General features: G+C 39.4%; 3 long non-coding RNA genes across 3 annotated transcripts; 1 reads left to right on the top strand and 2 right to left on the bottom strand.

Moving 5' to 3' along the window:
• Positions 1-17,867: 17,867 nt before the first annotated feature.
• LOC120323958 lies at positions 17,868-47,719 on the bottom strand. The gene is made up of 3 exons (XR_005564903.1): positions 47,653-47,719; positions 21,464-21,556; positions 17,868-17,964 (listed from the first exon to the last, which is right to left on the bottom strand). It is a non-coding gene; the product is annotated as an uncharacterized LOC120323958 (long non-coding RNA).
• LOC120323957 lies at positions 36,807-40,849 on the bottom strand. The gene is made up of 3 exons (XR_005564902.1): positions 40,804-40,849; positions 40,544-40,643; positions 36,807-36,908 (listed from the first exon to the last, which is right to left on the bottom strand). It is a non-coding gene; the product is annotated as an uncharacterized LOC120323957 (long non-coding RNA).
• LOC113995007 lies at positions 40,998-44,314 on the top strand. The gene is made up of 3 exons (XR_003543256.2): positions 40,998-41,084; positions 43,387-43,490; positions 44,095-44,314. It is a non-coding gene; the product is annotated as an uncharacterized LOC113995007 (long non-coding RNA).
• Positions 47,720-72,089: the final 24,370 nt, after the last annotated feature.

Raw genomic sequence — 72,089 nt, 5'->3', positions numbered from 1 at the left:
TCATGAAGGGTAGAGGACGTCTGCAGGAGATGGATGGAAGGGATCCTGAGACGATCTACATTCCAGCCACAAAAGACAACTTAGACTGGCTTCTTGCAGAGGACGCTGGGTTTCAGACTGCATTAGCGGACTTCCACGGTAATATTTCCATTCACTTCCCGAAACATAAACTCTGGGTGGAAATAGGAAATCTACCCCTGATGGCCACGCGTTGCTGCAAACTACGACCAGTAAATGGAGTCACAGTCTTCACCAATGCGTCTGGACGATCGAAAAAAGCCGTCGTGACATGGAAGAACCCTGCCACAGGACAATGGGACAATAAGGCACAAACCTTGGACCAAGGTTCTGTACAGGTTTTAGAACTAGCAGCTATCCACATGGCATTTGAATTGTTCCATGATCAACCTATGAATGTTGTCACAGATTCTCACTATGCAGCAGGGTTGGTCTCACGTCTCGAAGCCTCCTTCCTTCGAGATGTCACTAATCCTCACTTATTCACAGAAATTCGTACCATATGGTTTCTTATCAACCACAGAAAATTTGATTTTTACATAATGCACACTCGGTCACACACAGAACTTCCAGGACCCATAGCAGAGGGCAATCAAAAAGCTGATGCAACTGCTATGGTAACTACAGTTCCCAAAATTCTGGAACAGGCTAAACTCTCACACCAGTTCTTCCACCAAAATGCACGTTCATTAAAGAGACAATTCCAAATTACAATAAACCAGGCCAGAGACATAATTATGTCATGCTCTGACTGCCAGCGAATTACCCCAATGCCAGCTAAGGAAGGGGTTAATCCCAGGGGCATAACAGCCAATGAAATCTGGCAGACAGACGTTACACATATAGCTGAATTCGGTAAACTAAAATATGTCCATGTTACAGTAGACACACATTCCAGATACATTAATGCAACAGCACACACGGGAGAAAAAGCCAAAGACGTTATCAGACACTGGCTCAGTTGTTTCGCAATCCTAGGAATTCCAAAACCCATAAAAACTGACAATGGCCCTGCTTATTGTTCTGAAAAAATCAAAACATTTCTCACAGATTGGGGGGTACTCCATTCCATAGGTATACCGCATTCACCCACAGGACAAGCGATTGTAGAAAGAGCTCACCGTACACTAAAAGAAATGCTTCAAAGACAAAAAAGAGGGGAGTCGGTATATAGCCCCCAGGAACGCTTATGGAAAGCGTCATATGTCCTAAATTTCTTAAACTGTGATGATACAGACCATAGCAGGTATGAACGCCAACATAAAACTCAAATACTTTCATCTTCCAAACCACCAGTTATGATCAAAGATCTAATATCTGGGCAATGGTCAGGACCAGTAGATCTCATAACATGGGGAAGGGGATATGCCTGTGTATCCAAGGGTACCAAATTGCAATGGGTCCCTTCTAGATGTGTCAGGCCTTATATTAGCCCTCCACCACAACAGGAACAACCACCAGAAGAAATAAGTGAAGGATTTGGATTAGAAGAAACATGACCAACAAGAGTAAACACATCACACAGTGGGGAAAAAAAAAAAAAGGGGGGAAAGAGATATGGGTCTGTTCCCTATGTGTGTAAATCTACATTAACATTTCCTTAAAACAGGGATAATCACAAAGAAGCAATAAATGATACAACAGAACCAAAAGAAACATATAAACAGTAACCAATGCAGAACCAAAAGAAACATATAAACAGTAACCAATACAGAACCAAAACTCCATGAGTCAAGCGCAATAAAGGGTTTAAGAGTGCATGTGTAAGGAGAGAATGAAACAGTGGCCACCGGAGTATGAATGAGAAAGTTGAGTGGACGCATGTATGTGTGTGTGAACGCAAGTACACTTTATAGCAAGACGTCTTAAACACTACTTCAAACAACACCACGTCAGACACAACATCTACAACCCAACACATTTCCCTTTTTAAATAAAGATGATGCCATTACACAAAGTCACCCTCAGATAAAAGGTTATCCACACCTACAAACCCTGGGTAATTTGAGATTGTTTGAATATTGCACGAACCAATAAAGTTGTAAACAGTTCAATAAAGGCCTTGTGACGATAGGCCCTGTTTTTTATAATTAGTTGAAATAAGATTGGTTATAATAAGAATGTTAAAAATGCATTGTTTCTCAACTTGTTAATAAAAAGAGGGGGGAGATGTGGCAGGAAGAATGTAGCAATGAACCATGGGAGTTGTGGTCTCCCGGGTTCTCAGACAATATTTGATTGTCATTGGTTAGAGGGTCATGTGACATGTTCAGGTGTGGTATTTAAACCTTGGCAGTTTGAATAAACGGTAATTCTGCTCTGGCACTTGTTCGTGTCTGAGTGGGGTTCGTGCCTTGAACAGCACCTCAAATGTGGCAGGAAGAATGTAGCAATGAACCATGGGAGTTGTGGTCTGCAAACCACAAACCTGGTGCACCCACTGCACTCCTGAACTTCTCTTACAGTCCTTGCCTCATGGTCCATCCATTCGAGAGATGTGTGAAGAGAGACTACTTGAGGCCAAATGTTGTTGAGTACCTCAGCCTTCTCTTCATTTCTTGTTATCAGTGTTGCTCATTGGAGTGGGGGGGGCAGCTGGGTTGGTTTTTTTTTGGCGTTCCTTTTCTAGTTCACATACCTGTAGAAGCCTTTCTTATCCTTTGCATGCCTTGCCAAGTTCAGCTCCATCCACACCCTGGCCTTCCTGACCCCATCCCTGCACAATTGGACAGTGTCTCTACACTCTTCCCAGGTCACCTGTCCCCCTTTCCACTGCATGCGCATTTTCTTCTTGCCCTTAAGCCTGACCAGGTCTCAACTCAGCCATACTGGTCTCTTGCCTTCCTTTCCTGATTTCTTACACCTGGGGATCAAGAGTTTTTGCACTTTATGGAAAGCATGCTTAAAAATCTGCCAGCTCTACACTGCACCCTTGTCCCTGACAGCAGTTTCCTGGGGGGTCCCAAGGGAGTCGAATACACAAAACAGTTACCCTTTGCCTCCTTGATATTCCATGTAACTTAATGTTTGCAGGTGAGAGATAGTGGTAGAAGACAAAATCTGCATGTAGCCCTCTGAAAGCTTTCTCCTCTTCAGAGGACCTCAGCCAACTGCTGAGAACACGAGTGCTCACTGCATCAGCCCTGTTATGGTGTGCTTGGCGCAGGCTCAGCTCCTGGTGGTGTCTGAGAGATGTCTTATGGATACACAGGGAGCCATTTTGCTTCTCCGACAGAAGAAAGAGAAAGCACAGGAGCAAAATTAAGAAAAGCAGGCGGAAAGATGCAGAAGAAAGCTGGAAAGGATGAAAATGAGTGAGCAATGGTCACAACAGCAGAAAGCAAAAGCCATTAGCAATGAGCAAGCCCCGTGAATATCAGCAGTCCAGAGAAAAAGCTTTAACAGCCCCACCATGGGGTATGAGTGTATTATGAGTGTAATTTTCTAGCATTTCTCTAAAAGCAGTGAGAGCACCTAGGGAAATCTAGGTGTCATCTATATGATACAGTACATAAAACTTCATAAGGATCAGATGTAGATTTGTGAAGGTTGTAATATAATGGAATAAATGCACACTAAAATGTGGAACACCTTCACAACAATTCTCATTTTCATGATAAGCCATGCACTAGGATTCTGGCCCTTGTCATTTTGTTTTGGAGGAAAGTCTGCACATATTAATTAAAATTCTGAAGCCAGATTTAGAATCCTGACTGGGGCTTATGAAAATTGTCTGTGGTCACTCAGTACACAGTAGGATTTTTGTTTTCTATTTGTAATCTGGATAAGTGAATTGAAATAATTTGCATTTTTCCTAATAGTCAGGGAGTTTAATAATGAAATGTGATCATGAATATTTTAAATGAAGAATAAAATTATGTTAAAATAGTCTTCAGATTTCTCTTATGCTTTGTTAAAAAATACCAATACTATAACTGTATTGTAATTTTTAGAAATGTGTTATAGATTCAAATACTATTCATAAAGCTCATTGATGCCTTTTTTCAAAGGTGCTTTATAATGGATTTAGAAACCCCTTTTATCTTTGAAAACACTGTATTTTGTGATTAAATATATCCACAACATAACTATAAAAATATGCATCTGCATCATAAAATCAGAATATAGCACAAGATCAGTGTGAAGTTTTTCTTAAATTGACAATGTCTATTGTTGCTAATGTTTTGTGCAGTATCCTTCAGATGACCACACCACCTAATAAGTTTCTTACAGATTCAGACTGAGTCCTTAAGAGTGGCACACTTCACAGCAGCCACAGGTGATGCTGGAGTCTACCTTGCACCAAAATTGTGTAATTTAAGGGTGTCTGTGCTCTTTTCATCAAAAACTTTGCAAGCTTGCAAAAAGACCATACAACTCAGAATCAAATGCATTTGCCTTAGTGGAAGATCTGAGTATCAACTCAAAATTATACTTTCATTTTTGTTTCTGTTACCTGTTTTAATATTCAAGGTGCCTAAGTATTAGAACAACATATGACTGTGGCTTATTGGTGGTGGCACAAAGTCTAAAATAATGATCCATAGACTTTAAAATTTTATATATTTATAAATATACACTCCTCCAGAAGAGTGCCATTATGCTTCTATGGACTAATATCCTGCAATGACTAAAGTAATCTTCAAGACTTCCTGCATTGTTTTCAAGCTGCTTGCTTTTAGCATTGCTTAACATTATATAATCAGTTTTAATTCTTGAAAAACAAACCTAATACTCAAAAAATGGAATTACAAAGCAGTTGGCTTTGTGCTTGAAATGTGTGTTTTACCCCCAATGTTATACTACTAAAAAAACCTTCTTATTTTGATCATTAATTATTGTAGTCTAATTAGATCTTTATGTTTCCGTTCCCTAGTTATCTGAGAACGTCCAAAGATGCACTCTCTTTTGTCCATGAGATACAGAGACCAGAGTAGGAAGTCTAGTCAACAGAGCAGTTTCCACAACACATTGATGAAAAATATACACCATTTAGGAATCATGTACGTGAATGTACATTCTCTACACATTTCTCTGATTGCCAGACATACAGGCCCAATGAGTGCAGATCCCTTTAAATCCTAAATAATTATATTTGCAGAGAACTGGGGCACTGATATATTATAACTTTTAAAAATACAACAGGATATCCACAAATAACACTTCTCTCAACACCTATCCCTGCAGAAGAAATACTGGTCTCAGAAGGAGTTATGTCTACCCTAACTGGGAGGTAAATCCTAGTTTACCTTTAAATGCAACAACCAGGGACTGCTGCAGCCCTTCCTTTTAGGTCAGGGCTGCAGCATCTTGAGGGAAGCTTGGGTGAATGGCAGCACAGCCTGACCCTTGCTGCTGTACAGAGCAGCCCTGGGCTCACACTGCTCCTTGTGCCTGCACCTGTTCACCCATGGTACCTGGTGCTGGGGAGCAACTGCAAGACAGCAGCTAGTACTGCACTCCTTGAAGGTATAAAGGACATAAATGCATGAAGGACATTGAGGCACGGGCCCTGCTTCATCTGAAAAATGACTTAATATCTGATGCTAAGCGGCCATCAATTAATTTAATCTTTGGTTTGCTCACACAGTACTGATCGAAGCGTCTGGTGTATGGTGTCCCTAAAAGCAGGCTACTTGCAAGGAAGCAGTATAATTATATGTCAATGGGGCACATGGGCTTTTTTTGGAAATGAAGAAGAGCTTTTTATCTGAAAGGATAAACACAGGAGGGATTTTTGAGAATAAGCTTTCACCTTCCCACAATTACCAAAAAAGCTTCTCCCAACAGAATAATCATATCTAAACTCCTAGTTATCCAAAAAGGTATTGCTCCTTATCATCTTTAGTAGAGTCCCAGTTTGCCCTGTTCTTCACCTCAATAAAGAAAACCACTCAGCTTTTAATCAGTTTGCAAACACAAGGATTCACTTGAGAAGCAGGTGCCTGTGCTCATCTCGCTTTATTTGTAGCTGCTGCCTGCTGCCCCATTCCCTTCCCTCAATTCCCCTGTCCTTGCTCAGCATCCTCCACGATGCAACCTTATCTTCACAAACCAGACAAACAGCTCCCTCCAGATGCCATGCCAATGCCACTGCTGCAGCAATAAACTGGCAGGTGGGGAAGGAATAATGGTACAGTTACTGAATGAAGAAATAAATGCTTCTTCCAGAGACTGAATACATCACCTCCACCACCCTAAGGTCAGTAAATAGCAAGTTGTTTCTGAACTTCCCTCCATCTGGAAGTGCAATTATGCTAGTTAATCTTAAAATGCCTTTGGCAGCTGTCATCTTTTTTTCTTTATATTATCCTTAAAACTTTTCTAATGGTAAGTACACATGCAGTGAGGAATAATAGCCCTTTATGTAACAAATAATACACACGCTTTGTCCAATTCATTTTTACAGTGTTTTTCTCCATTTCTGAGGTTATTTTAACCGAAGAGATTGGAAGGTGAGCCATCATACCACAGCTTATATGTGGCAGTGAAATGTTTCCTCTTTTTCTCTCCCTCCCTCCCCCCCCACTTTTTTTATTTTTCAAACCAAAAATGTGCAGGATGTTAATGGCAACCAAAGTATTAATATTTCTAAAGAAACCCAGTCTAATTCCATCCTAACTGGCTGCTCTGCTCTCAGGTCTGCGTGGCCCTTTCAGGCTTCAAACAGCCCCCAAAACAGTACTCATCCCCTGCCATGGATTTCTGCTAATGCCACAGGTTAATTAACACAGAGAAGGAGTCAGACCCTGCATAAACAAGAAATAAGACAGTGTCTGCCATTCATTTTTGATGGCAGGTTGAGTGCTGTGGGTCTAAGACAAGCAAAAAGTCTGCAGACTGAGACAGCTGGAAGCATTGGAAAGAGAGGCTCATTTTGACACAACACAATTGATGTGCAGAGTGTTCATCCTCAATAATTTCTACTTGGTTAAATTAGGAGCAGGCAGGGACAGACTGTATATGGCAGGGAAGAGGGATCCTTGAGATCTTAGTTTCAGGATTTATCTCTGACTTACTATGAAATCCCAGCTGACACCAGAACTCTCACTGTGATGCATTTTCCTGGAAGTGCCCAACCTGGGGTGTTATAGTAAAAGTAATTAAAAAAAAAAAAGAAAAAAAAAACAAAAAAAAAAAAAAAAAAAACCACAAAAAAACCCCAAACCAAACCATTGAGAAGCTGTTTTTAGCTCCAGCATTCTCCAGAGTGAACCCCCAGTGTTCAGGATGGGAAATGCTTGAGGCTAACTGAACACAGACTCAATCCCCATACAAAGACTGTGAAAAACAACATTGAATCCAAAATGTGTCACAGATATCAACTCTAAATTCAGGGAGTGCCTGATCCATGCATAGTGCTCATCTCATTTGTCATTACTTTTTTCTCCTTTTTTTCCTCAAACTTCTTTTATAATGCCTTATTGATGAAAAATACTAACAAAATCATGAGCAAACAACTGCCTCAGGTATATGATCCTGGCTTAACTCTCAGGATCTGTCGCCTTTTCTACAACCTGCTCTGGCAGCAAAGGTTGGCACCTATCTTCTTCTGCCTGAATGTCCTTCCTCCCTGGGAAAATACAATCTGCTTCCTGGCAGAAATGTTATTTCAAATTCAGCAAGTAGTGTTTAAAGCAAAGGTCACCATTAGTTCTGGATGTGCTAATGTATTGTACTTATAATAGTTCTGTGTCAACATTATATTTCAGAAGACGAGGCCATTATACTTATTCCACCTAGGATTCTTAGGAGGCATTTAAAGCATTTTTTCATTAACCTGTAGTAGCCTCTATGCATTTTAACAAAATGCTCAAAATATTTCTTCTTGGAGTTTTCAAAACAGGAGGTTTTATGGTTTTACCTTCAGCCTATATATATTATTTGAAATTTAAAATTTTGAGTCTCATCAGTATATTTGTTTCAGTGACTGAAAGAAATTAAAAATGTAAGTCCCAGCACATGATGTTGTAAGAAAAATCGAAGGTTAGATAAGATTTGGGCAGCCAGAGCTACAAATGACTAAAGAGTGGTAGGTAACACAGCTCCAGTCTGTGGCATGTGACTGTATGCTGGAGCTTGAACAACAAAAATCTCTCTGCAGTGCACAAAGGAAAGTAACTCCTTGTCATATATTAAGGTCAGGGTAATGTAGGATATGTGTGTATACTCACTTGCAGTTGACTGACAGTCACATTACACAATTTATCAGCTGGGAATTTTTGTAGTAATTTTAAAACAGTGAAGTAGTTTATAAGGTATTCCTTTTACTCAATATGTTCTCATCAGAAAAGTAGATAACAGAATAACTTGCAACAGAAATCTGGTCTAGGATTTCAAAGCCCTGGAGACCCTGATTAGACCATTGCTCTGTCTGTAGATAATCTCTTACTAAACTAAATGTATGGTGCTTTGTCCACATAAAAATAGCACTAAGACTGTATCTGGAAAAAGCAAGACTCTGAGCTCCCTGATGTGCATAAAAGAAAAAAAAAAATCTTATTTAAGTAACAAAAGAATGAGATAGAGATGAAAAATGTGAATGCTAAAGCAGTCTAAAAATTTATTGGCACAAAATTTTTACTCTAGTTGTAGATACCCTGAGTAGATTGCACTCTCTGGCCAGATGACTAATTACATGCTTCTCACTCTGAAGTCTTTGGGCCAAATGCAGCTCTCAGTTACCCAAATATAAATCTCAAGTAAATCTATTGATGTTACCGTAGAGTTATGCCAGCTTCACTGAGAGCAGAATATGATGCCTTGTTTACAAAATTAAGCTCTGAAAGGTACATCTGTGCGTGCGTTTTGATTTGCCAATAAAATAATTTTATGGAGCTAAATTTATGCAAATACTTAGAATTTAAATCCAAAGGAGACCTTTATTCTTGTATTCATTAAAGATTATGCACCATTTTACAAGAAGGTACTCAAAAATACAATATGGAATACAATTAAGAAGAATAAATTCACAGAGGTTTCATATTTTACCAAGTATTTTTGCCCTGCATGTGTATAACCGACTACTCCCCTAGGAGAAAAGAATATATATGTGCCCCAGTCATTGTATTTGTCTACCTTACAAATATCAATAAATTTCTTCTCACAATAGTTGAGGGAAGAAGAGAGGCGGCATTACTGCTCTAACTCTAATCAAGAACAGAGTCAGAAGAAATCATGAGACTGGCCAAAGACCAGACTGGGAGTGTGACGCATAGACAGGGAGAGAAAAGCAGGTCTCCCGCACTAGTCCTTTAGTAGCACTCGATGGGGGGACTGGGAAAAGATGTTTGTGCTAACTCCCAGATCAACACACAAAAAATGCAGTCAGAGGAACTGTTGTCTTAAGCATGTAGGGATTTGTTTACATTTTTAGGTACACCATACTTGAGTGTATGGGGCTTCTTGTAGTTTATTTCAAATCACTAAAGGCAGAACAATTTATAAAGGACTGCTGCTCATTTTTCCCTGCATGGAAAAACTCAGCACTGCAGGTGAGGTGTTTGGGAAGTGCATTCCAGAATATAAAAATCACATCAGTCTTTCAATATGAGGATCACCTGCAGGCTTTCACGCAATTTTTTATGCTTACAACAACTCTGTTTAAAAGAAAACTTAAGAGATGTCTGGCAATGAAGGAATTAATTTTTAAACTAGGCATTTGGAAAAAGCAGTGAAGGAAGAAACACCATTTGTTTTTCTCAAAGAAACAAGACACCAATTCCACAATGAATATATCTATAAATTACCATTTATTACCTTTAAAGAAAAGTTTTTCTAACCTGCTTTGGCAACCCTATAGTAATTCTCCTGCTGATTGCATAATCAGGTTCTTACTAATGGAAGGAACTAACCAGTTATCAAGAAGCCTGCTTTGCTAAAGTGTTTGGATAATAAAGGTATAACACAGACTACGTGTATTTGCTGGTGGTGTCAACACTCACGCTACTGAGCTCTGAAGAATCTCTGCTTGGTTTAAATTAAAGAGTCTGCTGGAGTCTGGCATAGTGGATGAGTCTACTGATGCACACACAGCTCTTACAGCTTCAATGATACTGGCCAGTGCAAGGAGACAATTGCCAAGATCATTTCAAACCAGCCAGCAGAGAGCCACTGCTACATGAACTAGAGCAAGCCTCAAAAGAAGCACTACTAGCCAAATTGATTTTGATAGGGCAGAGAATACAGTAACAGTTTAGGCTGACTGCAGGCAGTGAGCAAGCCATAAATTCACCAGCAGCACCATGCAGAGATCAGTAAGTGAAACAGCAGTACCCAGAGTGTGGCTTGTCGGGACAGACAACTTTTCACTGCACCATCAAAGGCACAACCGTGCTCCCCTATCAGATGAAAGCTGGACCCATCATTTGAAAAGATATCCATTTTTCTGAGACATTTGTCAACCTTCCTTCAAAAACACTGAGAGAGGCTAAAAAACCCCACAGAATTGAATGCTGCTACCCGTGGTGTAGTCTGTCACTATCTCCTCACACTCAGCTTTCAACTAGCTTTAGAGATTGACATTTGTGCACCTGAGGGATGTGTGAGCTGACACTGTGTACTTTTTCAGGTGGTTCCATGTCCTCCTAGTTTAATAACAAAAACATTTCCAAGCTGCACTGTCCACAGAGCCCATCAATGTAGATCACTAAAGTAATTCTTTAATTTTATGTACCAAACAGCCATATGACTGGGTGTCTGCTACACTGAACAATATTTTTTGTTCATTTAAAGGATGAACTTTCATAGGGAAATGCATATTGTGATCAGAATTTTTCTAATACAATGAACAGCAGTCAGAGTGGAAGCTGCTCTTCATATACTGAATAACAAACACATCCTTCCGTACCTCCTCGCAATGTTTCCCCAATTCCCACTCAACATCTTTCCTCACAACACCATTCTACACTGAATACTCCTAAGTGGAACACATGTAAGGGAAGCCAGTATTTTGTGTTTGCTTGAGAAAAGATGAACTCATGAGCTACAGATATAAAAGAAAGAATGAGCAGATGCCTACTTAAACTGAAAGACATATGGAAAACAATCACACTCAGAGCAGTGGATCCCTGATCTCTCCATTTCAACAATGAAAATCATCCCCACTACGTATTCGTGCAATGATACAACAAGCAGTGCTTCTATAATGGTAGGCTGTCAGCATTCCAGGGAAATTCTTCAGCAAGACTTTTTACATCAGGATTGGAAAGGGAAAATCTGTAAGAATGACAAGACAAAACCACCCCAACCCCCCCAAAAAGAAAAACCATGTCCTAGGGAACTACTGTTTTCCTTCAGAAGGGAGTAAAAACCCTTTCTAATTCTGAACATGACTGAATTTTTCATTTTCAAATTATTATGCAAGAAGTAATTAAGTCATCTTTACAGAATGCTTTTGAAGAAAAATGATATAAATAGTTTCTCAATCCTGCTTCTCAGATGAAGAATCACACAGTGTATTCAGGCAAAGGAAGGTTTTCAGGCTTCAGTTCAGTGCTTCTCCCTCAGCACAGTGCTGTCTTTACTGAGAATTGATCAGCTGAAAACAAATGCAATTCAATACCCTTGATATTTATAAAATACAAAAGGTGAAAACCTCTGATCCTCAGACTGTGAAACTTGCTTCGTGCAGACACCTCAGAGCAGAAGATACTTTTGCCACGTCACTGCACCGTGAAACAACCTGACGTATTTGTGGAAAGCAGTTTATATGGATACCAGGCTCCCAGGTGCTTCATAGTATTTTTATAACTTACATCATCACCAAGCTGTAACACGGCAAATTTGCTTCATTGAATTTCAGTGGCTGCCCCTGCTCAGCTTCCCGTGCTGTTGTATTAGGAGTCAGCTAGATGGTGCTCATGGGGTGGCAGCCGATGTGCAAAGTTAGCACTGGGATTTCGCTCCGGGCCTCTTCCCCCACCTCCGGCATCCCACACAATCTAAGCACGTTGTCACAAATGAAAAACCAGGACCCGGAGGAAAGGGATAAAGGAGGGAGGTGAAAGTAAACTGCATCTCAGATGCTGTATGAGCACAGCTACTTACACAACTGCGCTGGCTTTCGAGGGCTGGGATGCAAGTATGAAACGGGCTGGTTTTGTGCATATGAGCCAGCTCATTTGCTCCTACCTGGCAGCCTGAAAAGAGCACAGTTCTGACAATTTAGGAAGAAACCGTGTTGTTGAAGAGACGTGACAATTTGGAAGTTGTTTTTGCTCTGACAAATAGCAATCTTAGCTGTAAGATTCATCGTGGTCAGATGTAGCGTGTCTTTATGGATGTTTGAAGTTAGAATTAATTAGTAGCTTTTAGCAGTCTGTGAAGTTGCCTAGTTTTGTTGGATTAATTGCATTGCAGATAGTACTGTGTAAAGACACACTGTACCAACTCTCAGTAAATATGAAAAACTCAAAGTGCACAGGGATGGTTTGGTGTGGACATACTGTTCAGAGAACCATTGAGTGGCAGAATACTTATAAATTGTTAAATCTGAAGATCCCACTTGGTCCCTTGGGCTGCAAGTTTGTATGAAAATTTCATTTCAAAATGACAAGCCTATATATGCACAGGAATAGTTTTCTAAATAAAACTCTAGATCATTTCTTATTCATCTTATGTCTAAAATGCCCAGAGGTATAGCTCCATAAAAATTTAAAACTTTAAACAAAAGATCCTTTTGAGTTGCAGGAAGTCAAAACATTCTGAAAGCAACAGTTTATATTATTTATTGTGATGTTTACTTAGCAAGAGAAGCTGATGAATTAATTCTCAGTGGAAGTGCTGAATTACTTTAGGAACAGAAGCCTAATTAATTAAGGATCATTTCCTATTGATTTCACTGTCCAGACTCAGCATACCTGCTATACTCCTATACAAGGTACACATCATAAATAATAATATACTTAGATCGGTTACTGCTGTCCTGATGACCTGTAATTCTCACTGGGGAAACACTCCTAAGACTTTGATGTGAACACAATAAAAGCCAGAAAGTCTCTTGAAAGAAAGAGAACAGGAAAAACACAGAAGAGGCACTGTACACACTCCAGATCAAAGACAATAGCCAAATGGAGAGACAGGTTTAAAAAGTAGACAAAAGTGGAAATAAATACATTTGTATAGGAAATATCAATAGGAAAATGCCAATTTTAATGCCTAAAGCTGGGAAGTTCTTAATTTATAAAGCATAAAACCTAAGTACATTTGGAACATACACTATGGCTAGACTTCAAGCCCAGATTCACCTCACAACTCTGTTATGAGCACAGAAATCAAGCCCTGGAAATTTCCTCCCTGTGATCAGCTTGGCTGCATGGCCAAGAAGAATCAAGGCATAGTTTTTCTCTCTAGGTATGTGTCCTGGTTCCAGCCAGGACAGGGTTAACTTTTGCAGCAGCCAGGAAGGGTGGGGACAGGATCCTGGGGTTATTCCCACCTCATGCCATGTGCAGGGGGGATGGAGAGTGCTGGCATTTGTCCTGTTTTCCAGGGTGTGAGATCTGGTAGTACCATGTTCTGCCTGGGGAAGCAATCATGTGTCAATCATTCACCTGTCATACACTCTGATATTAGTATTGTTGTTATTACTCTTCATTTTCTTATCTCACTGCTGTCCAGTAAATTATTCTTATCTCAACCCATATTGTCACCTTTTTGTGCTTCTAATTCTCCTCTCCATCCCACCACAGGTGAAGGTGGGGGGAAGGGAGAATGTGAACGAGCAGCGCATGGTCTGGGGTGTTTCAGTGGGAACACTAAATTTGGGAATACCATTCCTAAACCACAAGAGTGTGCTTATCCATCCTGGAGACCAGCTGGAGACCCATGTGGCCCCACTATCAACAGCCTTTCCACACAAAGCCTGTTCTCCAGGCTCTTACAAGAACACAACAAAACTTAGGATCAAGTTTGGCTCAGCTCACAGGCAAGTTGCACCACACGATTACTGCAGAAAGACAGATGTGTTGGACTCAGTCTGGAAAATTTAGCAACTATTACATGAATTGCCAGAATGCTCTATGAAGAAATTTGGAAAGTTCAGCATTCCTTTAGTACAACTGTGTATATTTGTAGACAGTGTACACAAAATGGTGTTGTCTGAGAGATAATTACAGAAGCAAGTTGTCTAACTACAGTTTTCAGATTTACCTTTACTGAGTCTAGCACCTGGTGGTATGCTCCTTCTGCTGCCTCTTACAGCTAAGCTTTGTCCCAGTCTGCTACATCTCTCTAATTCCTGACTGCTTTCTGCCCCAAAGCCCACACAGCAGCATCAAGCCTGTGACCTAACTTTTGTGTTTATACCAAGTCACTAAAAAGACCACTGGGCCATAAGATTCAATTTTTGCTAAATGTTGCCAGGCTAACTACTAATTACTGTCTTGTGCAGCAGCTTCTCTTTCAGCTCCCACTGCTTGCACTGCCTTACATCTTATTTTCACTTAGCCTAAAGAAATTATAGAAAGCACACCCATGAAGTTCAGCCATGTTCACACCTCATGGTGTCCACCAATATTTCACAGAACAGCAAAAACTTAGAAAATAAAATACTCATCTTTACTCGGACTGTAAGATTGAGAAGGTGATTTGAACTGAGGCCTGACGGTTATGAAAAATAATGCATAAAGATACAAACTTTCAAAAGATCTCTAAGTACCTTTATTATCTAAAGAAGGTGAAATCCAATCCTGTAGTTATGCCAAGGAGAAAAGGAATCTGGGAGCAGTGCTTGATATGTCTGGAGCCAGCAGGCATCCAGGGCAGGAGGAGTGCAGAATGGCTAAAACCAGTTCACTGACTCACCAGGCGAGCATCCTCCAAGGCCTGAGGTCAGACTCCTCAAGAAGCAGCAGATGAATTAGCAAAGCTCCTAGATCTTCACAGCCAGGTGTCACTACTCCCAGGCAGGGCTGCAGGGAGTGGGTCTGGCAGAAACAATCTTTGAAAGCCTGTAGAAAGGTGAAAAAGAAGGGGAGAAAAAGGAAGCTATTGGAACCTTGACTTCTGCCCATTAAGCTCAGTCTCTTTAAGCTTAGACTCAGCAGGAGGATGAGTTAACTACAGAAAATGGCCTTTACATTCCTTCTCCTGGTTACATTCCAGGTTTACTTAGACAGGGAGCCATGAGGATAGATTTGACTGAGTGAGGCCGTTCTTCTGCCTCAGGAACAAAAGGACTCAAGGAAGTGATCAAATCCAATAAAAAAAAGAGCATTTTAAATGCTCACCAATTACTTAAAATTAGACATTATGTAAAAATAATTATTCCAGATTTGAGAGCACTGAAAGAATGAGAGGTTAATGACTGCACTGGAGCAGGGCCTGCTATAAGTGGATGCAAAGAAAAACATTCTTCACTGTGAAGCTGGTCCACCACTGAAGCAAATACCCTGAGAGGCTGGAGGATCTCTGTCCTTGGAGACTTTCGAAAAGCTTAACCTTTACTACAATGTGAGTCTCATAAGTCAAAATAAAAACTCAAATTGAAGTGGAAACAATTTATGGAGGAAGGCTGTAGATGTGTCCTGTCTCTGCTGCCACCGACTTATTTGTCCCCTATTCTTCCCTGCTGTTTTTTACCATACTTGAGGGTGCCATGGGTGCATCAATGCAACTGCAAATGCAGATACTTCTCGATCCAGTTACCTGAATTAAATGTTTTGCATGTTTTAGCCTATGTTTGGGCTTCCATGTATGCTGAAAGGGTAACACAAAGCTGGGCAAAGTACATTTCTAGTGCCCTGGTTAAGAGAGTGTAGGGTACCTGACCTCTGGGGCATAAACACAGTTCTAGGACCAACTAGATTCAGGGAGACCGATTGATGCAGTTTTGGGTTTTTTTTCCTATTGCTCTTTCCTATCAATAAATAAAAATCCCGAAAGGTATCATTTTGGATAGACACAGCAGGAGCTCACTTCACTGAAAGCAAGACTGGAACATTATCCACTGACATGCAATTATTTAACTCACTCCCTTCTTCAGTCTTTGCAAGTAAAAACATCATGGGCATAAAGTCCAGGTCAGGAGCGCAAGTAAAAGTGGGAGAAAGAAAAAAAAAGATAAAGTTAGCTTCTGCACAGTGTAAACTCATAGTGATAATTATTTTTATTATTATTATTATCTTATTAACTGTGTTAATAAATAACGTAAACAAAATAATCACAACAGTCTATAAATTCAATGCATAAATAGCAGTTACTCAAGGTTGCTTAATCATTCATTTTACTCAGTTTCAGTGTAACTTCCAAAAGAAATAAATAACAAAAGACCGTGAAAAAAACCCAAACCCCAGAACACCACTATGTGCGCTGTGAACTCCTGTTCCTGTGGAGTCTTTAATGTTTTGGAACATGATATACAGCAGACACAGTAATTTAAGAGGTTTTCCAAAGTTTTGCTTTGTTTTACATGTGTTCCTGTCCAACTGAATTTTTGTCAAAACAAGTCTCAAGTTTTTGTGATGAAAAATGCTCTTGGTAGCAAACAAGGACAATGTGACTGCAGAGAAGTTGGCATGTGCAGGATATACCACACCCAGGACACATCCAGGCTCCTGGGCATTCATGCCTTCTGAGACTGGGGACTGAAATGGTGGCTTCAAACCCTGGGCATAGGAAACCCCTCTGCAAACTCCAGCTGCACTTAATCAATCTATGGACAAACCCAGCACATTCACTCCAGAGCTTGCTCACCTCAGACCTCATTTGTGATGCCACCAACTGCACAAATGCCCTCAGCCTCAATATTTCTTTTTCTTTTCAAAATTGTACAGTTGTCCATGTCCTGGAAAATAAGGTAAGGACACAAATAAGGAAAGTCTGATGTGTTTTTTTCTTAAATACTCACCACAACCACCCCCTTAACCTCACAGCAAATCACATTACAGTCAGAGTTTGCCATTTTCGATGAAAAAAGATGCAAATTTTCAATGATTTGAAATTGTTTCAACTTTTCCAACAGTACCTTCTAAGTGCAAAGTAGGTGTACAGTATCACATAATTTATGTGATAGTGTATGATATCCAGCAGTGCTCATTTGGAACAAGCATAGATTACTACCCAAAGACAAGGAAAATTAATAATAGTGTGAGGTGTTGGTTCTCTTACTCCTTAGAGTTCAATTTAGGCGCAGTGGTTATTGATTTAATTTCACAGCACAGGCCCAAATTGATAAAAGATAGTACAGGGTAATATACACATAACAAGGGAAATAAGGGAAAAATAAGAAAGTAGTTTTCTTAAACTAATTTTATTTTGTTACTATATTGTTGCTCACATTGATCCTGTTTACTTATTAACAAATAGTAGAGCAAATTTTTGTAAGATGGAGGAAAAGAAAAATTTGGAAATTTTTACACTGTGGATGATTGAAAAGTTTCTTTTGAAACTTCACAAGAAACTATTGAACTAACTCTTTCTCTTACAAGTTTTTGCTTTCTGTGGAAGAGAGTGGATTTTGTTCTAAACTGAAAAAATATAAAGGTGGGAAGATGAAAAAAGATTAGGCAAAAAAACGCAAAAAGGATTTTTGAAACATAAGCTATTGCAACACCTTATAAAAGTTGTATTTCAGATAGTTCCTATTTCTTTTCCATCTATGCCCATCCACTGAGCTTCCCAGTTGGCCATTATATCCCATCGCACATGGAGCCTGTGGTAGCTCCCTGGGCTGCAAGAACTCCAGTCAGAGTCCTGTGACTCAGGGGAAAATAACAAGCCACACATCAGAACTATCACACTTCAAAGTATTATGGAAAACTTTCAAGGCTTGAATTTTGCTTAAATCTATTTCATTTTTTTCTTAAATAAAGAGACCAATTGCGAAAAGAAGCATTTTCTAACCGTAGCAGGCCTACTGAGCCTGAGTCAGTCCTGCTCATTTTTTTTCTACTTCTTGGGTAGTGTAGAGCCCTGCACCAACAAGTGGGGAGATAGGATCCATACCTGGAAAAGACACAAAAATTCACAAACTGAAAACGTGCCACAGACTAGTCCCCCATTCAGTCTGTTATGGATCAGCAGTTTCCTAGTGTTTACCTGTCTGCTCAGCAGCAACTTCCATATACGATTCCAGGAGGAAGATGAACCACTGAGGTAGGTGAAGCATTATGGCAGCAGGACTGCCTTCCTGGTACCTACTCAGACACTTGGGCTTTGGCTTGGATCCTGAGGTTTTACATCAACATCAATTTCCAGGTTTTGAAAGACATGCTCTTTCAAGAACATGTGCAAAAAAAGACATTTTAAAAATTCACTGCCATGCCTCAATGTAGAATATTTTACAAGGTAACAAGTTTAATTTAGGGTATGTTCCATGTTTTACAGTTTTTATTTAAATTGTCCATAAACCCTCTCCCTAGAAAAGAAGGACCAATGGTATTTTCTACAAACCATTTAAAGCATGATTTGGCAACTGTCAAAACTCTGGAACTCAGTGTAAACACTACCATATATTTGGAATTTTTTCCATTCAAATTCAGTACTACAACATGAACTTACCTCAAATAACAACAACACGGAGCAGCTCCCCCAGGGTGTAGATAATACACATAATCACCACAGTCTCTTGCCTATTCAAGTTTTGCAGTGAGACCAATCTTCAGTGAGACCAAGCTTTACAAATTGCTGCTAATATGAATCATGCTTAACTTGTCCAAGTATCTCTTCTAAAGAGCTTATGTTTTCCCTAGAGGTATTTAAATTAGGAATCCTTAACCGCTAATTGAATATGAACTTGGATAACTGAGCAGGTCATCTCTGTGTCTGAAATAGAGGCTGAAGTGTCCAGGCTAAGTGAGGCGAACATTTCTGATTTACGTTGCATAAAAACTTCATGATGCAGTAAAGGTTTGAGGGACAGTGTTTCGACAGGTCTTAGGATGAGGAGTGTCCGGTGATGCTTTCAGACCTCCCCTAACAGCTCAAGGTGACTGCCACATAACGAGTTCAGTCGCTGCATACATTTTCATCGTTCCAGCATGTGACAAATTAGGAAGGACTTCAGTTCAAGAGTGTTTTTTAAATGCACTAAGTATATGCTACATTCAAACATCATTAAGAACAGGAAAACAATCTGACAAAAGACAGGAATTTGCACAAGCTTTCAGAACAGAGAAAAGCAAGCTTATTGTTTTTAGTTCACCAGATCATTGTCATGTGTCAGTGCAGGTATTGGATTTGGTCTAATATTTTAGAAGTCTTGCAAAGCAACAGGCCTTTTCATCTTCTAAGGATTTTGCAGACAGTTCAAAATTGTACTTCAGTGGTTTTATATAATGATAACGGTTCAAAAAGTCATTTTGCGCTGTTAATTGCATTCTATTTTGGTATAGTAAATTTAGAAATATACATATTTAACCTGACAAAATGCTGTCAGAAAACTACTTAATCAGCCTTTGAACGTACATTGAAACAAAGGCTCTGAGTACACTTATCCAGTTGGTTATGAATATTGTCGTAATGGTTCACATACAGGGTGGGGTATATGGGGCAGCAAGGAAGAGAAATCATACAAACCATCACTAATCCCATAAATGTAGAAAAAGGAAAGATAACAAGCACAATATTAACATAAAACTTATAATGTTCTACTTTTGTGTTTCTGTTAAATGATAGCTTTGCCACAAAAGGCAAGTTTCTCTTCTTTGAATGCAGAGATAACTGTGAATGCACACTGGGGAATACTGAGGGCACACTTCCAGCTACAGATAGACTTTCAGCACAGTATTCGTCTAGTTTCCATCCAATTCAAACTAAAACTCAGCCTCTTCCTCCCATCACCACCAGTTTTTCCTTAATAGAGAAACTTGATTTTTTTTTCAGACATATCAATACATTTCAGTTTTATCTTTCTGTAACACAGTATGTGATGTACACTTACATGGTAATTGTAGAATTTCTGGATATCTTTTTAGGTTCCACCTTGTCTTGTAGCAAGACACGACAATCAAGAGTAGTAAATATGGGATTTGCCCATGTATTTAAGACAAGGGGAAGACTGCACACAAGCTATACATGTGGTTGTTTCACAAACCCTTACCAAAAGATGACCTTCTGGCACCTGTGATGGAAAAGGGCAGGTTTGGCAGAGGGACAATTACCGGGATTCAAAGATACAGAAGGGAAAGAAATAGACAAGTAGTGCTTGGTTTTTCAACTCCAGCACCTCAACAGCAACCAGAGCAGAGACTCTCGCAAAGATAAGCTCTTGCAGGTGGAAATGGGGCACCTTTTACTAAGGGCTTGAATGCCCTCTGACAGTGGTTTTCCAAGGCACACTCTGTTCAACCAGCTTTATTACAAGACAGGCAAAAAGGATTCACCTTGCAAGAGGTAAAGTAAAAAGCAAAACATAAAAATAGATCCGTTCCCAGAAGGACTATCTTTGCTTTTAAAGCTTTGTTCTCTTTTGAGATTTTGTAAAGCAAAACCTAAAAAATGCAAATACTTCCAGTATTGCTTCCTCCAAGGGATAGTGTTTAGGCAACAGAAGGTTTGTCGCAATGCCCTGGCTTTTCAGGACTGCCCCTGCCTCAGGATCTCACTCTGCTGGTCCTTTAAACCTCCTGGCTCAGTCAGGAATAGGAACTGGGCAGCGCAGGGAGAAAATGGCTTTGGGAAACTGAAGAAAACCTAAAAGAGGGGTCAGTTGAAAGCTGTGAGCTCCCAGTGCCACGTGCCTTCGGTTCAGCGCGGGACTCTCCCAAGGCCTAGACCCACCCAGGCCATAAGGGACCGGACAGACAGCTACAGGGAACAAGTCAGGATTTCTGTCTCACAGACAAGAGGCAAAATGAAAATATGTTTTATAAACCCATAGAATACCAGGTTGGAAGAAACCTCAAGGAATGACAAGATGGCCCAGCACCCTGTCCAGCCACTTGCATGTTCAATATTGAGGAACCCACCACTTTCCTGGGGAGATTATTCCAACAGCTGATAGTTCTCATTGTGAAAAGTTTTCCTCACACTTCCAATCAGAATCTCCTCAGGAGTAACTTGTACCCATTACCCCTTATCTTTTCCATATGACTCCCTGTAAAAAGGTAGCCTCCCCTTTCTCTGTAGCCACAATGTAAATACTGGAACATGTTGATACTGGAACATTCGGCTTCTATGAACTTCTCTATCAAAAAAAATCAACCTCTTGTTAGAAGGTCTCTTCTCTGTGTTGCAGAATTCAGTGTGAAATACACAAATTCATGAATAGACGTATGCATAACACATGTACCCATCCCCAGAGTCATGAAGGGCAGCACACATGCAACAGCTTGGCAAAAGTGGAAGAACAGGAAGGGAAAAAACTTATAAAAATTTATTTCCACAATTTCCTCACAGGAGTCACTTTCTTGTATCTCCCCAGTGGCTAGTTGAAAAAGCCAGACTACCTTTTTTTTCCCCTGATACAGAAAATACAGAGTCTCATGATGCAGATTTTCCTCACCTTCACAGAAGACTTTTTTCTTCATAGACTTATCATTTAACCAGGAGATGATGAGACACTGTGGCAACATTTTTTTTTTAAATCCAGATGTATCTGTAACAAAAAAATATTTTGTATTACTGATTTCCTCCTCATTAACAGTTAAAAATCATGAAGTTTCCAGAAACTGGGGAAATCTGCAACCTTCATGTCACCTGTAACAACAGAGCATAATCCTTCCACATTTGATAACTTTGCAGACACGGAGAACTGTACAAGGTAGCAATTTTCGCTGAGCAAAAAATTCTCTGACTCTGCATAACCCACAGTCATACATATTCTTGAATGCTTTTTCCAGCCACTCTATTAATAAATTGTTGACTACAGGTATAACTGTTAATTCTGCATAATACTAAGGTTGCCCAACACTTTCCATTTTGGACATGTTTTCAGCTGCCAATGGCTTTGCCAAACCTGTGTTCTGTACCACTGTCTGCCTCAAGTTAATTAGCTCTGAAGAACATATAATAAAAATACAATAAAAATACAACACACCATGCACCTACAGAGTTTTGCCCAGATCAGAAGAAATTGTAAATGATGAATTGAAAAAATTTCAGTTATCCATGTCATGCTTTGATGAGGGGATCTGAAATATGGCAGGCGGTAGTTTTTGTGTTAAAAATGCACTCATTGCTATTGTTGCAAAACTCTGTACCACATCAATCACCTTAAAAGATTTTGTATATTTTTCCTTACCCTCTCTATCAACATGCTTATTCTTAGGAAAAGCTACTTACAGTTTATCACCTCAAGTCCCAGAGGTGGGATTGCATCTTAGCCTGTGGGCATGAAATTGGCAGGGGAGATTTTATCTTGAGCTCTTCTGTTCAGATTTCTGCTGGACTGGGGCAGTGGAGAGGAGGACAACAGGGAGAACTCAATATCAGCTGTGACAAAACAGATGGGCAGGGGCTGACATTGAGGACACAGGAAAAAATTTGGGAAGTAGAACCTTTCAACTGTCAACTGGGAAGAGAGAGGAACTAGGAGAGTGGAAAGGTGTGACAAGTTGTTCAGTGGACATCAAGAGACAGATTGGGAAAGAAATGGAAAACGGGAAAAAGCATAGCTGGAAGCAAATGACTGGTGGATAAATTGAAATGAGGAAGGGGATAGAGCCCAGGAGAGAGTGCTCTGTTGGTAGGATCGAGAACAAAGGCATCGGCACATTTGAAGTATGTTTTGCGTGGGCCTCCACAGCAAAGAGATCCTCTAGTGAGCAGCGTACAAGTTGTGAACTGAGAGACAGAAATAGAAAAACCGCCAGGATTTAATTGTGCATTGCAATTATACCACAGCTGTTAGTGACCCTGATAAGGTGGCACAGCCAGGAGGCTGGAGTCTACGTGAAATGCACACAGCTTCTTGGTGGTAGCTGCTTCCAGGCCCTAGTGTTTGATCTCGGGGACAGAAACTTGCTTCTACCATCCAGCTCTCCTACATCTTCCCTCTCTGCCTAGACGCTTATCTTAGATGGATTCCTGTGGAAGTCACTTGCATTTTGTAAGCTTTTATGTTGCTCAGATGCTGGAGGTGGATTATAAAGAGGGAAGGACTGGTTAAAGTGTTTTGAGGTGTGGGAAGAAGGAAGTTGCTAAGAGAAAAGACTAATTTGGGCTCCTAAATGTCTCATTACTTGCTCATGCATATTCCTAGTCCAAGGTTGCAAAAGAAATCACTGCATATCCAGCCCTGACAGCAACTTAAAACCTGGATTCTACATTATTTCTTTCTTTCTCAGTGAGGAGGCAGGAGACCTTAGGCTGTGACTTCAGTTATGCATGCACGTGTCGGGAAAGATTCTTCTACATGTGCTCACATTTCTGGTTATGGATGCACAGGAATAAACAGGTTCTTCTTATGTTCTTTATCCTCTCAGGACAAATGAGCACAGCTAAAAACTGCCAAAGCCTTGAGTGCAATCATTTAGTATTTAGACAGCATATCTAACAGAATATGATAAATAGGGAAAGAGAAAATATATAGCTTGCTCCAAAGAAATAACATTCTTCCTTTCCTTCCCACCCCCCCCCCTCCCCCCAGTCATCCACTTCATGGAGCAAGTGAGTAAAAAATCATGATCCAGAGGGCCACGGCTGGCTAAGAGAGGCTCCCAGGTCCACTGCAGGCATGCTATGGTTTGAACCATAGCTCTTGCTCAGCACTGACAGCTGAAACCTCATCTTTGTAATCTATGTCCTGGCTGTGGAGTTCTCTGCTCTAATTATTCTGCGCGTGTCTTTTCTTGCAGCCTGGAACAGGTTTCCTAAGGGCTGAGACCACTGGAATGGGGAAGATTTATGGAGTCAGTCAATGCTGGTTGCATTCTGCAGAATTTTGAATAAGAAATAAAAGACTTTGAATCTTAGGAGGGATGTTTCCCTCTGCATCAAGTGTTACTCGCTTCCCGGTGCACTGAGGTTGAAGGATTAAGTAACTTTTCCCAAATATAGAATGTATCACACCCAATCACTCACACACGCTGTTGCCTTCTTTAAGTGAAGTATCTGAGGAGGAAAATGAGATTACAAATTTAGGAGTATAATGAGATCAAGTTAAATTCATACCATTTACCCGCCTAGGCACAATCTATGTCATTAGAAAAGATTAATTTTTTTGTTGCAATTTCTAATCTTATTACACCTTTTGTCACAAGAATGATTTATCAGAATTTTAATACTTAATGCTATACATTTTGTATATTCACTTGACTTCTCCAGTATTTTATATTTTCATTAGCTGGTATCCACTCACTCATTCTATACCACTCAGCACAGCTATAAATAGAGAGATCAACTAACCAAATCACACAATATTGAAAAGGTCAAAGTAGTATATTACATTATTATAACTTAGAGAACACTAATCACAAAGTGTTGAAACTTTGACTCCTTATTTATGTGACAACAAAAGTAAAAAAAATAGAAGGCACTGTAAAATTATCACATTATTTCTAGACATCCCCAGGAAACTGAGCAATTGCAAACCCCTCAACATTATTATCTTTACAGCGTAACATAAATTCATGTTATTCTTTAGGTTCTGCATCTCTTATGCTAAGTTTCTGCATCTCTCACCAGAAAAACACTGGTCTGTTCACTAGTTCTTTTGATGTTTTTAAATATAATAATTAAGAAGCTCTTAAGGAATACTTAGAAGCAATTTTTTTAATCACAGCCCTCTTTTAGCTAACTTGTAAAGAAATTTAGACAGGAAACAAAAATTTGTGAAAATCAAGCTAAGAATTATTATTACGGACTCCTCCTCTCCACCAAGAGAATAAGAGAATTATGGCTTTACTCTCAAAGTCTATGGAAAGAACCCGTTTGAGCTCAGTGGCTGTGTCACCATACCTAGTAATGCAAAAGTACTTTTAGAGTGACTGTGAGCACAGCTTGTTCTGCAATACATCCACCATCCTGTTACCCCTAAAGACATCCATGTCCACGCGGCAAAATGTATGAGTCCTGCCAACTGTATCCCCCCTCTTTCCCCACAGCCCATGATTCCTAAGGGATCAGGTACATAGTACAGAAACACCTGAAAATCAGCAGTTACCTTCCCAGGCCCAGGTTCAGTCAGGTGCCTGCTGTGCTTCTTGCATCACTGCCCCTGTAACCAGTGCTGTTTGATGCTGAAAAATTCTCTGACTTACATGGAAGTTAGACTCTGTGCTAAGCCATCTCCAGGCATGCAATTTTACCCAAAGAACATGAGTACAGCTGGAAGCTTTAAGACTAGAAGAGCTGTCCCAGAGATAGCAGTCATGGCCCAGACCAGACAATACTCACAGCTCTGAAGATTCACAGAGTAAAAGTGTATGTTTTTAAAATTGGGAAAAAAAAAAAAAAGGAATGAACCATGATAAAGGGACAAAGAGAGAGGATATCAGGTGGGCTTTTTGAGATAACTGCAGGAGAACTGGGCTTAGTACTTAGCCCATAGCGCACTCTCAATATGTTCGAGGCCACCCTGAACCTCTGGGCAAGTTTAGGTGTCCACAATCCAACATGATATAGAAGATGTACTGGAAACTACCCTGCTTTCTCCCAGTATAGACAGGAGGCAATACAGAGCAATCTGTATCTAGCCAACATATGTTGGATTAGATCCTGGCATTATAGAGTACTGTAGGTTTAAGGAATCAATAATAATTCCATTAAAGGGGACTTAATTCATGGAATTGTAATTAACAGATAACTGAGAAGTAAGCTCAGCTGATATTAAAACAACAGCAATCAGTGACCTAATTTCTATTTTATGAGTCTCACTGTCTTTCATGAGAGAATGCACAATTCCCAGTGAGTAAGGGGGGATGCCATGATAACTCTTTGAGGACTATTCGTGATTTCCAGTTTGAAATGCCACAGTGGCAATAACGCACTACAAGATTTCCTGATGCTGAGTTGGAGCTGATTTGACATCTCCCTCTTTCTCCCACCGAGTCCCTGTTAAGAGATCAGAGAGACTGGAGTACAGCAAAGCTGCAGTGTCTGCAGGCAGTACAGCTGAATAGCCACATTTACCTGCTGATGCTAGTTAGGTGCTTATATGGCAAAACGAGCCTGCAGCTTCTATTTTTCATACGCAAGTCTTGAAAGTTGGGTTTGTCTTGCTGTGGTTTTTTTCTTGAGAGGGGATGCTTTAGGGGCCTTTTGGTGGGGTTGTTTTTGGTGGGTTGTTTTTTAGTTTGATGCCATTTGTGGTTTGTTTGTTTTGTTTTTTTTTAAGAAAAGTACTTGGTAAGACTTTGCTTAAAGCCTTGTCTACATAAAAATAGAATCCAAGTAGAAGTGATGAAGCCTCCTCCCCTGACAGTCACACCTCCAATACAGATGCTATTATTCCAATAGCAAGGTTGTGCACACTGCTAAACAGTTTACTGAGGAAATAATTATACTCTACCTGTGTTACACAATTTTCAGATTAGCTAGAAAACTAAGGTTATACTCTTACAACTGACTTCATGTATATAGGTAAGATGAGCAAGTGATTTGCCAGGAAGGAGACTTAAAATAACCCCCAAGAAAACAAAACCCACCAAAAATAAAAAAATAACACCAGGCTTTGTCTTTGTTAGCAAAGGTTACTCAGGAGAGAGCAAGTGAAGGAAAAGTGAAGTAGCTCATCTCCTGGCTGATCTGTGCCTCCTGCAGACTCCTACCCTGAGCTGGTGCCTTGGCACTGTTCTGGCAAGGCTCTGGGCTCTCTGGCAGAGCAGGTGGCTGTGGGCGGTGTGCTCCACTGTCCTCCTACTCCCAACAGATTTGCTGGGGCTGGGGGCGTAGAAAGTGAGCTCCACCTGAACAAACTGAGCCCCTCCACTTTTGGAATGATGGCTGGAGGGATGGAGAGAACACCTTATGGAATTTTCGATTTGAATTCTGTAACATATGGAAATTGGTCTGCAAGAAAAATGAGAAATATTTAGAAACAGTTGGAAAGGTTGTCATTGAAATTTATCCTGGCTATGTCTAAACATGGAAAAGGACAACAGAAACCAACATTAACTTAAGAAAAATGTAAAGAGGACTGACTATGCAACAAGCAGAAGGGTTATTTCTTTTTAAGTATAAACAATCTGGTGAGGAGGAAGAAAGGCAGAACTATAAAAATAAGACAAGGCGAGTAAAAAATAATGAGGGTAAAAAATAATAATATTCTGCATCAGTTTGCAGAGATTTTTTTTTTTCTTATACAGCAGTCTCCAAATATATCTTTAAGGGAGAAACCAGACAAAATACTTCTGTTCCAAACTGTCACAGTGGAAAATGGTTTAAAAGGAAGGTGTACTGGGGGAAGGGGATAACCTTCAGCTATGGACAAGTTTTTTAGACACCTTTAAACACACCTTCCTTGGGAGACTAATCTTTCTAGACTCCTTACACAGTCAATGGAAAGAGACACCAGCCTCCATAGAACAATTCAATACCCCTAAATGCAGGTGGCAGGGACACTTCACTTACAGTAATGCTAAAGACTATAGCAAATCACAAAGCATGGATCCTTTTCTACAGGCTTTGACTGTTTGGAGGCCTGAACTGAATTACAGATGGAACAAACATTGCTGCCTTCAGAAGAAGCTAATAAAATGTGTGTGAAGACACAGAACCCTTGTTTGACCCTTCTTTCATTTTTCTGTCCATTAAGTGCAGCTTTGGGCGTTAAACCCCTGGCTTCCCACTTGTTCTCTTTGTTTTGTTTTGTTGGGTTTTTTTCTTCCCTTCAGCTCTGTAATGTTTCTTTTCACTTCAGTGCCATGGGCAGTCGCAGGCAAAGGAAGTTTCCAGGCTGCAAGCCTGCAGAAGTGCAGAGCATCCCCCTGCTTAATCCAGATTTCTTTTCCCACTGAGGTTTTTTACTGATGGAGAGGTCCTAGCCACAGGAAGCAATCTTTTATCCAGAAAAATAACACTTGCAACACAGTGTCCCTTGTGCAGCATCTCTAGTTTGAAGGCAGAAATTTTGTTACCACGAAACTTGTAAAAAAAAAGTATTACAAATACAGTGGAAAAACTGGTGTTGCGGCAGCCCAACAAAACTTTTGAAATACTCAGATTTGCAATGACTGTAATCAAAGGTAAGGACTGAAGTAGAGAATGAAATTACTTCTAATATGAACACCATAGCATTTACCGCTTTTCATAAATGCCAAATAGGCAAGACTATCTAAATTTTCAAATGAGTTGGGCAATTGGCTGAGTGTATTGACAGAAAAAATAATATTAGATGTTGAACTTATAGCTTACTTAGTATAGAAACACCATGAGAGATAATGCTGTGATTACTGTATGCTGAATCTAACAGTATAAAATCAGTGCAAAGCCTGAGTTTCTTTTCCACAACTTTGGAGAGCCAGAGTACCTAAATTGCCCAATATTTCTTTAAGAAAGAAAGTTCATTTGAAAAGAATGTACATATATAAATTCTTCTGTTTTCCTTTCTTCCTACACTATATCTGAGAACACCAACTTTTTCCTTCATTTGTTTCACTTTTCCTTGTAGGTCTCCAACAGAGCTGCAGTTTGGCTTAGGAAACCAACCCATTGCATTTACTTATTCTAAGCCTATTATCTAATAACTTTTCATTGTGCAACTACTTAGAAAGAACTAAAAAGAAAAATCAGTATTTTTATGGTCATATTTGCAGAATTGTATAAGCAATCCTTTACTTAACATACATCTATGATTTTCAGCTGATAATATATTTTCTGCAAAAATAAATTGAAGAATTTGAATTAATGACATATTGACTTGCTGATAATATTTGTCGAGGCTTAGGAATTCCTGGGGGAAAATGAAAAAGAAAAGCAGAAATATTGATTGAATAATGCATGCTTTGTAGTGTATTACATCAATTTCTCAAATCTCCCTGATTCATAATAAAGCAAGTACACCCAATGCTGAAGAAATGTGGTATTGCCTGGCTTTCATTGCACACATGCTGAAGTGCCATCCTAAGTTAAGGTATTCCACGACATACAAGAAAAAAATACACCTGACATACCAGGAAGACACCAAATTTGGACTGATAATGGAGTACATCTGTATAGCAGGACATGAGCAAAACTATGTCGTGCTAGAGCTGACAGAAGAGAAAACTGAAAAGATATGGAACCTACTTAAAATACAAATGAAATGCTTCATGGCTGAGGGAAAAGCAACCAATGGTAACTAGTACAATTTTTCAACCTGTTCATACAGGGAATATTTAAATAATTTCGTGGTGTTTCCCTCCCATCCTTCTCATCACTTCCTTTCTCCATTTGCTTGCTTTGTCACATCATACCTTTTATTTGTTAAGGTCGGTTGTGAGACATCTTCGTACATGCATGAATAAGACCACACTGAACACTGTGCACTAAAAGATGAATAATGTCTTTCCTACAAATATCTCAACCAGCTAGCACCAGGAAAGCAAGGGAGAGCTCTTCTACTTTGCAAGTAAGGGTTCCTGGCAAGGTGACATATTTTTCTGTTTCTTCAGGTAAAATATACTTGTTATTTATATTAAATCCATCTGACACAACATCCTACATGCCCAATAGGACCTTCCAGTTAAAACACATCAAAAACACATTAACATGTCTTTCCATACTGTGACATGCTTATAGAGCAAAAAAGCTATTAGGACCGGGCTGTCAGGCACACACAATAATGAATTGCTGGGTCAGCATGAGCATACAGTGCACCACAAGCCATAAAAAATATCATTAACATATAGCAATACAAGTAGACATGAAAAAAAGGAGACCAACATTTAACTGCAGTTTTCAGCCCTTCCCATATTTTTTGGCCTTTCAGCAAATATGTTCTTTGGAGCTAGCAACAGCAAACTAGGCTAAAAAAAAATAATCCACCTGTGAATTAGTGGTCCATTTTTTTCGAGTACTGAAAGGGATACAGAACCATCTACAAGAGCAGACGTATTCAATGCAGAAGCAAAACCTGGTTTTGCCTAAAAAACTAGGTGCCAAAGTTAGCTTCTCATCTACTTGAGCACATATGTAGAAGGTTATAGTGCATGATTAGTATAGATATTGAAGGAAATATAGAATTATTTCAATGTCTTTAATATTCAGAAGCAAGAATAAAAATGTTTTAAAAATTCTGTACCTACCTCCACTCAAACAAATCTTCCATTTATTTTGTGTTATTTGGCCTTTATTCCAGCAAGAATAATGCTCAGGGAAGGAGAATGACACCGTTCATGTAGAAGGAGGAAAATGAAAAGCACAGTTAGGAGCTTGGTAGCTACAGATATATTTCCTTTTAATTTCCTTTTAATGACATATCGGATCTACTGGTCATACACACTTATCTCAGTAGTTATGGCTATATTTTCCCATTGACTTTGCTATCAAAGTGTTTCTTAGCCACATTTATATGTCCCTCAAAAATATACACAGAAAAGTGAAAGGTCTTTTTGATTGGATGAGAAGCTCCTTTGCAAGTTATTTTGTCCATTTGTCTAAAAACCATATAAAAATTGGTTCTGCATGTTCTTGAATCTCTTTTATACTAGTTTTGCTGAATTCCTGTTACTTCATATTTAACTGCACATCTAGCTGTTGTCACTTGCACACCTTCCACACTGCAGAGTGCTGCAGGACATATTGTGCTTGCTGACATGCTTTTTGTGAAGGAAATCCTTACAATCAGCTCTCCAACATATGAGGCTACATTTGACCACAGGGCACAGAATGAGAGAACTGCTCTTATGACAAAGGAAATCAAAACAGTTCCTTCATACAGTTCTGTGAAGAAAGAAGGGGAGAGGGAAAGAAGCACCAAACTCTACATCTCTAAGAACATAATTAAAAGAAAAATAAATTCTTTTTAAAGGCCTGAGGTTAAAAAGCACCTAGTTCCAAAATTTCAGAGGCCAGTGGAAGTTGAAATTATTTGGCATCTATTTGGAGTGGTCCTATTGCTTCAGTACACTGTTCAAATTAGCATTGCTCTCTTACTATTGTCAGCATATATTTTCTAGAACCCAGAAGAAATTAGTGCTAATTGCAATAGTAGTATTTTGGGGATAGCAGTGGTAACCACTACTAACTTCTAAATACAAATTAGAGACAAACTTCAGAGTCTGTTTAGCACACCATTTCCACATGCAGCTTGATTAAGACAGAAAATTACTCAGTCTGTTGCAACACACTTCACAAGAACTACAGAATTGAAGACAGTAACAAGTAAATAGATGATTCAGCAAAAAGAAGAATTTAAACATATGATGCTGAGGCAAGAGTTCAGATTTCGAGCTCACACTCTGGCTCTGCTGATCAACCAGGCTTTGTCTTCTGCTGTGAAAGGGGAACATCGCTGAAGCCGACAGCCATATCATCCGCAAACAAAAAGTCAGGGTTACAATTCCAAATCAAGCCCCAGTCCAAAATGTTTTGTGTGTTTCAAAGAAGGCTGGGGCTCATTTACAGCGAATTTTAGTAGGGACAGAACATCTGCTCCCTTGGCAGCAAACACTAACAATACATACTACAAAAATAGTAGTGGTTCACAAACAACTTAGTAATACTTAATTAAAGTATTTATATGAAAGAAAATAACATCTCTGGGCTTTGTAAAGTATGAAAGCACTTAAAGAAATTCCTCTTTCAGAAGACATGGGTGATCTATTAGCAGAGGCTTTTTATGGTTTTGTCCAGCAGTCACAATGCAAGTCATATCCAACCACCTAATTCCAAAATTCTATTAGGAACCTTCCCTCTAAGCTTTGTGGAAATGTGCCTAGGGCTCTCCATTCACAATTTAAGAGGCTTTTTTCAGGCACTGTCATAGTCTTCAATGTGTAGGATTTACATATCCAGTCATAACAATATCCTATTGTCTTGTGTGTCCACTCTGAAAACTTCTTCTGGAAGTTGCACATTTGTCGAATCATCAGCAAGCTTTATGTGAGGTTCACAAAGAAAACAGTAATCAATTCAGGAACAAAAGTGTGTGTACACTTTCTGTGCTTTTGACAGGCTCCTTCAGCTGAGCTACAAGACTGCTGAAAAGTCCTCCTCACATCCCAGCCCCAACCTGTGCCTGCCATGGCAGCTCTCAGTTCTCCTTTACTGCTGACTACAGAATTATTCTCCCAGTATTGCTACTCCTCACAAATGTCTTTGTTTAACTTGAATATTCCTTAGCATCTGTCAGCATTTTCCTCTAAATTCCTGCTAAATGCACTTTACTTCTCTAAGCCTCATCAGCTATTGCTCTAAATGCATCCCTTCAAGAGAAAAAAAAATCTCCACCTGTCTTTAATATGTGTATCAATAAAAGTAGGATTAGAAATCTTCACTCCTAGACTCTGTTAAACAAACTCCTTTCTGCCTCCACTTACTCAGGCATAAAGTGGCTATAATATTTGCTACGATATCTCAAAGAATAGTTAAAAAGCTTAGTGCTATTAATTCAATGCTAGTTATTCAGGCTTGCTACAGGGAATATATAAACATCTGCATGCCAGGTCGATATATATTTCTGAGATTTATAGTTTATGGTTCGTAGTCATTAGTATAATGTAATTTGCAAGGTTAATACCCCAGTCCTATGGAGCAGAAAGTAGTATCTCTATTATAGTCAAGATTATATTCTTATTTTCTAGCTATTCCTTATAAGTAAGTCTGTAACATTTATTTTCTCCTATAGGGCAGTATTATTTTTAATAAATATATACTACCAGTAAGCTTTAATTTATTTAGAAGCCCATTGTTTTAAAGAACTTCACTGGAACAAAATTAATTCCTTTTTTTTATATAATACATAGTACAGAATCTTTTTCTTACAACTGCTTTAGCAATGTTTTTCCCTTAGGTCTGTATATTATAGAAATATTTTCAAAGGAAAGTAAAGAAAAAAATAAAACAAAGCAAAGAATCAGTAACCTGCAGGAGTACACAGAATGCTTTTGTAACATAAAGCCAAGAAATACTATTTCTAAAATTATAGACTTGAAGTAGTTCCTTAAAAAAAAATTATAACTAACTTCCAAGTTTGATTATGCAGTCTATATTTATTGTCACATTACCAAGTGAGACTCTCTGCTGTCTCTCCAAAGGAAAGAGGGTTGCACTTAGCTGTGCTAATCTTCTGTAGGAATTATTCGGCTCTGTACATGGCGTGACTGTCAGCCATTTCCAGCACTAATTGGACTCAAGTATGGTACGACCTAATTTTTCAGCATATACCACAGAGTTTTGAGACTCCTAAATGCTTCAGCCTTTTGAGAGTTTTGTTGTTTTCTATTAGTTACAACTTTGCTGTATCCAACTGCCAGCAGAGGGAGAAAATGCAGTATGAAGCACAGAACGTAATACAACACGCCATCCCTCATCCGCACTACTGAAATAAATATGATGCGGTTTCAACCATTTCTTTTCTAGGACAGGGTACACTCATTCTAAGTTCCCCAGTATAAAAGTAATCTGATTAATTCTGTTTTTTTTCCCTCTCCCTCCCGTCTTTTTTTTTTGCCGTCTCCCCTTTTTCTTTTCATTCCATGCAGGCAGAATCTTTATGAGATGTATAAATAGTCAAAGAATTATGCAGAGGGCTTTATTATGAAACTAGAAATCATTTCATAGACATTAATGGGAAAGTCTGTCTTTTGGCGAGCTCCACATTTCTAGAAGCCATTTCCTATTCTCAAGTTCCCTTAATGCAGAGAACCAGGGCAAGATGGGAATTGCTTTACCTCTCTTATGCTTCAAAGACATGTGTACACAAGATGGGCAGCCGAGGGGCTGCAATTTTTTTAAATACTAGTGGTTAGTCTTCTATATAGACTGGCTTTTGTTTTAGTTAAGAATTACCTAAGCTCATTGGCACACAAGCAGTTATTTTCATCAGATGTGAAAATAACTTCCCCCTAAGGCTGCCGTCCCCACATATGGGCAAGCACATACAGACACAAGGCTATATAATACACTATTTAAATAAAGTGCTCTCTTATTCCTTCCTTAGGCATAAAACCTGTTAGCTGTAACAGAGACAAAAGGCAGACAGCTCTTGCTGCTGCCTCATTGCCTCCTAGCTTCTGGCACCGAGAGGCTTGACTGGCTAGGTCAGGTGCTCAGTCCTCATTACATGGATCCTCATGCTGAAGGTGAGGACACAATTGTGACTGACAATTCACGTGCTCTCTGCTCAGGGTCCCCATTCCCACCTACCACCTGGAGCATGCACCACCTGCTTTAAATAAGGTGCTGGGGATGCACTGGTACAGCCAAAGGGTAGAGGTCCCAGGCATAAATCACTTTCTTATTGCTCTCGTATTCCTAAAGTCTGCCCTTTAGGTCACTCTGCTCTTTCCAGCTGTAGCGTGTTACACACACGGATGATCATGGACCTAATAGCAAGTGATGGCAGTGCTAAATCATTTGACACTTCTAGCTGACTACAGGTGTCCATGAATCATATGGTGTTTGGAGAATTTCAGTTCCATGGCTAGATTAAAGCAAGCTATGAGGGGTGATTGACGACCAAAAAACATTAGATGCTCACTGTATCAACACCCTCATCAATAACAACCTCATTAGAAAAGGGATAAACCCCAAGTGAGATCCTTGCTCTACTACCGGTCAGAGGTGCTTGGCTCTGAAACTCCTGTAAAAAGACCTCAGTTTCTGCTCCTGCTAGATTGGATTCTTTAAAACAGAAATTGGGACAAACCCCTTTCTTCCTACTTATGTCTCGCTGGGTTAGAAGGGACATCAGAAACTTAAAGGACAGCAGTTTAAGAGGGCAAAGGTGGTCTTGAATGGGGTCTCAAAGAGGGAACAAGAGGCAGAGGTTCAAATAATAATAATACAGCAGAGGGGAGAAAAGCTCTACAGTACACAGAGACATAGGGGAGTCCAAGACTTAAAATTTGTATCATGTGAGGGATAATATAATAAATAAAGCTTGCTGCCATCAAAGGCCATTGGAACGGTGCAGACACCACCTTCACAGGGATACTGACAGAGGAAAAGGTTATCCATAACACCAGAGGAGGGCTGTTTCTGAGGCGTAGCAACTGCAGCAACAAACTGAACACTCAGTCAAGGGAAAATGGGCCATAATAGATTTAGGATGGAACAAGAGGCTTGCTGACAAGGCCGCAGAGGAGAGACGCCAGCTGGCTCACGTCCTGTTAAATGAGAAGTGGGTATGAAAAATGTCCTGAAGTGTCTGTCCTGTCTAGCCTGGCAGAGCTGAACACCACAAGGCTTGGGGCTATTCTGCACCTCCTCCACAAAGTGCTAGAACTGAAAAGACAAGTAAAGCACAGTCTTCTGAGCAAGGTCTGTTTTGGGGTGTGGTTTGTGTGTTGTAGGACACTTGCAGTCAGTTGTCTTCCCTGCACAGAACTAAGGATATAGGCTATATGTGACACCAGGACTTAACAGTCAAAATATCTTCATCCATGGGGTATATGGTAATCCATTTGGGATGACCCTCAGCAGTATATTTAGGCCAACAGTTAGACTAATATAAATCTGAGCTTATGCAAACCTATACAGAAACACAAGGTGATATGTGAATAATAGAAAGGATCAATAATAGTTCAATCAGCATATATGTGTATTGCCTCTTCCAAAAAAGCTGTGAAAAGAAAAATTACTGCCTGTCTTTGGAGCAGGGATGTAGGAGCTTCGCTGTTTTAAAAGTACATTAATCTGACAATTGGAACTCAACACACAGCAGTAGGCAATAAACTTCAAGGACCAGGCTGGTGCTGCTAGGAAAATGGTGCAGCTGGCTAAGCAATTTTATCTGCATGTAAATTCTGCTGATTTAACCACAGCTTTCTCTAGGGATTTCTATAGGATCTAGATTTTTCTTATGTCAGAAGAAGTTACCTACATTTGATATCCAGATTACTTAAAAAACTTTTTGCTTCCTGGTTGTTCCTGCAATGTGTACACAGCTTCTGCACTTCAAACACTTGATATGCAGGCAAGTCTGGTGAATATTTATTATCTCCTAAAAAGGTTATTCTTTCCAGAAACTTAATCCCAGCACCAAAGCTAGTACCTAACCAGTAGGTTTGTACTGTACCATTGTGTATGATCACTCATAACTGCTTTGCTATCCATAACAGCTGTGGTACCCATAAAGACAGGCAGTCTATAAAGGAGTGGCTTGGATTTATCAGTGTGTACTCCATAGTCACACTTGTGCAACTCACTGGTCATGGCACCAGTGAACCTCACACCACTGCATACTATCCAGTTACAGAACATAAGGAAGTTTTATACTGCCACAATGATAGAGTTTTTAGGCATGACTGTTCACTGACAGCTGCTGGGCATGCTCTGGTCTCCAAACTGCTCCCAAATCAAAGCTGGCAGGCAGCTCACAGGCTCAGAGAGCAGGCAGTGCTAGCAGGTAGACTTGGAGATTTGTGTTTTACAAAACCAGGCCCATGGACTTCAACAAAATCATTGCAGCACAGTAAAGGAAAAATCAGGCCCATAATGTGCTACGAATGGCTTGTGCAGGACTGCAGGTGTATTTAATTCAGCATGGGAAGGACTATTTACCCAGCCTATTTACTGTTCCTTTTTTATAAGGCAGTGGCTTGTTTTCTCTCAAAAAGTCCTGTTTCTTACTCTCATTTGTAACTTGCCAGAGGCAAGTAAAGCACAGCAAATACACAGAAAGCAAAGGCCTAGCAGAGTAGTTCATTTTTGACTTAGACTGTTAGTGGCTTTGCAGGCATAGGGAAATGGGTTCCAAGTAGTAAGTCATTTGGTATATTTAGAAAGTACTGATACACTTAGAGAAATATGCAGTCAGTGAATAAAAGCGTTATATATTGGAACCAGCACATTTCATAGCATTCACATGCTGCAGAGAAGACGGTAGTCAGTGCTGTCAGGCTTACTGTTATCCATTCTCATCACTGGGAAGAAAGCACAGTGTAATTAAAAGATTGATCTCTTGGAAACAATGCTTAATAAAAAGAAAAAACTTTAAAGTAATTCCACATTTTCAAATATCATTCTCTACCTAATTTTTCACAATTTGTTTGTAGCCAGCTACAAATATCTAAAAATCAAGCTCAACTCCCCAGACTTGATTCTGTTTCCATTCAGTCCAGTACAAGTCCAGAGTAAATAAACCAAAGTTAATTTAGAAACAAAGCAAAAAACAAATCTATGAATTAATTAGACCTGGTCTACAGAAGGGTTAAAGAAAAAAAAATCCAGTTTCAATTTGGTGGTTCAGCCAAGTCAAGGCAAGAACAGTATTGGCAGAAACAGTATATAGAAGTCATTAAACTTAAAGTTCTGTGTGGAAATTTATTTTTTTTAAGGAGTCTTGACAGAGTACTTGAATTTGTTGTTTTAGGGGGAACACAGTTATGATCCTATAACACTCGCTGTTTGGGGATTTTAGTTTTTTCAATACCATGTTAGATATCATATGCTGCAGACCAAATTCTCAACTAATTTAAGTGGATGTAACACCTTTAACTCCAATGCAACTTCATTAGTTCATGGTACTGCTCAGCACTGACATTTTCATGAAATGTGTTAGTACTAGCCAATGCAAATTAACAACACAAGCACAGCAGTGCTTGGTGTGGGCTGAACTAGATATATTTGTTAATGCTAAGACCTGAAAAGACCATTATGTTGTATAGTCTGATCTGCTGAAAAGCACAGCCCATTCACTGACCCAAAAACTCTCATTAAAATAGATTAGAGTTTGGTCCTGGACATGCACCAGAAATACCATCATTCTTAGGAAGGTAAGAATTATGAAACAAGAATGGACTGAGCTGCACCCATCCATAGCCATCCACATTTGGGGTTCTGGCCTCTTTCCAGCTCTGATTACCTCTCTCTAGTTGTGCATTTAAGAAGAGAAAAAAAAAAATTAAAAATTAAAAAATTTAAAACCACACTCTTTAAGGCCTGTAGAAAATTGACTGAAGTACAAGATACGGTAACTAGCAGAACACAAAACCAAAACACACAAAACCAAAACAGAAAATTTTTTCTTCCTCAATAATCTACACAGTCAGTACAGACTAAAATTCTTTGTGGAATGAATTTGAAAGACTTTTTGTGTCCACTCATCAGGTAAACTATTTCAGCATTTAATTATCCTGTTCCTGTGAAGTACCTTCTTTGTTCCTTCTCCTTCCTTGTGCCTAGAAAGCTCCCTCTTAGGCTGAAATTGAATTAGTTCAACTTCACCTTCCAGCTACTGAACTGTGATATACCTTGTAACAGTTGCTGTCATAGCACTTTCCATGTTTTAGGACTGATTTTCAGCCATGAAGTCCCCTGCTAATGTTGTCATTGAAGAGACTTGTGCATGCAAATGGTTCAAAAATCTGTTATAAACTACCAAAGGCTCAATTCCAGTTTCACTGCATCATATTACGCAAGCCTCTTAAAAGGCTAACAAATAGTTAAGTCTCTGCACATGCTAAATGAGAATGTACGGAACATTTCCTTTTATCATTGTTGAATCTATCCATTGATTTCACTCCAGAAGTTTCACATCCTCTTTCAATCTCTCTTGGACATTATTCGCTCTATTACCAGTCCTCTTTTCTGAGAAAGTCTGCAAATCACAAGACGATATCATTGTCTAGCATGTCAATAGAAACACTAAAGAGCATCAGGCTCCAGTTTTCAGGGGAAGCTACTAGTAACCATGTCTCTTGCACTCCTGTGCCTTTCTCTGTGTTATCTGTAGGCAAGGTAGATATTAATTTAACTAACATGTTTGACACATCTCACATAAGGCAAATTTGCTTAGTTTTAAATCAGAACATAATTTTAGTGTTAAATCAGAATAAACTCAAGGATCATATACCAAAAAAACTTCTAATATCTACAAAAACCCTACCAACCCCCTGTCCCTCCACCCCTCTCCCCCCCCCAAAAAGAACAGCCTCCCATCACCATTAATGTTTCTGTTAAATAATACCTGTCTAAAATATAATTCCTGAACATTTGTAAATCCTAGCTTATGGTGTTGGCTGAAGTTTATGAAGGAACCATGAAGGAAAGAAGGGAGCAAACAGCAATTTGTCTGCATGGATAGCTATGACCATCCTCACCACTACTGCAGGGATCAGCTCCCCTTTCCCCATTGGACTGAACCATCTCTCCCTCAGTCATATGGGGTAGGTTCGTCCCCTAGGTGTGCTCTGGTAGCAAGCCACACCTGGCTACTGCTGCCCCAGCTAGATCTCTTTTTATGTTTTTAGCACTCACATCTATCAGTCACCCAATTGCCCTTCAGTATTTCCCTGATTTCACCGGTCTCCCACAAGGGATCGGCACACAGTTCACATGCTTATGGGCACCGGGAGTCACTTTCAGAGACTTCACACCAGATGCAAACAGACATTTTCATATCATCCAAGCCAAGTTCTTCAAAATGGTTAATAATAACCGTTTACTCCACTCTTCACCAGAAGCATATGATTTATAGCTAGAAAAATAAAATGATATGGTCTAAAAGTTTCTCTCTTCTGCTGGAAGATTGACAGTTCTCTCTGATGGTAGCTTTGGATGTAGAAAGCTCTCAGGAAAGCAGAAGCATTAAAAATAAATGCAAGATGCTTCATGCACGTTATAACATACTGAACCTTCAGAATAAATTATTTATACCAAAGGTTGGATGTGCCATAATAGCATCCACCCAGCAGCTAAAAAATGTATAGGAAATAGGAAAGCAAACCACAGAGACTAACAGAGAGAAGACTGCCAGCTACGGCTGCAAGCCTTGTAGGAAAAATAACATAATGCTTAAATAAAAGTATTCAAAAAGAGAAAAGGGATTATCAATTCATCTGGATTTTGGTTTTTTTCTCTCCTGATAGTCTATGACAAGAACACAAGACTTTTGAGTATTAGAAATCTGGTATATTTGTTTATGCTATGCATCTATATTTCTATGCAAATAAAAAGAGCCCTAGTTGCCAAGCCTGCACTTTTTAAAAAGAGGTACATTTACCATGCAATAACAATATAAAAACTCTTTTAATCAATTATCTCAGTTCTTATATTGCTTTTACCATTATATTAACTAGCATATTCCAGCAGTAATCCAAGATTAGCCTTGACCTGGATGCTTTCTGAAGGTAGTTGCAACCTTGCTGCAATCAAATCACGTCTTCCAGGATGGGGTTACATGATAGAGAAAAATGCATTGTATAAGGCAGCAGATAGAGCACAAAGTACACACTCCTCAGCTCAGCACAGCACTGTATTTTATCTCCATCTCCTTGTTGTTAACATATGAGATAGAAGTGTTGGAACAAAAATCCATATGCTGATCTGGGGATGCAGATCTTCTCCCACTATGGCATAGAAGCAGAAGATGGGAGCTAGTGAGGTAAAATACTAAGAGGAACTTATCCAAGTCACTTTAGTAAATTCTTACTTCCACATTCTTTAATCTCTCTTTTACACCACTGGCAATCAGCTCTCTCCACACCAAGCATTTTGAATTAAGAGTTCAAAAAGATGGTGCAAAGTAATCACTGTATCATATGATTTTTAAAGTTACCTTTATATTCTGAGAGCTCCCTCCACCACCAGAGAACGGTTAGGTCAGCACACAACCACACACACCCTGACAAGGAAAACCTTTCAGTGGAAAGCTGTTCCTGTAAGAAGGCAGTCAGAATATTACACTAGCAGTATATGGTATTTCTGTGAAACATTTTCACCTGATGCCATACTGACGGTGTCAGAGGTTGGGGGTTCATGTTAATATAGTTCTCTCTTCCTTCATGGGGGCTTCCTAAGCAGGGGAAGCCTACTAACCATGCACAGTAGTATATAACAAATTTGAGAGTGCAATATTCAAGACTGTAAAGCTCCTCCATAAAGCAAGGTAACATACTACATATCACAACCAAAGTTTTACTCACAAAGAGGCTTACCAAATTCTAAAATTCCATAACCTCTTTGCTTCAGAGATCATCACAATGAGGCTGTAGAGGACACACACTGCACCACCCTGACAGTGGTCCATGCTGCATCTTAGGAATGTCGTATTTCCTATGATGACCAACTGCACTGCTCCACAGCTGTATGTGACACAGGTATGATGAGCACAGCCAGGTACATCCTTACAGTTGTGTTTCAGTCATAAACTACTGTACAGAAGGGAATTGTCCATGCACCATCTCCAGGGCTGTCTATAGGCCATACAACACACTTGGTGAAAGCCCCTGAACTCAGTAATACAGTTTATTGTCCAAGACTGTCACCTAAATATAACAGAGCAAAAACTAATCATTTTTACTGCTGTCACGAGGCTGAGCGTGGGGAGAGTAGGATGAAGCTGAGGGGAATGCTGACTTTCAATAAAGAACCTGAGACAATATTTCAGAGTGTTTTTCAGAATGGGCAACAGAGAGGCTGCTCTTGAACTGTGAGTTGCTTCGTAGGCTTCAAAGGCACAAGTGTCTACTTCGGACTTTTTTATAGACTACCTTGGAAATGCACATGTTCCCCAGACAGTGGGGCAGTACCCCTCATTTCAATATTTTGTGAAAATACAAAACTAAGCAAACACTCTCCTTTCCCTCTGTATCTAGCAACTGCTAATAGTTTCAGCTGAAATCTGAAGCACATTTAACAAAGCATGAAGCATAGAAACAGATTTATAAAGATAATTCTACAGCAAACAAACTGTTCAAACTTACTCTACACTTCTCAGCAAATATATTTATATACAAAAGTTGGGAGGGGAATTTTAAATTTGTCATTGGAAAGAAAATCCCTTCAATTCTCTTATTAACCCCACTGTGAGTTCTGAGTAATTCCACTGACATCAAAACTACAATGGGTTAAAAATATTGAAAAATGTCAGGACAATTTTGTCCAACATCAAAACCAGAATAAAAGGATGATAATGAACAAATTGAGGCAGAGCTTTAGCTGGTATAAGGCATATTACAGATTTCAGTGTGGCAAGGTTAATTTATACCCACTGTGGATGTTGGTCCATGGTCAGCAAATCCTGTTTTCTCACACTTACATTAACAAACCTGTTAGGAACATGGGAACAAATGCAAAAGTAGGTGTAATGATTAATTTGATGAAACTCTGAATTCATTTACTCATTTAAAGCAATATAGTATACCCTATAAATGGACAACATTTAAGTTTTTTAAAAAGCCATTAAAATCACAGTAACTACTGAGCAAATTAAAGGTTCTGGCAATTATTCATCATTTCATTACAATTAAAAACTAATTGAAAGCCTAAGTAAATAACACCAGGAGTTTTATTCATGATAGCCAGGAAAAAAAATGTTGAACAGCTGATGTTAGAGACTCTTGTCCTTTCACTAATGGAGAGGATTACACTACACAATAATTTTTACCATCACCAGCATTTATGCTGCAGCACTAAACACAAAGATCAAAATGATCAGTTGCAGCAAAGAAATCGGAGCAACGGCATTAATAAAACCACCAAGGCCAGCCATCTTGTGCACCACAGGGAAATACAGTTCTGCACAGTTGGTGTTTTGAGGCACATATGTGACACAATTAGTATAGCAAAATAAGTTTCTCCTTGCTGAAGCATTTACTGCAAATTGAGTCATTAATCTCATTTATAAAACAGGCACGATGGCTAGCATACCGCGATTGGCCGAGGTGATTTCTTCTCATTAGTGTGTGAATAGTTCAGTCGTGTTCACTTAAAATGTGGGTCATTTTAACTAAATATAAATACTTCAGCCCTGAGATCCTGCAAGAACTGTTACTGTATTTATATGAGCAATTTGGAGTTCCAGTGATGCTGTGTGCTAGCACCTGCCTGCACTACACTACAGCCACGGCAGCAGGCATATTGTAGTCATCACTTTAAAGATGAGTCAAAGCTCAGAGGGATTCAGGACTAAGTCCATTGTAAGGCTTCATCTTCTAAAAGAAGACACAAGTACACTGAGGCTTCTGAATTCAAAGAGTGATTCAAAAAATCCTTGTTGAACTGCTGCCAAAATCTAAACTACCAACGCTCCCAAGATGTCCACCTACTCAGCTGTTTGCAGTGTTTGTACCTGCCTGAAACTCCTTGTTCTGAGTACCTGAAACTGCATGTTCTGAGTTCTTTAGCTTATGCTTCCTGCCTCTCCTGACCATATTTCAGAGAATAGGTCTTTTTTCTGCAGAAGTTCCCTATGGTATTATATCCAACCTCTTGCCACATATGCAATCTTGTACAAGTTTTGCAGGGTCAAGGCCAGTCCCTGACAAGTAAAGGACTTCTTTCAGTCCTGAAGAAATGGCCTCCACTTTCTGACAGCAAATACAACCCAGTCTCTATATGTGTGGGCAGGTTTCAGTCTTCTGCCTGGATAGTAATCTAACCCAGCTCCTTATTTTGCAGGCCACATATTGCAGGAATGGAGAGTTCCTAAACCTATAACTTCGAGGTCATGAAGGAGATGGCAAATCCCTTGGTTGACTTCTAGCAAAATTCCCTTTTCCCTGGTAAGGGTTTCTCAACATAAAGAAAAGCAGTGTAAAAAATCACCTATATTCCTTGTAGGTCTTTCCTCACAGATTTAATTTTAAAGCCTTCCTCCTCTGCATATATAACCACTTGGATGACTCATGCCACATTTACTTCAATTATATCACCTAATGTAATAAAGTGCCACTCATTGTACCAGATGTAGAGAACAGCCCATCAGATCAGCACTAAGAAAATCTACAGCTCATACAGGGAGGAGGGGAAAGAGTACATCCCCAGCACAGGCTGTTTTGATTGCTTTTAACTTAAAACACACCCTCATGCCACCTCTTAGGAGTTTCAGTCCCCATCCAAGAGCTGCCACATCAGCAGAGTCACTCCAGGCTAAGGCATGGATTCGGTAAAATATAGGACCCCTTTCACTTCAAGAATGCAACAAACTCCAACATGTCATGGCTTCTTTGAGATTCAATAGCCCTTTACTTCCAAAGGGAATCTGCATCATTTAAATAGAGTAATCAAGTGCCTAGCAGGAGAGAGATCAAAGTCAGGCCTTCATGTCATCAAAGATAACTCTTTTTTTTTTTTTTTTTTTTTTCTGTTTGGGTTTTTTTGCTTTAGAAAAACTTTTCAAGCCAACCACAAAATCAGCTGGCTGATAGAATCATCAGGCTCCAAAACTTCACGTTTCAACCAAACCACCAGGTTTGCAGAGAGGCCTAAAAACCTCCTGCAAAGAAAAGCACAAGGAGGTCTTTCCTGAACGAACTGCATTTACATGTAACAGCTCCACGAAATTAAGTTACTTGTTTACCCAGCTAAAAAGGTAGAGGTAAATCCAGACTGTGTAAGCCTCTTGTCTGCTTCCTGTGAATATGCATACAGATATATATAGATAGATATATATATATCTATATTGATATATAGAACTTCTGATGCCTTGTCCTAGATTGATTTGTTAGTATTTATAAATGAAAATAAATGTTTAGGGCATTTTTTCACATCAAAGACTTGTGTTCTGCTCAAAAAGGGCTCTTCCCTGAAACAAGGGCTCACAGTAGCAGCTGTAAGTGAGGGAACCTGCTTCTCATATGAAGCTCTTTTGGACAAATTGCAAGAGTTTGAGGCACAGATGGTCAGATGCAAAGTGCTTTCTACATTCCATCTTAATGGGGTCCTCTGCCTGTGTGAAGCCTCTAGACATTTCTTTGTTTAGTTAATCATAGTACACAATTAATCAAATAGTGAATGTTCTGAGAGTTTAAAAACTTTAACATTTTGAATACTATTATTACAAATTTTCATCTGTCACTGAACTTCGTTGATCGCAGTAAAATTGAAAATGCTGCTACTTTTCTTGCTACTTCCACCCTGAGACGAGGTCAAAAAGGTGATGAATCTCAGAGAAAAGGATCATATCTCACTTACATTTGCAGATCAGTAAGACCCAGAAGATTTGGCCGAAGTCTGAATTTGGGACTTCTGAAAATAGTCTTACAACATTATGAGCAATTGTGGTATCTGAGAGTGGGATTATATTTCCTTACAATGGTCTTATTTTTTGTGAGTGAAAGCAGGGCTTTCTCATCTACTCTTTCACCTGGCAATACTTCACTCTGTTTTGGCAATCCTCCTGCAATCTTGGGGAAAGAGGGGGCTAACAACCTTAATCCACTGCTGAATATACTGGCAAGAATTAAGGTGCAGCACCCATTGGAGATCATGAATATTTAGAATTGTAATCCACCGTGGCAAGTGTTTTCAGCTTGCGCTTTCATCGCATTTCTAGGCAACATACATTTTTTTTGTTGCTCAGAGTAAATACAGGGACTCCAAACTATTAACAATCAGAACACTTGCTGTTGTTTGTGAAATATTATCTGACCTACTTCACTGCAGTTTTAATTAGGTATTACTCCCATGCTGTTCTAGTCCCTGTGGGGATTCTACATTTGGCACTGATATAAGTGTTCCTACAGTATAGCAATTCGCCAGGAAAGAGGCTGTTCAGAAATACGTCATTCAAGGTGGAGGAGCACAACAGTGGGCTGTAGTCTTACCTCATCCATGCCAGCCTCCCTGTTCCCATATCAAGAATTAACAGCACAGGACTGCAGGTGTCCAAAAAGGAAAACATCTAGAACAATCCTGAATTGCCCCTGACTACAGTCTAACCCCAAGAAAAACCCTGCCATATCAAAAGTACTAAAAGCCTAGGACTGTGCCCAGGGATTCATTACCTGCAAACTTAGGTGTACTGTATTGACAATCCACAAGTCATTTTAACTGTTTAATTTCCCAAAATAGGTCTCTCTGCTTCATACCTCAATAACTGAGATCATTCCGAATGAACTATTTTTAGTTTAAAAGAAGTTTGTTGAGGAACAGCAGGGCAGAGCTCTTAGATTATTTTCTTCTTTTACCCATCAGTAGAACCATGATAGCACAGTTATTTTGTTGTTTCACTATGGCAGTTCAGTTGTATGCTGCTAACTGCAAAAATGTATTCCCTAGGTAGTTTTACAGATTTCTTTTTATTTTTTCCTTTTGGCAAGATAACTCTGTATGCAAAACTTCACTGCTCTATGCCCAAAAATAAGGAGCAATATATTGAAGCAAGAATATGATTCCATGACACATGAAACAGATAGTTTTACACACATCAAAGTAATTTCAAAAGCAATTAAGGATGAAACACGAATCAGGGGAGCCTGTGCTCCCATTGAAGTGTCCCAGGGGAGAACTAACCCCTTAACTGCCACTCTCCTCTAATTACACATAATACAACTGTATAGGATGCAAAGAAATTGATAGCTATGGTTGCCTGCTGGCATTTGGAAACAAAAGAGTAAGTTAAAAGCTTCCACAGCAGCAAGGTTTTGAACTTCATAAACATAAAGCATATTTTTGTTAGCTTGTTTCCTTTTTCTGGTCAAAGGGACAGTTTTGGGGCAGTCTTAAGCTGTGCCTTGGGTCATGGACCTCACTGACCAATAGCTGAAACTCTTTTCCCCTCTGTTTATGAATTTTAAGAATTATTAAAATCAGACTAAATCTGCCTTTCCTATTACTAATGCAGATTAAAGTGGCCACAGACAAATCCACTTGCAAACTGATGGCACAGTCTGACCTTTCATCCCAGCCATGGACAGGGACAACTTTCACTGGAACAGGTTGCTCAGAGCTCCATCCAGCTTGGCCTTGAACACTTCCAGGGATGGGGTATCCACAACTTCTCTGGACAACTTGTGCCAGTGCCTTACCACCCTCACAGTAAAGGATTTTTTCCTAATATATAATCTAAACCTGTCCTCTTTGAGTTTGAATCCATTCTCCCTTGTCCTGTCACTACAAGCCCTTGTCAGAAGTCCCTCTCTATGTTTCTTGTAGGCTCACTTCATGTACTTGGAAAGCCACAATTAGGTCTTTTTCATTAAAGAAATTGAGTTTCTCAATTACAGGTGAGTGGTTGAACTTCCAATGCTTCCAAAATAAGCTTGGATTAGAGGAAACATCATTTCCAGTTGGGAGGCTTTACACCTCCTCTTCTCTTGTTGCAAAAGGGGATACATCAAGATTTGGTAGATTTTCCTTTCTACTTTTTACACAAGACACTAAGCAACAGAAAATGATGGTCTGGGGAAAGAATAAATAATCTGCAAAATAGCAGACAAAATGAGCAGACAAAATTTTTTTACTTAGTAGCCGGATGATTACACACAGTTATGGGTAATAGGAAGGAGTATATCTAACAATCCCTTTACAAACACCTCAGATCTATAAGGGAAAAAGTTTTCCTCACGTCATCATCCACACTCTGCATATGTGGTACCTCAAACATATACATCCCTTACCAACCCCACCTCAGGCCCATTCCACCTCTCTTGCCAACGAGTATGTTTTTCCCTCTCATTCCATTACTGGATGTGCACCTCAAGCAAGGCTAGACTACCTCTGTATTGATTACCCGGACAAAACTGGATCTGAACTCCCGTATAGAGAATTGTAGCATTTCTTGCACAAAGGTATGGTCTGTTGGAAGACCAGTCCTTTTTAATAGTCTGTCTTCAGACCAGCTGGACTTAAGAGGAATGGAAGAAGTGAGAAAGAGAGAGGTGCAGTGTCACAGCAAGCACATGCGCATCCAAGCCAGGACAAGCTTGCATGACGTTCACTCACCCCTCACACTGCAGTCCATTCAGCTGTAGGGCAGCTCAACCTGATCTCCACAGCAGTTTGGGGAGGGAAAACCGGTAGAGAGCAATTCCAGCTTGCTTTCAGTGCCACCCGAGCAGAGCAGGTACAGACAGTCTAGCAGAATGCAGCCCACTCTGACAGCAGATGAGATATGGATATTACTGTTCAAGTGCAGTGTTGGCTCTAAGGAAATGAAAAAAAAAATGTCATTTTAACCTGGGAAACAGGGACAGAGCACTCCTGACTGTGTAAGCAGGACAGCTATAATAATGAGTTACCCTGGTTTGGGACATACCTTATATACCTATATACCATAATACTTTTCATTCACTCATTAGGCTTTGATTTGTCACAGCAGTGTTGTGACAGCTCTGCTTGTGCTATAACACTTCACAAAGGTTGGGTTACTTTATGAAGCAGTCTTTCTCACATTATCTATAAACACCCAGTTAAACCACAACAGACTTCATGAAGGTGACATAAAATTAGTAAATTTTGAAGCCTTTGCAGGAGGATTTAGTCACATAACTTTGCAATGACATTTATAGGACTCATGTGGCAGGAATCTTACTGAGTTACATGAAACATAGCACAGTAACACCATGCTTCCTCAACAGCAGTCCCACGTTTCCCTATTACCCTCCAGAAGAGGGTTTTGGGCAGCATAATTTTGTCATGACCCAGGAGACTTACAGGTCTTTCATCTACCTGAAAGATGGGCTCCTTTGAAATCAGTAGAAACCCAATATTCTTCTCCCAGATTCCACTGAAGGTTTCTGGGCTGAGCCCAAATACATAGATGTGGGACAGCACTGCTTCTAAAAGTTTTGGTAGGGCAGGATGCTCCACCAGGGTTATGGATCCACTTTAGAGGCCTCAGAGATGTCACCAGCTCTGTCATTACTTTTCCCCATTCCTTTTAGTATCTTCACAAAGTAGGACTGACCACTGGAACTGCACAGATGAGACTGGAGGCAAAAAAAAAAAAAGTGGAATCAAGGAACAATTTTTAGTAAGCAAATAAGGTGATAATGCTGTATTTGTACCACCTGTAGCTTGCACAAGGAGCTCCAAACTCTGTTCTATATATCTATATACAAAAAGCTTTACAGTGAACCTCAGTTCTATCTGAAAGATGTGGAATTTTCCGTCATAAACATACAAGCTTCAGTGGAAAATACTCATTCAGTAAAACTCCCTTTTTTGCTGTGTCCTTAATTTTTTTTTTTTAATACCAATCAGAGACACCAAGAGGTGAAGTACTGACTTGTGGAAAGTGATTTCAATGAATATATTGCCTTCTCAAATCATGAGAGCTGGCTTAAGACCAATTAATACAGGGTTTGAATGGGTGAGGCAGATCTCTCAGAATTAAAGTTGTCTCAGCTTGATTCTGTTTCAAAAGGTTGGTACTCATCTACTGCATATGCAAATAATCTAAGCATTAAGTTGTGTAGCTGTCAAGTCACTTTAGAAAGGGTTAAATTTAATCTCTGTGACTCCTGATAATCCTGACTTCTTAAACATAATGACAACAGTGCTTCTTTTATCTACCTATAACACACCATGCCATAGCAGTCAGTCTTACACTGATGGAAGTGATTGAGTATAACAAATACGAGTCATGAAACAGGAGTGGGAAAAAAATTGAAATACTATGTTTTCTGTGCTTTTTTTTTTCATATCTAAGATTAAAAAATCACCTTATACAAATTTAATCATTGTCTGTTATTTCTGAGATATAAAATATGAGCCATGTCTTGGAGGAAACAGAGGAGAAAGAAAGCAGAGATTCTTAAAGAAATGCCACCCACTAAAGACACCAGAAAATTTACTGTGAATTTTCTTCTAGATCCTAATCTGCATGCAGGGCAATAACAGGCCCTGTTTCCATGGTTCATGAAAGTCATGTTATATTCTCTGTGTGTGGTGAGTTATCATTTTTGAATGAATATGCAACACACCCTAATGTTAGGGCTGACTCCTTCTACTACGAGCATATTTATCCTTACATTTCAATTTTATTGGCATTTCTGATGTCACTGTTGCACGTACTGGAATTCTGACCCAGCTGAACATGTAATAAAAGACAGTCATGCAACAGTTTGGTCAGGCTTTGAAAAAAACCTCCATGAAAACATGCCTTCAGGGAGCCAGCAGCAAGCTACTGAGAGCGTACCATGCTTGTAAAGGTGGGTTAAGTACAGAGCAAGGCCTAAGCAGGGACACTCTCGTACGGTCAGAAAAAAATATGTCTGTAATGAGTGAAAGATGATTATGTTTTGCTTTTGTGGAAATATGTTTAGTGAATCACACAAGAGGGCAGTTAATTTCATATCTATATCTGTTGTGCCTTAAGTTATAAATTTCTACGCAACATTCAGAGAAGAGAGTCATTTATAAATTGACTCATTTCTGTTCGTATTCTGTATTAATACTTACATTACTTTTCAAGCTACAAACAAATAACCAAAGATGAGAGTCAAGAAACAGAATCTGGGTTGCAGCTGTAAGGGGTGGGTAGAGTAAGCAGCTGCATGTCTTCATGCAGTGGAACTGTCCATGTGAGGAGACTTACTCATTTGCATTAACATTTCAGAAGAAAGCTCTTGGGGCATATTATACATTTTGCCTTATGGATATACACAAGATTATTTTATCTTTCATTCTGTCCAAACCACACTGAAATCAATGTATGCCTTGCTTTGACTTCACTGGGGTTGGAATCAAACTCACAACTGTAATTATAAAGGGCAAGGAATGATCATAATGATTTGTGATCTTATTGGTGTCTTATAAACTAAAATGTTCATCTACCATGTTCATAGCCCATTTCCTTTTGCTTTGTGTAGATTGGAATTGATTCACACACACATCAATAGAAAATGAGTTTGATGCTCCTTTTTTTTTTTCCCAGTAAATTTGTCCAGAGCAAACAGCTATTTCCTTACCAGAGGCCACCAGCATCTGCCATCAGCATTTGTGCCAGGTCAGGACACTAAAGTGATCATGATGCCTTTTTTACAACTGTCACTAACAGTTGCCTAGAACTTGAGGGCACGTCTTCATGGGGAATTCCATGATGTTACAGCATATGCTACCTGGCACCACACAGAGAACTGGGTGAGAAGAGGGATGGTCACATTCACAATCTTGCCAGCTGCTCAATCTTACACATAGCAGTAACTTGAAGTGATGCTAACCACCAAAGGTTTGACTGTGCTGAGTGCTCTGCCAAGCTTTTTGTAGTTCTGGTTAATACTTTTATTACATTTTCAAATACAGGAAGTCCCTAAAGTTCCCTTTCATCTGGTTCCTTGCCACCATCTTTTTGATGCTGCTCCTAACAAGTGCCCCTAACTAATAGGAACAATTACAAATATGCCAAGAGTTAATTAGCCTAACACAAGGACAGGTTTTTTGGCAAGTTTCCCAGGTCCTTGACTGACATCTTGGCATGAGCTCATCACAAGTGCTTCTCTGGTTTGCGACTATGTATGCACATTGCAACCTGGGCAAGGGAAGGAGAAAGAGATGTCCCCCCAGGTGCTATGAGGAATAGTGACAGACAACCAAAAACTAGGTTTCATACCTCTACCATACCTCTACCATTCTATATATGAGATTTAATTATGAATTAGTGCATGAACACAAGACACAAAGCTACCAGTGTGGCTGTGGAGAACATGGTGAACACCTCAGAGATGCTTGGGTGTTCCTTGCAATATTTCTTAAATTGTGAGGGCCATGTGTACAGAAATACAATTTTGTTCAGAATCACTGAGGTGTGGAAATACATGAATGTTACCTTGCTAAGAAGCAGCATTCTAAACATTTTTGTGTGTTGACATGGATCCATCTCTATTCTGTTCAAGCGCATGTTTTAATATTACCTATCCACAACCATTTAAATACAGAGAATAGCCTTAAAAGATGTAACCTGTTTCTGGATTTTCCGATATTGTTTTAATATGTCTGCATATATGTCCTTTCACTGCATGTATCCAAGAAAGAAAATCAGATCTCTTCTTTATTTGTAAATGACAGAGATTAGAGAGTTTGCATTCAGAAAACTCTTTGATGGTATACGGTATTCCAATGGATTAAATGGCAGATTCTGACCTCATTATAGGCAAAAGAATGATTTCTATCAGTTTTAATGTCTTTGCAAAGCTCTTCAGACTTGCTTTATAATATTATAACAAATGTAGTAGCAACTAAGTAAAAAACATAATCTTTGAGAACAGAAAGGGATGGCCCCAGTTTCCCCAGGTACTTTCTCTAATAGAACAAGCTGACAAAATAAGGAAAACATTAGTCACGATGCCTGGTGTCAGTGAACTCAGTGACATCACTGTTTAAAAAGCAAACAAACTAGTAGAGAAAAAATACCAGCATTCCCAGAGAATCCATGATCAGTTATTTTATTGTATAATTTTTATGGCCTTTCTCTATAAACACTGTAAAAAAAGGATTTGGGAAATGTAATGGCTTTGAACAGTTGTTCCTTTATTGAGAAAAATAATGGACTGCAAATGCCCCTTCCAGCCTTAAGAGGAAGTTTTACAGTACATGCTTAGGAGGAATGGGTTTCTTTTCCCATATACAAATAAAAAGACTCAGGATTGAGCTATGAGTCCTAGTACAGGTTCTGTCTTTAGCCATACTGGGACCTGCATTAGGAGTAAGTACTGGAGTAAACCTGAATCGTTGTTTTGTTCAGTTACGATGCCAAGTCTCCCTCCAAACACACAAGTGTCTAGATTGGTGCTCCAATGTGGCTAATTATAAAAAAAAAAGTAAACTTACTCTCTGGGAGGTAGCTATTTTTATAGCTCATATATATCCATGTAGTGCAGCATGAAGATTTGAAGGAAATGAGTAAGGACTTTGAAGTTGTTTCTCCATCATTTTTCCCACATATTCAAACACCTTCTGATTCTGCATTTGCATTTCCCTCAGTGTCATTTCCAAGTCCACCATGTCATTTTGTTAGCTGAGACAGAAGCATTTCCAGGTTCAGTTTACTCACAATTTTGTTGTGACTTTATCTCCCAAAAATTTGTATTCCTGGTTTTTGAAGACTGAGTGCCTAAAGGAGAATAAAAAAACAGTGCATGATGATGTGATGGCAGTGATGGCAGAGGATGAGGAGTCGCTGAACTCCATGTTCCACAGTTCTTTACTCTGTAATCTGTTTCATGATGGTTGGTGCTATTGGTACCAATAGTCAACACTACTACCAATCCTTTCCTAGCCTCAGTGTCCCACATCTTAATTTTCTAAACAAATTATGCCTACCAGAGAAGAGTTCCTGTGCTGTTCTGTGAACCACATACACAAAAAAGCCAAGCACACTGTAGGAGCCGGTGACAAAATAATTACTTTCACATCTCAGTTTAAAACCTCTCTTAATTATACTTTGTAATGTAACACAATCTACACACTTTTTGATTACATTTTGAAAGTAAACCATGGCCCTATACTGTCCAAGGATTTATGTGGGATTCAGGGAAACAAATAAGTATGATTCAAGCTCTTTACACTCTTTGCACTTGTTTTGAATATATTCGCTGTTATGGCCTAAATATATTAGTGGGCATCAACCCACTCCAGTTGAGGAGACAGTAAGAAGTGTTGTGTTGATGCAGGTCATTTTACTGTGAATGAACTAACCCTCTTATCCGTCATCTGTGCACCTTAAAGATTAGTCCTAAGCTTATTTGAATTTGCAATAAGCAAATTCCTTTTCTCCATGGCAGCATGCATCATGGCAGTATCCTAATTTCTGTTGTATTAAAATATTTATTTCTAAAGGTTGACAACTCCATTTCTAGACAAAATATCAAGCAAAGCTGAATTTCTTTCAAGCTCTTTTCAGAGCTCAAAATTTAGGAATTGCTGATCCATGGGTTTAATCCCACAGGTACTGAATGCTCCAGATCTAGTCAAGAAAATCACAGAAGGCTATGGGGTTAGGACAAAAGACTTTTTTTTTCCAGTCTTCACTAAAAATTACCTGCATACTTGAAGCTGAACATCTGCCTGAGTGCTCTGTTGGATTGAAACCAAAATGCTTAGCACTTCACCAGGCTGGGCTCTGACAGTCTCAAGGCCAATGATTTTTATAGCAGACAGCCAAGCTATCAAAGGATTAAACAATACAGAAAGAATGCTGAAAATACAAACTTAGTGCCTTGCTTCCTCAAGGAGATGACAATGTGTACCCTTATCACAAATTAAAAATAAAAAAAAAGGTTGTAACCATAGCAGCTGTGAAAGTCAGGCACTCTGGGTACAGGATTTATTATGCCTCTACTTCATCACAGGCTGCATTCATTTACAAAGAAGTCCTTAACATCAAGAACAAAAGAAACAAAATTTCTGTGAATGCTCTGAGTGTGCTGACTGCCTAATGCTTTGAGTGCCACTTCAGAAGCTGAGCTGACAGGAAATAATAATATAATTAGGCAACAATGACCTTCAGCTTGGGCACTTCCCGGCAGTTAACCCAGTCTTTAACCTGGTGGCTCCACTGCTCTTGGAAAGTGCCCCATCCTGAGGCTTTCATGGCTATGACAACCACGGGAGTTCTTAAAACAAATAAATTACCATTTTTATGCGTTGAAAAGTTAAAAACTGAACTGCACATTGCCATGGAGACAGTGCACTATTTAGAACACAGAGATTTTCCAAGTAGAGAGGGTCCAGTTTAATATCCAACAGGAAAGAATGCTTCAGTCTTTATGGTTTTTATAAGTTTATAATCACTGTACTTTGCCTGTAGGATGCATGGAGATGTTAATTGATTCTCTGAAGTCATTTGTGCATTCTGGAGACAAATCGTATCATATTGGAACTGTGTATTCTGCTCTGGTCTGCTCCAGTTTTCACACCACGTGCTTTCTATGATATCTCAGTGTGTTACCAAAGCCATCAGAAAGGACAATTTAAGGCATTGCTTGAACATCAGTCAATGTAAATACTGTAATAAACTGCTTTGACTTCGCATGCTCTATATAATGCACTGGCTGCCCCAAATTACTGGTGTCCCAACATGGCTTAAATTCTCTTTTTTTAATATATTTTTGGGGAAGAGAAATGTTCCACAAGTTTGCGGGTAGATACAACTGGAGTTACACTATCTGAATGTCAGATATTTGTAAAAATAGCATGTCCCAAAGCATTAATGCATTTTACAAAGAAATCTTATTGACTGAAAAAGTCACTGACACTTTCAAATTCCTTAATACTTTATTTTAAATGTTTTTGTCATCTTGACAAGGACTAGAAAACAACATATGAATGAGCTTTTGTTGTAAATATTGATTCTAAAGAAACCTGTCAGATAGAGACTCTGCAGGTAATAAATGCATGAGAACTGAAATAATGTGTGGGTTTAGCTTGCAATTATCACATACAAATGGTTTGGCCAGTGCTTCAGTTTTGTATTACGGGATATACACTCTGCTTGGCAGAACTTTTTTGAGTTGGCTTGTTGCTGTTTTTTTTTTTTTAAATAACTTTTTAAAATACACGGTGACTTGTGAGGTAGTTTACAAATGATTCAGTGAGACAGAGCATGATTCAGCCATTGTCAGGATGCCTCAAAGTGACATGTGCTTTCTTGGAGGATACTTGCAGAAAAGTCAAAATACAGTTACCATGCATTCCTGCTGAATATCTAAACATGGCTCTGAAAGGGGGAAGGGATGTAGGATATGAACATTCTGATTTATATACAAGTTGTAGAGGAAAGTATACATAAGGCCACATGCAGAAACTTATTGCAAACAGTGCAATATAGGCTATACCAATAGAAAATGGATCAGTATTCATTTTATCAAAAATATAGTAGACTAGAGATGAGATGCTTGGATTTCATTTGCTGCTCTGCCAAAATTCTTACAAGGCCTTCTAGATCCTTTTCTGTAATGCCTAATCTTTCTCAGCCCCACAAGTGTCTGATTTATTTAAATAAACTCATGAACTAGGTATGAGCCTCTTATTTTTTTTTCCCTTTAAGTGTGAAACAATAAGGTGCTATACAATAACATATGACAATGGTCAGATCTCAGGTGAATTTATTATATACTGCATGCAAAGGCATTACCTATTAGCTACTTATTGATATTCTCTTAAAAATTTCTATATAAAATAAGCTATAAAATTAGCACTGCATTGCCCTGGATATGAACAAAGAGTATTTTTTTCAGCTGTGCTATAAACCATTAAAAATATCTACCAAAACTAATATGATAAATCATTATCAGCAATGAGTCAAATTGAGAAAACCAGAAATTTCCCTCAAAGTGTATTGAGTAACTTCTCTATTTGAGAGTGTTGGGCTCAGCTCAAGAGCACCTTGGGCTAAGGCTGTCCTCTGACTGAGGAGAAAGATCTCTTTTCAGAAGGCACTAACACTTGGGAACTGGTAGCACACATGTATCAGGTTGGAAATGAGAGAAGACAAGTGGGGAGATGATCCAAACCCACTCTCTCCGCACACGGGTAACTCTGTCATGCTCAAAGGATCTAACTCTGAGCACTTAAGGTCATGCCTGTGCAGCAGGTGGCTTTATTTGCTCTGTACTTCACAAAAAGCTAAGACCTTTTAGCCACAGTTCATACAGCACGAGCCTGAGCTAATAAACTCTTTTCCTACAGTAGCAGATTAATATGTTGACTTGGAGCACCAGCAGAATGAGCTCATGTCTGCCCACGAAAGCCCTTTTAAGTATATCTAATATTGGTATCCGAATACAAGCACAATCACAATTAGCAATACCAATTCTTTATTAGCAGAGGTTGCCTGTCCAGACTATGAAAAATCATCACATAACTGCCAGATAAATATGAAGCTCAGGTTGAACATAGCCCCAGAACAAGATACCTTGCTTGGGACTCTGCCAACTTTTGTTTTATCAGCATTCAGAACTGTTGTCTTTGTCGAAAGGAAACAAACACCACTGAAACAGAAAAGAGATAAAATAGAACAGTGATAAGGACTTCCCTAATTACTCATATTCTAAACTTGAACTCTAATGGTGCATTTCAGACTCACCTTAGGGCAAGTAACTGATGAGACTTGAAAGTATCTCAAAAGAAGCAGGAGCGATTCTGCAAATCTTTCAGAAAGATGCTGTCATTTACCTGCCCTTTACATTATCTTCATTTGCTTCCATCACATCAGTAAGCAATTGCTCTCTTTCTCACACACAGGTGATCTCTGTCCTTGCAGAGCAGGAGAGTGTGCAAGACCACAATGGAAAGATCACAGTTATCTTCTTATATTTTAGTAGAGGAAAAGGATTTTCCAAACACGTCAGCTCTCCAGAAACAATGGTACACGGCATTCGATAATTATTCTTGAACTCAAGAGAACTACGAGTCCATGCTCTGGGAATGGCACCTGATTATTCTAAATGGAATCTAGCAACAAGTTCATTTGTGGTAAGGCTGCTGCCAAGAACAAACACCTTTCTTTTCCCCTCATCTGAAAGGGAAGGTGATGACAAAGCAAGTCAAGGGGAAATCACCAGTAAAAAGATTACTGTTTCATCAACAAGATATGAACAAAATCCCTTCCCAGACATTATGGTGGAAATAGTGGTAGCAACACGTTGACTGAGGAATGGGAAAGATTTGGCACTAGCAGAGATTGTGAGAGCTTTTTGCCAACTGTAAAACATTCTCTGGTCCAACCTGCCCTCATGTTTGACTCACAAAGTGCTGCTGCCACTGCTTTGGCTTAAAGCTTTTTCTCCATCTGTCTGAGCAGAAGATGAAAGCTCTGAAACAGTGTCTTAAGGAAACGTATTCTAGTTATAATGGCATGTTTTTCCATCTTGAATGTTTACAGGATCATATATACCTTCCTAGACAGGTCATAGATTCCATTAAGAGAAAAAGACACTTCAGTTTACCTGAAGCTTGCTCTTGAAATTTGCTAAAAGATAAAATGTTTTATTTTTTCGCTATCAAACATTCACAGTAAAGAGAGTATCAGTGATTGCAACCTGGGCCTTGTATCTGTTTCAGAATTTTACAGTAACCATTAAGACTTTGGCTATATAGTTCACTGCAGAAGGAAACAAGACAAGTGTTACTGATCTATTTTTTTCCTGACTGAAGCTTTGAAAAATCAGCAACTGTAAAGCCAAATGTTGTTTTCATTCATTTCACTTAAGACGTGGTTCAGCAAATTTTGAGCCTAATTTTATGTGTCTAAGTAGATTGACTGATCTTAATAGGGCTACTCAGGTATATAAACTAGACACATAAATATTTGCAGAATCAGGGCATAAATATCTCTCAAACTGACAAGAGTATAAATGCTATCAATTTTAGTGGCAGGCTCTTGTAGTTTGAGAATGATATTCCCCAATTTAGTGTTCCCCCTGAAACATTCCAAATCATATGCCTCTCACTCACATCCCTCTCCCCCTGCAGAGGGATGGAGTGGAGAATTGGAGGCACAAAGGGTGAAGACCACTGGTTGAAATAACAACAATTTACTGGAAACAGCAATGAGATAAGGAACAGTATCAATACAGGAACAATATCAAGAACAGAGGGAATCAGCACTACCTGACCACTCCCTCTGCTGGAAGGGGCCCCTTCCCCCTTCTCAGAAAATGATTGTGAGGTGATATAAAAAATCCTCCAGGTTGTGGCCATGTCCCCTCCTGGTTACCACAAAAATTAAGCCTGTCCTGTCGGAACCAGGACACATGCTCTCAGGTTATACTAAACTGGAAGGACAACTCATCTCACCACATTCAACATCTGGCTCCTGGGTAGTGTCCTGGGTAAGTGTCCAAGGTAAAATATAGGAGACAAAACTCTCTGCAATACACAGTAAAATCTTCACTAGGAGGCTGAGAAAGTTGATTTTCCCCCCCCCTATTTTAGCTTGCCTTTGGAAGCATCTTCCTTTTCTTCTTCTCCAGAGGCAGGAATCATCTGTGCTACAGATTTGTGCAGATTTGACCTTCCACTCCATCATTCCACCATTTTCTCCTTTATATTATAAAATTCCTAGTGATACCCATTATTGCAAGACCCTTGCCGCTGCTAATAAACAGCAGGATGTCACTCTGCATGTAGTTGCCTAAGGACACTTGAAATGACACCAGCTGTATCTCCCACGATATTGGGGACACACAATAATCCAGAAGCAGGATGAAATTTAGCCCCCCCACATATCAGTGTTTTTTTAGAGTCATCAAATCTCCATGTCTCAGCAACAACAAAACTAAATCATATTCCTGGTGTACAGAAGGTTGGTGAATGGAGACAACTGAATTTCGATGTATTCAGGCAAAAGGAAGTCTGGTTTCAAAACTGCTTTTCAGACTTCAGCTCTTAAGTAATGAAAACAGGAAGAAAAGAGGGAAAAGGACTGGAAGATGAAGAGATTTTAGAAAGAGGTACCTGAGTTTGCATTCATTTATGACTGGTCCCATCTGTCATGTCATATGGTGACATGAAGCACAAACTGATTTCTAAGAAAGAGGATCTGCCTGCTGGTAGTATATGATCCATTTGGGACTTTTCAGAAAAAAAAAAAACACGTTGAAATGCCAGAATTCAGAGGATCAAGGGTTCCTTTTCTATTATTTCAATAAAACTCACTAAATTACATGAAAAATACTGTATTTGCATTCTGGCATTTTCAGCTTTTTAAAGGTATGTGTAACCAATAAAAAACTCATTGCCCAAGAAGTGATAGTTTCCTAATACTTGGTTAAATCAGTTACCACTCTTTTAAAACTTGTGATCCAGATCAACTCTTTCCCATGTCAGATTTGTAACTCAGATCAACTCTTTCACATAATCAGTTGAGGCAAAAAGCACAGGAAAGAGAAACATCAGGTTCCCTCAGTGAATCCTTAAAACTCTTTAGTTCTATTATCTCCTTTCTAATGTTTTATCCACTGTTTCTGATAGCTTGGGAGACCACAGAAGGAAAATTCTCACTTCAGAGAATACGTGAAATAAATGTTGAAGCTAATGGGGTGATTCTTGCCCACTGGAAAAAAAAAAAAAAAGAAAAGAAGCATCTTACTATACGTCCTTAGGCCAAGTAAATGATATTTAGTGTTAGTTCTTAATCTTCAGCAGTGAAAATCTATTGTACGTACCCCAGGGCTAAAATGAATCAATCAGGCATGTAAAATATTGTTGACAGTGACAAACTCAACCTACAAAGAATCAAGAAACAGATTCTCTTCCTTTTAAGATTTTCACATTATGTCCTAAAAAGTGCAAATGATTTCCAAGTCTAGAGAGTATGCTGTGGGTCTGTAAACCCACCCCAAATAATCCTACCTCCCACTCACTGAGTTGGCTGGTTTAAAAAGGAACCCATTTCCTAAGGCTCATCATACATGCTCACAGAGCTCCACTGACTGCACACTGCAGCTTTCCTCTAATTGCACCTCCTGCTCCCAGGCCTAATTCACTTGCCTTTTTTCCTCAAGAAGAAAAAGCTCGGCAGCCCCAAAGGTTAACACAGCATTTTAGAAAATCTTTTACTTATTAACAGATGACTCCTACTAGTTTATGGGAAATATTAGATAATATGACCACTAATGTTCAGGCTTTAGATGTCAATACTTCCAGAAGCCTGATAGAAAAATCTCACCACCTTGCTTGACCTCTTCAGTTTTTCATCCTGTAACATCCTGGTGTGATATCACAGCCAGTAAATTTTTTCTCTTTGTGCTTGGCAAGCCTCCAGATGGTTTTTAAGTCACTTGTTCAGGCAAAAGAAGAATGGTACATTTGGGATGAAATTATCCTGGAGGGCATTGTTGCAATTAGAGAGATGAACGGCCTCCGGCTTTAATTAGAACATTAGGTACACTTTTCATATGCTTATTCAGAGGAATCCAGCTCAGTCAGCGAGGCAATGTAGTGCTACTAAGTCAATACCTGTGGAACTTCAAACACTGCTTCTAGAGAAGGGGTCTTTTCAACTCCATATTTACTTAAAAACAAAACACAGCTTAGTAGGAAGACAACATCCCAATTGTCATAAATATTCCTGCCTCATTCCTTTCAGTATGTTAGAGTTGCTTTTAAATTCACAATAGAATAGTATGCTAGAGAATGCTGCACGGGCATGAAAAGCAAGATTAGGACATTTATAGTACAGTTATAAGTATACCAATGCCAGATAACATGCAATTACATATCTCAAATCTCATTCTAATAGTGAAATTGTTTTTGTGCTACTTGAACAGAACAGATATCTCTTCTTTAAACACTGTTACTTTCCTGTGCTTTTCAAGCTTCATGAGATAACATTTTGTGTTACATATCTACAGCTTCACAAACACAAAAATAATAAAAGAACTGTATTAAGGTCATAAAGACAAACTCTCTTAGGGGAGGAAAGGAAAAAAAATAAGGTTGCTAGAGGTGCCCCAGTTCAGATTCCCTTTTCTATGTGAATTATGATATACCCTTTGATGTTACAAGCGTATTTTTCCACAGTATTTTTCCTGCCTCCTTTTGTGCATAGAATGGACTGTGCTCACTAGACAAACAGCAGTTCAATATTTTGGTTTCTGCTTGTTGTTCAATGTATTGCCCTAGGCCTTATTTAACTGCACATTTACAAATGTGGTTCTGAAGACAGAATTATTAATTTCCTCCTGGGTGTTTCTGTGGTGCTCATCATTAGTGTATGTGAGTGCTTCACAAACATTATGCTATTTATCTTCCCAACATTTTTCAGAGGCGAGGAGACAGAACCATCCCTGGTCTACAACTTTCAGTTCACAGCTTTCAGACTTTATTCTCCTCTTCTTCCTCCACCACCTCTACACTTCTGTCCTTTTCCCTCTTTTCATGTTGTCACCATATGCCTGCTTCTTCAGCAAATTCCAGTTCTCATTCCTGTGGTGGGGTCATATTTCTGGTATTAGTGGCCAGCAGGGACTTTTCTTAGAAAGAGGAAATATAATTCTTCCTTTTTGTTGCTAGCACTGACATTACATGTAACTACTAGACAGGTTGTTTCTGTCCTGTATTAAACCATACCCTATCCAAGCAGAAACTTTCTAAAACTTAGTGGTCAAAATTATGAACTTTGTTGAACTCCAGGAAACCAGATATTTTCAGAGGCTTATAGTTCTTTTTTAATTAGACATTATAAGAGCATTCCTAACAGAAATTCCATGTTCCGCTAAAATTTCAAAGTCTCACTCTGAAAGTGTAAGTAGTAGAATCTTTTGATGAGTCATTCATTATTTTTTTTTAATAAAAGGAAAACTGTTTTGTCATATTTCAGTTGTAAAACAAGAAAACATTCTTGTTAAAACTTATACATATAAATAAAATTTGGGTGGTCCTGTTATAGAAGACCCTGGCCCCAAACTAATGCTTTGAAGAGCTATAACACCCTACTTTCAGTTTCTTGTTACAGGAAGTGCTTGAAAACTTTGATTATAAAAACTGTTATCAGCCCTAGCTCTAATACATGAATGTACACATATAAACTTCTTGTGTCTGTGTGTCCATTCCCATAACAAGGGAAAAAAAGGAAAGAACCTAATAAATGGACTCGTACACTCACAGAAACATGAGCGTATGCATACAAATGCCTTTAAGCTTTCATTTGGTTAAATAAAAACACCCAGGGGAATTCTGTAAGGGAAAATATATAAAGCAGAAACCCCCCTAATTTTCCAGGCAATTTATTGCATCCTCTCTCAAATGCATATTCCAAACATTGAGTCCTTTCACAGCTCTTGAAAAAAACGAGCTAGCTCTTGTTAGTGGTGGACTCAGCACTACAGTAGAGCTGAATTTTTAAATGCATGCATTACTAAGAGGGTTAGCTGCTGGTATTCTCATGGTAATTACAATATGCATCTTAAAATCTGTCTGTACCCTCTGTGTCCACTGTAATTGTGCCCCTAAATCCCCCACCCCATCTATTAATAATAATAGGCTAACAATATTTAACAATAATGTAACATTTAACTTTGTATCAGTATTGTGAAAGACCCACGTGGTGGTGATCATATGTAGGGAGCTGCAGGACACTGTCACTAACATGCAGGGCAACACAGCACAGAGCCTGTAGCCAAGTGGTTTGTTTGTTTGTTTATTTGTTTGGAGGGTTGGGTTTTGGTTTTTTTGTTGTTTTGGTCTTTTTTACACAGATGAGATCAAACACAATATCTATCAGTGTCAGACTCCCACAGGACCCTCAGGCTTCTGACATTATTATCTTTCTATACAGCAGGATACTTACTTGGATAACAGCCTTACCCACTGGACATTTCTTGTATCCAGCCCCTGCATCCCAAGTGGTCCTACAGCCTGGAGCTGTCTCTGCTTGGCCACCTTGGAGAAATTTAGAAGTATTACTATAGGAACAAAGCACAGCAAAGCAAAAGAACAAAAAACCCAACCAATCAATCAAAAAACCACAAAAACCTAACCAACCAAACCCCACCACAAAACCCAAAAATACCCAACCAACCAACCAAACAAAAAAAAACAAACCCAAAACAAAACAAAAACACCCACAAACAAACCAACCAAAACCAAACCAAAAAAACCCCCAAAACAAACTAGTATCTTGATAACTGTAAAGATCTCCGTCTAACAGAAATGGGATATTTTGATGCTAATAAGCTTGAAACCCCTCAGAACTAAAGTCAGATTAAAATTACTTCAAATGCGAGTATTAATTTACAAAAGTACAAAGTGTACAAAGACGTGTGTACTTTGTCTGGAAAAAAAAGTAGATTTCTAATGCTTTCAACTTTTCAGGTTACTAGACATTCTCAGACTTTTAGCAGAGGCTCCAGCTCTCTGAGCTACATTCCCTAGATCAAGAAAAGACTCTTGGTCTAGGGAAATAGACTGGGTTTTGCCCTTCTAGAAGGGAGCTTCCTTGAGGATTCATTGAGTTTCTGAGTTTTGGTTTCATTTCCCTATCCTTCTTCATAGTATTATTTTTTATCAGACTATTAACTACTCTTACCTCTTTGGAAACATCCATATGTCTGACAGGTTGCACACAGCCATCTTTTGTGCTTGAGTGAGCCAATTGTTAACTTCTTGAGCAGTAAAACATCCTTCTGACCAAGGAGACACTATGTATCTCTTAACATGAAGTATTTCAATGTACTAAAAATGCATAAAACTTATCAACAGATTATTATATATACAAAAATGCGTTAAAATATAGATGGATAAAATACATGTGGCACAGTACTGGCCATGTGACTGAAATTAGATTACAAAAAAAACCAAAACAGCCCCAGTGGAGTAGATGGGTTCCTAATGAGTTTGGAGACATGAGTGCCCACAGCTGCCTGATGCCATGTAGAAGGTTAAGCAGGAGGTGGAAATACTGTGCACAGAAGGTGCAAGCCAGGACCTGAATAAGTGACTTGGGATGAGCATTTCTGTCCCTGGGTGCTGGTCCAAACTGGACCAAAGGGGCTGGACCCCTGACTGGCAAGAGTGTGTCATGTACAAGGGTCTTTGAACAGAAATCTTACTATAAGAATTGTTATCCACTTTCCAGGCCCAACCCACTTGGTAAATATATTTCAGACTATGTTACTAAATGAGGCAATTATTTCTTTGTGACCACTTTATCCCTAATTCCACCATGACAATATGCCAAGCTCCATCAACCTTTCATACCCAAACAGATCATGGCTCCTTTGCACATAACTTTTCTAAAAAGCTGTTTTTCAAAAGCCAAAGATATATTGCCTAACCACTGATTAACTTAGGCTAAACTACATCCCTGCAACTTTAGACTTGAACAATACCAAGGTACATCAGAGTGCCCACTAATAGACTTGTAAGTGCACTATTCTGAAGGCTGAAAATTACACAGCACAGCAACACGCTTGGCTTACAAGGAATTTCTGTAGGAGTTAGATGCCAAAAATTTATTGCTTTTGACCCCTCAAACAGTTTAGCACAGGGTCTCAGCACTCCTAAGTATAGTTTTGCAAAAGGGAGAGAGTGTTGAGGTGCTGGTAGTGCAGGTATTCCAGCAGCTGGAGGACATTACCCAAATGTATTCCCAAGGACACTGCAGCCGTACTCCTTCACTTTGCCTTGACCTTTTCCTGTGGACAAAGGATAAGCCACAGGAGTTTCTCCCATGGCACAGGTATTGATCTAACTCCTCTCTATATGAAAAAAAAAGTTAGAAGTAGTTCCTTCCATTACTCCCATCAGAACTACTGTCAATCAATGAGAACTTTATGTCTTTCTCACCCATATGTCCAGCAGAGGGAATTTCACTATGTGATGTACTCTTCTCTAGCAGGAATCAGGCCCTCTATCAAGCCCACAAATGCCTTTGAGGCTAATACAGCACACTTGTTGCTGTATCCACAAATTGGCCAGAAGCAAATAACAGAAAATATTTTTTTCTGCAGACTTCTTCAATACAAGAAACACGCTGTAGTATTTTATTGATTTTATTGTTGGTTTCTGTGGAAACAGATGTGAAGTTAATTAAGATCAAGGGTTAGAGCTGATAAAAATTGGTATTTTCAATGCAGTTCATCTATCATGCACATTCAAATTAGTTTCCCCAACAAAATATCTATTGTAGAGAAATGGTAACAGCTGAATCATTTAAGAGAAGTAAATTAAACTTGTTAGAATGAAGTTAGAGCTGCTAAAATTGTTTTTTGTTTATCCTGCTCAAAATGTTTTCCTTTGATAAAAAAAATAAAAATGATTTTTAAACTTTGCAGATTTTGGATTTAATCACCAAAAGATCTTTGTGATCAAAAGCAATTCTCATTAATCTGCTTGCCAATGTTCATTTCCATTAATTCATTTTCCCAAGGAATGTGTTTTGCACTGCTGCTAAAACATTTGTTTAGGTAAAAGGAACCACTTTGCCTCAGACGTTATTAGTGTGAACTCACTCTACTGAAGGTAGCAAATGAGCTGACTGCCCTCAGACGTTCCTTGTGAGGTGGTGTGCATGTGCCAAATCTTCAGGTAACTTCAGCTCTTAGCAGAAGACAAATGTGTCCTCACTTTTTACAACTAGTGTCATGAAGAGACAATTCCCAAGTCCAGATTACAGTAACAGGCTGCCTGCGTTTTGACAAAGTTGTCCGAAAACTACAATTAAAATGCTCGTGGTTCTGAGTTTCCCCAGTGGCTCCACATCCAAATACCAGTGCATTTAACCACTTGTATCGTGTATGTGACTCAACAGATTCTTAGTGCCTTGTGTTTGGAAAGATGAGCCTTCTTTACAACTCCATCAAAAAGCAGAGGGGGAAAGGGACTCCTTGACCTTCCCACTCTATGCTAGCTACACCTTAATCATCTTATCAGCTCACAGTGTGCCATATTTTCTGAAATGGAATGGGAAAACAAAATGGAAAATCATGGATAACACAGTACATTACCCTTGAATCATGTTTTCACATTTCAGCTTCACGGGGAAGATCCTTTCCAAATAAGCTTGCAATCAATAAAATGAATTAAATTACTGTGATATTCCTGACCCTTCAAAATGGTATCAAAGCCACAGGAGAGACTGGTTTGTATCAGATACAGTAGGAGACGTAAGCTAAGATCTGAATTCAGTGTTTCTTTGCATTTCCCCAGAATGGCTTTAGAAATGTGCCAGCCTCAGCTGAATCTCCCAAAGGGCTGCAGTAGCACATGTACCACTGGGAAGAGATGCTTCATCTCAAAGTTGGTTTACTCAGTCCCTTTCTTCTCCCCAGTGTCACCTCTCAGTTCCACCTGTGCATCTGTTCATCTGAGTACTCTGTGAACCAGGAAGATGAACTGACATTCAAAACACAAGCAGTCACTTCAGGTTGGCTTTGACATGAAGGTTCAGTTCCAGAAGCAAGCACAGGAAAGTCTAACACAGGAAGACCGGGGAGGAGAGAAAATGCTAATCCATCTTGTTTGTCAGTCTGTGTATTTCTAACCACTGCCTGTTTATATTATGGGCATCACTATAACGTGCCAGCTATACCGTTTGTTGCATCTACAAATCCTACTAAGAAGTTAAATATGACAGAACAGTTGCTCCTTATTTCCACTGAAACTGGTTCACCTCTTGTATTTTTACTAGATAGGATTTACCAGATGCTGACATGCCACGCAGCTGTTCATAACAAGCGCGACACGTACTCATGGTGTAAGCTGTAACTTACCCAGCAGAAACTCCAGAGGGAACACAAGTAGCCAGAATGTAATTACCTAAGCTGGAATTTAGCCAGGACAATGGGGTTAAATTTCCTATTTGTTTGGATTAATTTAATTGCTAAATATATTGTTCCACTAGTTGCTGTAGAAATAACCTTTTTGTATTAGCCAGCAGGTTAAATAGCACTTTTATTGCAGTGCTTACTGGCTTCTGTTCCTGCCAGTCACTTCTGCTTTTTATTTGACTTCCAGCTCTTTTACATTATCCTTGTCAGCCTTGGAGCTGCATCTCCTAAGGATAGTACAAAAAGCCATGATAGTAGGAAAAAAAAATGGGCAAGAAAACCAGTAATAATTCATCAGGCACATACTACTTGAGTCAAAGAAAGTTGGCAATGAATGTGAAAATATCTTTGTAGTGGCTATATTCTTTTCTTTAAAAATATCAAGGGAAATGGTCACAAATCCTTCAGCAGTCGAAAAAAATTAGCTTTTATTACAGCCTAAAAAAGTAAATATCACAGAGTACAAACACAATGTACCCAGAGACATACACTGGCTCTCCTCTCTATTGCATTTTAACATTGCTACTACTACTTCAGAGAGGCCTAACCCTGACAAACTCCAAGTCCTAAGGGATCCCTTCACCCCATCCTGCCCATGCATGGTATGGTACATAATGCTACAACAGCAGTATAAGCTCTACTCAAAGTAGCCTCAGATATTCACAGAATCACAGAATATGCTGAGTTGGAATGGAACCACAAGGATCACTGGGTCCAACTCCTATTCCCAACAAGGTTTTCCCTCCTGCATGTACTTTACATTCTCCTCAAAATTACTTTGAAAAATAGAGCAGTACAGAGAGAAGGGTCTCCATACTTTAAAAAAATAAAAGAATAAGAGCAACAGTTGCTTCTTTCCTCTCCCTTTTGATTCATAGGACTGTACCATGTTTGGACAAGCTAAACACAAGACCAGGGTCTGTTTTAAGAGGAGGCCCAGACCTAAGAAACACCACTCAGCAGTGCCTGCAGTACTGGATGGCAACAACAAAGGCAGAAAAGGCTCCACTTGCTCTTATATAAAATATGAATACAGCTGTGTAACTAAAACCTTATTCAAAGCCACTCCCTTCTTGCTTTCTTAGTTTCTCCTCAGTGATGTGCTATCTGGAAAGGCTTTGCTCACTTCTGTGAGATATAATAACCATATCAACCCTCATTAATGCATGTGACTATGAATGAAGCCAAGACAATCCTGTGGTAAGGTTTTGATAGGGAAAAACCTGTCATATCTAGAGGTACATTTTGTAGTGTACCTAAAAAAAACACCAAAAATATTTTTACTTCAACATCTCCACCATCACATAATTTGTGGAGGAGACATATTGACATTAAAAAAATATCCACACAAGTTGTTGGTGGAATTTTAAGAGAATTTAAAAACTATATTGAAGCTCTTTCATATTTCTTACTGCCTGCAAAAGCAGGTGTGTAATTACCAGCTATGGAGAGCTCAGACAGAATCATAGAAAACCATTAAAACTGACACAAAACCCCTCTTTTATACATAAAGATATCAGAAATGTGAAGCTTTAAGTCCTTCCAGGGCTTAAAGGAAATTCTGTCTCACTGAGAAACTAGATCTCAGCCTGGAAAGCACATGCTTTTGGTTGTGAGGAATCCCATCACTCCCCAGCTGAGAGTTTATCTTGAGCTGCAGAAGCAGTAAAAGCCACTGCGATAGGGCTAATTCCTGTGCAACTCCGGCATAGGTGGGTGATATGCACACTGAGCAGCTCCCCTTATGCTGGACAAAGGCAACAATAGGAAAGAAAAACTGTCAGAAGAGGAGAGTGCTGGAATAATGGGTTTAATATGCAATGGACGAAGGCTCAAAAATCAGAAGTGCCCAGTAAACATAAGCATCCTCCAAAGAAGTGTTTCTCTAGAATCTCTAACACAAAGATCCTGAGATTTACAGAAACAGAGGACAATTCTTGAGAATCATTCCCCTGGCACATCATCATGCTGTATAATCTTTTTCATAAATTTCCATATATTTTCCCTTAAAAGTAGGTAAGTTTGGGGAAATAACAGACTGGTAGAAAATCTCGCTTCTCTAAATATTACAAACTTCTAACATCTATTCTAAACTTACCTGTGGTTGTAATATCCAGATAAGTTTCTTTACACATCTTGCATGCAGTAGAATGAAAAGGAAAGAGAAACAAAGATTTTGGAGACTTTCAACTGCCTATGGCTCTTCTGAACTAGAGATCAAGAGCATCTGCTAATTAACTCATGTTATAAATATTATAAATACGGCTTTATAAGATGTCATGAAAACAGATAGTCAGAGAGCAGCAGGAGCAGGCTGCTTCACGAGAGGAGACAAGTGGGGAACCAAAGAGACCCCAGCACAGAACAGTGCCCACATCAGTCTGGGTACCATCCCATAGCACCCAGCCTGGCAACTGGTTCCCACATTGTCCCAGCAATGTGTTGTAGAGCCATGGCTGGGCTCCCCTGGGGACTGGGCTCAGATGGGGTTCCTGGTCCATGGGCAGTGGGTGTGTGGATGGGGGTACCTGCTGGGCAAAACAAATGAGACCTATGTGTAGCAGTGAATCTGATGAGAAACTTGTTTAAACATGTCTTAAAATGGCTCTTTGTGGTCCCTTTGCAAACACGTGTTTCTTCTTCCCAACACCCCCCACAGCAACTGTTATCTCCTATGCAGGAATGTCCTGGGAAAGGTGTCCTGAGGTGTCCCATTGGTCCTTTGTTAACCCCTTCCTATTGGCTGTTGACCCTTTACCTGATGGTTTCTTTTGTGTGACCCTGAACTTGTGATTGGTTCCCCTTTGACCCTCCTAAAAGCCTTATAAACCCCTTCCCAACAATAAACTCTCTCTTGCCTCCTCTCCACGCCCGGTGTGCTGTCTCTGTGCCTGCCATGGAGCCACGTGGGTGCTGGGGGGAGGGAAGGGCACCTCTCCCCTCCAGGCTCGGGGCCTGAAAAACCCTGTCGCTGGAGTCCCCTTTCCCCGTCCACCAAGACGTCGGAATGGTTCTTCAGATGGATAAGGAACTAGAGCTGGGCTCCCCCACGTCGTGGGTGGGGAAAGGGACCCCTGTCCCCACGTCACCCGAAGCCCTGAGCCCCCCCCGAACAACCCCCAGGCCCCTCCTGGGGGTGGCACTTGTCCCCCGGGGGACAGCGGGGCCAGGCAGGGCCATACTGGGCACACTGGGAGGCCAGTACCCTCAGGGCACTGGTGCAAAGCCATCTGACCCTCGCCTAATAGAGGGGACACGGTACATGGTTTCTCCAGTAGAAACCAGGCCCACCTCTGGAACATACACTGCTAGAGGTGCCACCTTTGAACATAACACAGTGAGCAAAGTGTCCTCATCAATCTGTGGACCCCAGAAGCTCCAATAGAGTGTGTGATTGTCACTCCAAAGATGGGGACTTTCACAAAAGAACAAGCAATTAACAGAATCACAGAATGGCTAAGGTTTGAAGGGAAATCACCTAGTCCAACCTCTCTGCTCAAGCAGTGTCCCCTAGAGCAGGTAACTTAGGGTTGTGTCCAGATGGATTTTGAACATCTCCAGAGAAGGAGACCACAGCCTCTCTGGGCAACCTGTTCCAGTGCTCAGTCACTCTCACAGTAAAAAAGTTCCTAAAGTTCTTACTCATATTCATGTTCTTCCCAAGTATCTCATATGACCAGTCTGTATGCACAGTGCCTATGACACTGCCTTTCTCTAATAAGTGGTACAATTACTGACTGTTTTGCCTAAGCAACACTTCTCTGTCTGTACTTTCCACTCCATACTGCTGATAAAACTTGATAAAGTAGATTAGACAGTCACCTTCTCACACCTCCAGCACTGGACTAAAAGGCCCACAACATAAGAAAAAATTCTTTTGCAATTTTTTTTTCCCTCCTAGGTTGACCCAAATACAATTGCGGTGTCACAGTTTAGGTGTTGGCCACAATGACCTGCTATCTGAGATGCTTCACTTCTATGGTGATACTAGAATGAAAGAAGATGAGAATGGCTTAGGCAACAGGTGTTCATATTCTTTTGATGAGAGAATCTTTTGTTCCTTGTTCCAACTCTGTTCCTTTTTCAGTCTTTTTCCAGTGACAGGTCTAAGGGCATTCTCAAATAGAATTTCGACGAAAAAAGCATTTAACCATTCTTCACTAACCTTTCAGTTGTCATAGTATGTGGGGCATCATCACTTCAAATTTTAGAAGTTTGTTTGCTACAGAAAAGCTCAGGTTGACTACAGAATAATCATTTTATACCAAGCACTTTCACTACTTTATAGACATTTTATTTCAGAACTAAAAACTCTTTGCTACATGAAGTCAATTTAAAATGTTCAATGACATTAAATTTCAGGTCAATATATATTTGAAAAATATGATCTGAAGAGAATACTTTCTGATTGAGGATTGTGTGACATTTTAGAAAAGCATGGCTGTTCCAAAGCTTGAACTAAAATCAAACAAAAACCACACCCAATCACATGAAAAAAAAAAAAAAAGCTAAGATATAATGTCACATTTTACAATATAAAGCTTTCTTTCAACCAAACCTGTCTAAACAAACACAGTTGAGCAGACAGCAGTGTTGATATCATAGTCTTACTACATCAGGGATAAACCCCTAAAGCCATGAAAAGCTCCTCCCTTGTTTACAGTCCTTGAGTACCATTTCCAGAGAAATGGAAATGACTCCTCATTTGGGAGACTTTCCTCATGCCACTGACCTCTCAAGGCTCTGCCTTTGATAGATGTTAGCATTGTCATTGTACTTTGCCTCTACCAGTTTCCTCTGACGATAGGTGGACATTTGAAAAAATTTCAAAAAGAGAATTTTTTGAAATGTCTTTCATGACACCAAAGACAATTAACCTATGCTGCCATTACAGGTATTTCTCATCTCAAAGAATACAAAACAGGTGGTGTTCCACATGGAGTACAGGTCTAAAGCTGTGGAGCTGCCAGCTGGGCTGGTTCATGTGACTCTCAGAGGTGACTCAGAAGCACATCCTTGGTCTACCTCCATAGCTTGCTGGACTTGGGGCAGTTTCTTTAGCCATAACAGCTCTGGGGCCTGATGTTATTTATGTAACCACATGGTACTGTTGGGAAAATGAATGCCACCGACACACGCAGTGATGATCCAGAAGCATGTTCTGTCCAC

Source organism: Pipra filicauda, unplaced genomic scaffold, assembly GCF_003945595.2.
Source record: "Pipra filicauda isolate LSUMZ 115617 unplaced genomic scaffold, ASM394559v2 scaffold386_size940508_pilon, whole genome shotgun sequence".
Taxonomy (NCBI): Eukaryota; Metazoa; Chordata; class Aves; order Passeriformes; family Pipridae; genus Pipra; species Pipra filicauda.
Note: the sequence above shows the minus strand (reverse complement) of the source record. Positions and strands in the feature narration are given on the sequence as shown.